The following is a 56,988-nucleotide window of genomic DNA, read 5'->3' on the forward strand; positions in this document are numbered from 1 at the left end:
TATCATAAAGATACTACTAGTTACCAAACAGTTGATTAGTTTGATTAGTTTAACACATCTGGATAACTAAACGATTTCTAAATTGAATAATTGTTTTTCAGACATATATGATATGTAAATGATGAAGAAAAAAAAGAATGATTCCGATAATAGTTCATTAATCATGAGTGATAGAACAAGTAAATTCCCGTGGAGAGACATAAGTATTATTGTTAAGAAAATATGAAAGATAAAGCTAATTATCTTTATAAAAGTTGATAATTAAATACTAGATTGAGTACTCAAAGAAAAACTTTCACTTTTATGTATTAATATTTTTTTCTACAAGTTATATCTGGAGATAAACATTTGAATTCGGGACACCACTCATAACGCGTAACAATCATTAGATTATACTATTCATTATCTTTTGATTTAATAACAACATTGTTTGGACAATACACTGTTCCTTATCAGACTTTTCTAACAAGGCTGGATGAGATCGATCGCGATATGCAATGACGAACCCTAGAAGAAGAAATGAAGAGAAAAAGAATCTTTGTAGTAGCTAGAAGGCAGCCAATGAGGGCAAACAGGTGTCGTGCTTATCCGAACTTTCCCCTTCTATCTCATGACTCATCGCTCGTGCATCCAGCCAGTGCATACACGTGTACGTACAACATCGTTTCATCGTCCCCTGCTACCCTCACGTCCTCTTTCAGCATGGGGCTCGCCCCTTGTCCTCTTCCCCCAGTTATCCTATAAAACCTCGGGGGTAGTTTCGTCTTTCCGATGGAGAGCGGATGAGGTTACGGAGGGAGAGGGACACGTGAGCAGGCAGGTGCCAGTGGTCCTTTTGTGCATTTTGGCGCCATTGGGTCGTCATGCTCATGGGGGCATGCATGGCCATCACGTGCTTTGACGTGGGGTCTGTCGTCTCTATTATCCTCGGGTTTTGAAGCTTTTAAAATGAATAATTTTTTGCTTTTGTTTTTAGTATTCTGATCTTTGAGCTTTTTGGACGGGTGAGATTTCATGCAGCGCGAACGAACGGTGTCTGATATCAGTCGGTTGATCATCCGACGGTCACTTCTTTTTCCCTTTTCTGTTGAAACTCGACCGACGACATTAAACTTTCATTTTTGTAACAGAACTTTGTTTTTTCTTCAAATTTTCATTTCATATGTGTCGAGAAAATTTTGTCTGGACCTCGTGTGAGTTGTATTGTATCATGCCGATATATTTACGGATACAAATTTTGGGAAAATTTGGTTACGGTTGTACGGTATCATCAATCATGTTTATGCAAAGAAAACTTGCTTGAAAGGATTGTATATTCATATTTGTACTGTTTAGGAGGATATTTTAGTTTTAAAAGTTAATGTCACATTTTGAATTTACGAATACGTAATACTTCGTGAACATGAACCTTCTTGCTAAAGAAAAATAATTTCTAACTTCTGAAGCATGTTTACATGGACATGAAACTTTTATATATCCATATTGCATCCTCAAGAATATCTCCTTCCCCTTCTAACTTCTCAAAATGTTTCTACGTCAATAGTATTTTTTTCAATCACACATCTATTAAAAAATAACCTCTTTGGAGTTGGAAAATTTGTGTTGGTCACAACTTTATGACAATATAGAGGTTTTACCGTATAACTAATTAGGTATTGGCTAGTTGTAATCTCTATTACAATTGAAAACTATCTTCAAGTTTGAATTCTCACCTCTGTTGAGAGGTGATCAAAAGAGATATTTTTCTGATCGGGTTAAGTTTAAGTAGTTGACATGGTATAGTATGAATCTATATGAAATAATTGTAGATACATTGTTAGAGAGATTGGGATTGTGTACTTAAATATAGAATGGTTGGCAATAACCCTATATATGTATGTGGTGATAATGAAGATATAGAGATACTAACTGACTGAAATTGCCAAGTTAATAGAGAAATGACCTTTTTGAATGTGGAGAGGAAGAGGAAAGGTGGCTTACGATTGTAGGCATTTCCTAGCCCACACATTAGGATAAATCGTGAAATACAAATGGATTGTAGTTCGAGTTGTAAACATTACAACAGTTTTATATTCGATTCTGTCTTCGAATATCACTTATTTTCGGTTGTTAGATATTCTTAGACCATCTCTAACCCTTGGCCTAAAATTTAAAATTTTTAGCCCAGAAAATTTAGGTTTTAACTCAGAAACAACTTTTCTGGCCTAAAATTTTAGCCCCAAATTATTAAAGAATGAATTTTGGCTAAATTTTTTTTCTTAAAGTGACTTTTTTTTAAAAGAAAAAAAAAATCTGTAGACTATCCTAATTTAATTTTATGAACATTTTAACCTAAAAATATTTAGATTCTAAAAAATACTGAAAAATCATTAACCGACATCATGAAACTCGTTAAACACTATGAAAAAAATATGAAACACATAAGAGTTATTTTTTTTTAATTACTTTACCCATTAGATTTAAATTTGGACCGTTAAATTTTTGTTTTTACCGTTGAATTTTATCAAATTAAATCTTAACCGTTGGATTTAATGAATTTATAAATATCGAACTAAATAAAATATACATATAAGGTGGGTCAACCCCACTAATCCTCGACTAAATTTGGCTTTATTTTAGGTTATAGGTTTTAGGTCGAATTTTAAACTTGTGTTGGGTTGGATTTGGGGGAAGGGGAGGAATAAAAGGGGGAAAATAGGTTATAGATCAGGTTGGAGATGACCTTAGGATTGAGTTTAGGATGAGAAGATTCATCATGGCTGTCACATACAATGGATGGGGATCAAATTACAACTTGCTTCCCACCATTTACATTCTGTTCATTTTTATCATTACTGCAGATGGGTCACATTATATAGAGTGGGACTTCCATTTCACTAAGGAGGTCCACCACCCATCAGGCATCAGTTTTGAGAATAATAATTGTGTTTACTATATGCTCTCGTCATTATCAGAGTGGGGAAGCTGGTGGAAATTGAACAACATGAACTGGTCCCCATTGTAGAGATATCTGTTATATCTACAGTTCCAAAAGTGCTTTTACAATATTCGCTTTTGGACTTTGTCAACAAAGAGAACATGAAAAGAAACCCAACTGTGCTGCTGCTGGTATTGGAAACCAAATGTTTTAGATGTATCCATTCCTTTTTTTGATAGATTTTGCACTACTGGATATTATTGTTCTTAGTATAATCCACTAATGAAGATGGTTAATTGATTTTTGATTCTTTGTGGGTTTCATTTGCTGTCACTTAAGCTTTATCAATATTATACTAGTATATGCTCACACACAAAATGTGCATAAAATGTTTTTTTTTTTTTAATTTTTAAAATTCAAGGAGAGAGAAAGAGACTAAGAGATGTGAAAGCAAGGAAAGAGCGAGAGAGGTTGGTTTTTTTTTTTTTTTTTTTTTTTTTTAAATTAGAAACGTTAAAATCATTTGTAGGTGATGCTAAAATAAATAATAATAAAATTTTGTTTTATGAAATTACGTTACTGCCCTTACCTTTTTTGTTGTGATTAAAAATTAAATAATCTTTTCACCCTTCTTTAATTGACAAAAAAAGTTCTATTAATATGTAGTTCGGATAATAAATTTGAGATTGAACATACATAAGATCTTCCAAAAAGGGATTGAGGAGTTTGGAACTTTGGATAATGATAACTTTTTAATTATTTGTAATTACAGACAGGTATTCCATTGTTAAAGAACATTGTGATACCGATAATATATACTTAGTTGGGGATTAATTTATACTAATTAGAGGCAGTTACCTATCATTGTCATTGGCTTACATTCCAATTCATTGTTAAGATTAGTTTAAAAGATAAGATCTCCTCTTATTCTCTACATCATATATATAATCTTTTATATTAGAGGATAACTTTGCCATCTGTCCAGCTCAAGTTACTGCACACCTCTTCTTCCGATAAACACTTTGATATGACTTTTTACAAATCTTCAATTAAACTTGGAACTTTTTATGCTAAAGGGGACCACACATGCAACATGGAACACCAAACGATTTAAGAATTTTTTGGATGTGTTTTAATAAAATGTTTTTGAAATCAGGTAAATTTTGAAAAAACACTTGAAGTGTTATGTGAAAGAAACACGTAACTAGTATTTTTTTTAGGAAGCACTTCAAGTGTTTTTGAAATTCAAAAATATTTTCTCTCAAAACGATTTCAGTCATTTTAGAAGTACTTCCAAATGTGTCGTTAGTGTCTCTTATTAATGAAAAAAGTTCAAAAGTTATTTGTAAAAAGTTCTATCTATTTGTATTGTATTTAGTGTCTCTTTAGTGGAAAAGTTCAATTTCCTACTGAAAATTTGCAAAAAGCAAGTTTTATCTATTTGTATTTCTTTATTCTTTAAGCCTGAGTTTTTTATTCTCTCTGTGTGGGACTAAAAAATTGTAAACTAGAATCTCAAAGATCATGAGCAAGATACACCATGAAAATAAAAGGGATACCAAGAAATGGTCTTTGATGGATAAGTTTGGTATTAATATGTTTGTTTTATGGTTAGTGGACCAAAAAATAAGAATTAAACTCAGATCTCAATCCACTTCCCACTAATTCCATATAATTAGGAAATGGAGAGCAGCCTCAGTATTGCTCTCTTTCAAGCTGTCAACTCTGAAGTCTGAACAATAGCAAAAGTATAGTTGTACGTGTTTAGAACCACAACTTTCATAAAGTCATGAGTAATCTGAATCAAGATCATTTCAGATCAATACATACACGTATATCATGATCCTTAAAGTGTATGTCAACATGGAACAAATAATTGCACATAGTTTTTGCAAATTCAGCAAGGAAACCGTAAATTCGCCGTATCAAGAGGTGTTCATGCTGCACGTCTCAAGACAAAAAATGAGGCAAAACAACCAGCCAGAACAGAGATTATATTTCTGTCAAATTTAAAACATTCATTTATACTATCTACAGGTTATAAGGTAGAGATGGGGACCCGAACGAAACAGTACTTTATTATAATTTTTCTCTTGAAACATGCTTCCAATTAGAAAGAAATGCCCTAAACAAACACAACTCTACACTGAATCAGCCCCTTCAACCTGCTGCTGCGCTAGGTATCTTTCCCTGCGCTCTTTCTACAAACGAAACCACACATACCGTAAGTAAGAATGTGCACAAGAAGAATGGTCTAAACAAACACAACACCGTCACTCTACCAAAAGAAACAAAAACAAGTTGAGTGCCTCACCCATTCATCTATGACAAGTCCTTCCCCTACAATCCGGGGGCCTGCTTCTTCTGGAGGTTTCTTTCGTGTTTCAAGGGCAGCTTCAGCTTCGGCCAATTGCCGCTTAAGTTTTTCCATTGCCTTAAAAAACAAATTTGAAAGTGAAGGGGCTTGTTACTGAGGCTAAAGCTAAGACAACCAAAAAAGTATGTATTGTGCAAGAAATGGCAAATTGGTCCATCTACTTACAGGGGTAGGGCGCTCAGGGTCAAGGAAAACAACACGCAAAACCTGCTCAACCACGACTTCGTCCCTCTGCTCATCAAACTGCATAAAAAAATATTACAGTTGATGTTTAATATCTTTGAATTATGATGCACACTGGTTTCTATCTTGTCATAAAGTAAAAAATATACAGCAGATTTCAGGTCATAAATCGGATATATAGCAAGATCAACCTGTTGCAGAAGCAAGATATATGGTCTGAACAAATTATAAGGAAGCCTTAATTAGAAATTATGCCAAATGTTTGCCAATGTAGTATGTGACATCTGAATTTTCACTTATTAACATATGGCGCAGAAGGTTATAGACAGCATGTGCTTTCACAATTGCAAGAATATTCCCAATTTTCACACACCGGAGAAAACAAACCTCAAATTTGATATCTCAAAGTCTACTAACAATATTTACTGATATTATCTTGAGGGAAAGTAAAAATGTTACTGTGGAAAAACAACGTAAATGAATATGGTAAAAGTTATATACGAAATGCCTGCAACTATACCAGTTCTGGTACATAGTCCATATCTCCCTTCACTTTTAAGCTCATGATCTTGAACTTCACCCGGCTCTTCTGGTCTACAGCTGGTTTCTCATCGTTCTCCGGAGGTTCCACAAACTTGAAAACTGTCAAGATTTAATATTACAATTTTCAACAATGAACGTGCTAAAATATGACTAGCTAGTATGTTATTCATTGCAAATATATGGATGTGAAATATAACCCGAAATAATGAAAGATCATGAAAAATGAATTACCAGTTGCAATAAGACTTTCACCAGGAGCAAGTATTCCCCCAGGAGGACGCATGTAACAACTCTTTGGTGCAGTTGTTTGGAACTAAAGCAACCAACACGTAAGCAGTTAGATAGCCGTATCAGGAAAACTCCTGATACTGTCATCCAATGCTATACAATTTTCAAAAACTATGCTAACCAAATTTGGTCGTAAATCTAGTCGAACAGTCAGTTTGTCCAATTAGCTATGACTAGTTTCGATAATGTTAGAGGTAAAATACATAACAGGGGAACTTAGAGGATCAATCCATACCTTGAAAGCTACAAGAGACTTGCTAGTGTTTTTTATCCCAATTGCACTCCTGACCTGTTTACCGGGTTCATCTTCAGACGAAACAATCACAATGTGAGGCCAAATATATCTACCTTGAATCATCTACCAGCGAAGGAACTCAGCCAACATTACACTTCTATAATGATTAGCAAATATTTCTGAGTGAAAAGCTTATAAGAAATCCCAAGTGGAACAAAACTACACAAGTGGATACTTAAAAACAAACTATCAAAGAACAGAGCATATCAGATGTACAGACACCACTTAGAACCGTCCAGATCAGCAAAAAGAAACAACACTAGGAACTACTATAAGGGCTTGTTTGGGGTCTGCTTGTAGAATGGTTAAAACCGCTTTCTAACAACCAAAAACAGCTTATGGCTACGTTTGGCAGAAAAAATTAAAGTGCTTTGACGGGTTTCATAGAAAAACAATTCTAGCAAAAGTGCTTATAAGCATAAATGCTTCTCATCGAAGCATCACCAAACGGTCCCCAAGACTTTCACAGTTTAACTCATGAAACTAACAAATCATGCAACTTAAGCAAATCAAAGAACAAAAAATGTGGCATTATGTTTTATGTACTAAATGTTGAAGACCCAGTTAAACATTTGTCATTGAAAAACAGAGTCTAAGCTTAAAAGCACGACATTTCACGCAACCAATTAGACAACCCAAAAGAAACAAAGGTCAACTTTTTCCATTGAAATTCTTAGAAACCAGAAAAACCCAGATCACAATTATTACATAACAACAAAGATAACTAGAAAGATGCAAGTAAAGGGGCTTACATGGAAAAAAGAGCTTATTCGGAGGATCAAGATGCAGCCTTCTCCTAGCCGGAAGCAAAGACTTGGTCACGTACGACACCGTACTGGCGGAATGAAGAGCCATCCGCTCCGCCGCAGACTCGTGAATCTGACCCAGCTGGTGGTGAACATTGTGATGCATTGAAGACAAGGTCGAGGACGACGACGAAGAAGCGTTCCCAGACTGCCAAAACGGCATTTTGAATAGACTCCAAAGCTTCCCGTCAGGCCCAGATTTCTCAGCCTCCACAGCCATTCTCGACCAACTCGCCGGAAATCACTTCTCGTCGCTAGCAAGTGGGTTTCGCCAGAGATGGTGGGGAAAACAGTGAAAAGAGAGATTTTGTTTTTACGCGGATTGAAGGAGAAAGCTGAAAGATTGAGACTTTGGTGGCAAGTAGTGTTTGTGGGAGGCCTTTATGGGGTGCGAATGCCAAATGTGGATGAATGCGACCTTTCGTTCTGGACTTTTTGAATTGTCGGAACTGGCGGTGGTTACTTTTGCTCACTCCACTCTGTTCTCTTCTGTCGTTGTTGGCTGTCAGTTGGCAGATGTGGATCAAAGTTTAAACACTTATTGTGGGCAACATATGGACTATATATTTCGATTTCATTCAAATTATTGGACTATATATATTTTTTAAGTAATATCCTAATCTAATATCTTTTTTTGTCTAACTAACGTCGTAATCTAATTCAAACAATGGGAGGGAATTCAAATTTGGATTGAAAGAGGGATACATTACCCTAATTAAAGTGGTTACGCTAAAATAAAATTATTGAATTATAAGAGCATAGTTGTATGTTTTTTCCTTTGTCGAATCTTACGCTAATTTGATTTTTGGGTGCCAACATACATATATATATATATATATATATATATATAGAAATATTCCATGACACTATATCTCCTCCCTCCTTCTCCACCGTCATTAATTATTTTTCCTTTCCTTCTCCTGAATATCTCCTCCCTCCTTACCCTCTCCCCTTTCCTTCTCCACCTTTTGGATCTTTCTTCATCCTCCCATGGTTGCCTCATAGAAAATTTACTCGCATATTCAAACTTCAAACCACATAAACAAATCCTGCATCTGTCCTCCATTGCTCCACCTTTTGAATCTCCATTGCTCCACCATTTCAATCTCTAGTTTTTTCATAAGTTTTTCTTAATCTAAAATATTAGCCGTTTAATTGTTACATATTTTTAGGTCTGTTATATTACTATGAAAGGAAAAAACAAATTCTTATGTTTTTATTTTCTTATTTTTTTATTTTTTTACAAACGATATTATTTACACTAAAGGAAGGGGATGATCTTGTAATAATGTGGTTCAAACTCGTCTTAGGCAAGAATCGAACCTAAGACTCATTTACAAGTGAAGATGAATACCCCTAGTCCGTAGTACTAAGTGGCAAAAAAAAAAAATTCATATGTTATATACATAAGTTATCACATTCTCGCTATCGAAATAATTCTTATTGATCGATTCCTTTAGTAGATAACATTTTCTCTTCAATCCATTGTACTTCACACGTTCAACCTCTCCCCTTAATATAATTTGAAGCAATAATATCGGTTGGAAAAGAAAAATTGATAGCTTGGTCCAAAGATAAAATTGACAACTAGGAAGAATATAACCAAACCGTTGGTGGAAGAACTATAGCTTTGGATACGACATGGACATGCACCAAATCCGCACTTTCTTTCAAATCTTCGCATGATTCTTTTTTCCTTTCATCTCTCTTTTTATTCTTTTGTTCTTAAAAGAATGGATCAATCGCATGAGGCCATAATTAAAATAGGCTAATCATGTTTAGAGCATTAGAACATGTTCTCCTGGTGGTGCCATTAAAGATAACGACGCAGCAATCAGCAACTCCACTGATATTCCCATGCGGCCCCCTCGCCAGTGGGTCTTTCAAAGGCATCTCATCTTTTTCCCATATTTCATGCACCATAATTTTGACCTGCCATTTTGCACTTGGGAAAATCACAAAGTTCAAACAGCTTTTGTGTAAAGTTACTTCCGTTCCCTTTATTTTTCTCACTGTGTTTATATAATAAGTTGATCGAGCCAAGGGCTAATTGCTTGGACCAACATAATTGACTAGTGAAATTTAAGATTTAAGGGTTTCTCTCTCTTAATTATGTTAAACACATAATTTAGTCCTCCAACTTCCAAATCGCTCGATGCGCGTTTATACTTCGATATATATAATTAATTTTAAAGGGCACGTAACTAATGTCATGTCAAATAATAGGATGACGACATTGAGTGACTTTGGAGTTTAAGTTGGAAGACCAAACTGATGAGTTTCCCGTAATTTGGAAGTATTTTCAATCAGAATCCAATTTTTATTGTTTTATTTTTGTTAAAGATGAAATTCAATTCATTATTTGCTCTTGTATGTGTCATACTCTAAAAGAGGAGGACCAGAAATATGTGATTTCCTTCTTTCTGAACAAATTAAAAGGATATGATACTAAAAGACACACAGCATACGTAACGCTTGGTAATGATTTCATAAACATGGGAGTGGGCAGGAATAGGATCTTTCCAGCTCAGTTGGGCCTCAACAACTCAAGTACATTATTAGTCTAAGTGGTCCTTCTAATTGCTTCAAAGTCCCCTTATTCTTTGACACCATTCTTTTTTCGAAGAAGAAGATTCTCCCACTTTGTGTAGAAAGTGGCTTCGATCATGTTGCTAATTAGGGGTCTTCATTTGGCACGTGGGCCATGGCCCTGCCCGGCCCATCGGAAAAAGCCCAACCTGATTCATTATGGGATTCAGGCCGGGCCGTCTCGTTATATAGAGAGCTAGGCTTGGGCTTCGGTGTTTGAGCCCAGGCTCGGCTCATAGGCACATCTCATTTAAAGCCTAGGATGCCCGGCCCGTAGGCCCATTTCATTTCACACACGCATGATACACTTATACTGGTTGTTCCCATTTCAACCCAAACCCAACTCACTTTCTCTAGTCACTACTCGATCTTAAACTCAAACACATCATTTCTCTCATCTCCAACTACAGAATCGAATCGATCTAACGGTAATTAACATAATGGTGAACAAAAATGTATCCTCCAAAATTTATTGACGAGTGTCCTTATGTGATTGGTATAGTTAAGTCTCATGTATAAATAGTGAATCATTGTCACTATTTCCTAAATTCCGATTCCTCTGTTATCAAAGAGTCTCATGCAGACTTTCCTTTCCTTGCTTTCATCTTCTTTTCTCATCTAATTTCTGTCATCAATTCTATATTTCTTCACTTAATAAAATGCAGTTAATGAAAATAACAATTTATGGATGAATCTCCAAACTTTGTAGGGAATAAATATTTACGTGCCAGAAGAAAATGTTTCCAAAGTACGTACAGATTACAGTGACCTCAAGCTGAGTTTAATTTGGCCTCAGTTGGGAACCCAAGAATTTAGATACATAACTTTCCTCATAGACTCCTCTGCCGGCTTTGCTTTCTCTTCTCGCATGATTGTGTTTGAAACCCTAGCAGCAGAGGAAGGAGAAGAATACAGCTCCTTGGCCTGAGAAAACGACTTGGTGAGATGGTTCTTGGCATGCTGGTGCATCAGTCTTATGGGGTCGTTCCACCTGCACACCCCTTGGTCTTTCAGTACTTCCACAACTCCAACCGTTGCCCCCACGATCCAAGCGCTACTTGCTGCACTCATCATCTAAATTTTCTTTTTTTCCTTGGGACTCTCTTTTGATTTGTATTGAACAAAGTATGGGAATTGAGAAAGGTTGAGTTGAAATATTTGGCAAGGAGGATGTATTATGTAGATGGGATATTAAGGTTGAGTGGTTTGATTTGGATACACGAATGGATGGAAGCAAAGCCAAAAATATTGGGGAAAAAACAGAGGTTGCAGAAGTTGCTGCTTGTTTTCCAAGGAAATCCACTGGTTTTTGGTTAATTTTTTAGTACTTTTCTGCTGGTTTTCACACGCGCACTTTGTTTCGTCAATAAAATAGTGCTTTTAAGCAGCAGACTAATATGGAATGGAACTTTACACCGTGCACAACATTAAGAAAATTGCATGTGCATCATCACTTTCTCTAAATTTTTATTTTTATTTTTATCAAAGGTAAATGTTATTACCAAGGAAAGATATGTATATAGATGGAGGCCCGATTACACAGAGATATAGACCTCCACAACAACACAAAAAAGAGTCCAACCCAAGCTTTTGAGCCCTGAATTTCTCTTTAATACTCTTGCAAAGGATGTAAACATTTCTATTAGACTTCAATAAATTCTACTCTTTGACAAACAAAAAAATCTTTAGAGCCCAAAACAGAAAAGCACAATACTAAAAAACCCGAGCAGCCAATTCCCTCTGCTGCCGCCGGAGCACCAACCATCCACCAAGAACCAGCTTCCCTTGTAGATGCCGAAGATCCAACAAGGCAACAACCTGAAAACGAAAAGAAGAAGGCTCCATCTACCTGCAACAAGAACCATAAATATCCAAATCGCAACCACAAAGGAAAGGAAGCCAGTGGAAAATTCCACAAGCAACAGTGTCGAGAATGGTAGACAACTGGATAGTGGTGGTGTAAACACCTGAGCCAGAGCTCTATGCACCATCCGATAAACCCACAAACGCGGAGAAGGGAAGCAATTACAAATATGGAATTTTTTGGGAGTGAAGGCAGACTGAACCAATTGGGATTAGGTAGAAGATGAATTGATTAGAACTATGGAGGTGAAAAAACAGTAGGGAGAAGATGAAGGGGAACGTCGGAATTTTGACTAAGTTATTTACTAATTTATTACTTGACAATACTTGATTTCTTCCTGTAAACAACGCTTTATCATAATAACAGAAAATAATTATATTTATGAGACTTAATGCAGGTTCGATTCCCACTCATAATATGCCTTCCCCCTCTCTAAGAACTAATTAAGATTGGATTGTATTGCCACATGTACTAGTATACATACACTATTGTATTGCCACATGTACTAGTATACATACACTATTGTATTGCCTTCGGTTCATTAATTGGAATTTAGTGATTCCTCTCTCTCTCTCTCTTACTTTCTTCTTTTGCGATTCATCTTTTTCTACAGAATTACAGATTTATAACTCTGATTCAGTACTGTTAGGATCAGGAGTGCTAATTCATTTGACTAAAATACATGTTGGTTATTTCTAACTCCTAGTAATCATTATTTTAGTGAAATTAATGAGGTAGCACTAGGAACATCAAATTCCAACACTTGTCCCTTGTTATATGTCCATTTTGCCAGAACAACTCTGTATGTAAATGAATATTATTTTTAGAACCTCAGTAGTACGAGTTAATTTTATTAATAATATAAAGATAAAGTGTCGATAACATATCAATAACAATAACACTTATTAATACCAACATATTGATACACACTAGTTTTGTTTTAATTAGCAAAGTCTAGCTATTTGAAGTTGAATATCAGAGTGCGCGATAACCAAGACTGCAAAATAATAAGAATATTATTAACAAACAAGAATGCTAAAACAGCTACAAAATCTCAAAGGGCTACATCGTGACTAACTTGTTATTCATGCTAAACTATAAACTATATTTATAGAGAGCAAAACCTAGAAACCCTAATTCGGATATACTAACTAACAAGCAAACTCAAATAATTATAAAATACTAATATTTTCTAACATACGACATGGGTTTGCAAACAAGTAGATGCGGATTGGCTCCGTTAGGCGGATTGGCAGGTATGCAAACTTGACTTGACTTGACTTGACTTGACTGGCGAACTTGCGAACTTTTGAATTGATTTTGACTTGCTAGTGTTGAGAGTATGGAAAGAACCCGTCACTATACGGACGAGATTTCCATATCTCAATTGTACCCACAAACGAACAATGCCAAAAAATTCTAGTAACTATCACTCGAGTGGTCAGCACTCCAAACACTCGAGAATTCATTGCGAACGGCAACGGCAGATACCCAAACTTCAAAACAAAGCCAACAACTTGTGAGGGCCTTCAAACAAAAAGCCAACGTTTTTTTCTTTTTTATTTTCTACTTTTTTCTCTCTCTTATTCTTTTGGAATTGGATCCTCTCTTGAGCAGGAAATCTGAATCCTCCTGACTTATTAACATGGACTATTGGATTTTGATCCAACGACTACAAATAGGGAATTCCTCTGAAAGTTATAATAATTGTAGTGGTTGGATCAAAATTTAATGGTTGTGTTAGTGGGCCAGGAGGATCATGGTCTTAGGAGACGATCCAATTCCTTATTCTTTTTTTCTTCATAGCACGTCTTCTTTCTTTTCTTTCTTCCTGTATCCTTCTTCCATTCTCTTCTGTGCAACTGCAAACTAGTACAGCAATCATCAAACTGCATTGAAACTCCATTGCAATCGTCGGACCAACAAAAAACAGCAAGAATAAGGTTTTCAAACTAGCAGCGGCAGGGTTGCAGTGGTTCGACAGATCCGACTCATGGGAGTCGATTGAGGGTACAAGACTAGTCGATGCGGGTACGAGACTACGGCAAAGTGCTTGGATAGCGACGGAATCGATTCAAGTAGTGGAGTCGTGATTGCGGGGCGGCGAGGTGGTGCGAGGGTGTAGGTCAGAGCTGGGTCGATCTGGTAGTGGACATGCTGGTGCGGGTTGAGCAGCACCGATGGTACTAGCAGGCTGGGGCAAACAGACGCAAACCTTTTTCTAAAACAATACCTTATCAAAACTAATACCGAGCAAACTAAAAAATACAAACTAGCTACCAAGAACAGATTCAATCCCGAAGAATCAAACCTGCTTTATACTAAATTGAATATCAATGTGCGTGATAACCAAGATTACAAAATAATAGGAATATTATTAAATAAACAAGAATTCCGAAACGGTTACAAAATTCCAAGAGGTTACATCGTGACTAACTTATTATTCATACTAAACTATAAGATATCTTTAACCTAGAAACCCTAATTCGGATGGCCTAGACCCATAAACTAACTAACAAGCAACTCAAATAATCATAAAATACTAATATTTTCCAACACTTCTTCAAGTGCATGCACAAGAGAAAAAATGGATAACTTCCATATTTGACAAGATGAGTAATTTAGATGGTAATAAATCAACACAGAAATTATATCCTCGTTGATCATGAGAAGAAACTAGTTGAATCTAAGGAATTTGGTAGAGGGGGACTTGTTTGACTGCAAAGTCGATTAAAATTCTTTTGTTCACCCATGAAATTGGAAGGGAAAGGCATACAAATAATCCAAAGCAAAGAGAGAGAAAAAAAAGGGCTAATGTTAATGTTGATCACATGATAAATTATTCATCATATTAATTTTAGATACATTACAGAAAATTCAGAGATCTAAAATTAACAATCAATTTATTGCGAAAAATTACAAATTCCCTTCAGGCTACAGTCTACAAGTTGTTCAACCATGGCCAGCGATTTCTTGCTTATCAAAATTGAAAGAGTGGCTGAATGAATGATCAATTGGGACCCCAGCAGCTGAGGTACATGACTTTCCTGAGAGACTCCTCAGACTGCTTTATCTTCTCATCTTGTCTAACTTGAATTGAGATCAAAGCAGAAGATGAGGAAGAGAACTTGTTGGCCTGAGAAAACGACCCAAGTTGGTTCTTGGCATGCTGCTGCAGTAATCTCATAGTATAATTCCACCTGCAGATCCCCTGGTCTTTCAAGGCCTCCACAACTCCAACACTTGCTGCCACTACCCAACCTCTCCTTGCTGCTGCTGATGAAATAGTCATATTTTCTATCTGTATATATTTTTAACAAAGAACTCTTGATGGAAAGTTGCAAGTGAAGAAAACTGATAATTGTTTGGTGTGTTTGAATTTTGATTTGATGAAGAAAATGGTGAGTGGGTGTTGCTTTTATATGGAGCGACACTTCAACTAAGTTCATGAATGTAGGAGGAAAGTGGCAGCCCATATAATGTGGGAAAAACCATGGGAATAAAGCCAGTGGTATACTTAGCTGGTCACACTCACTCATTGACAGAGGCGACAAACTTGTTGGGTAGGACCAAGCAAAAGCACACGGTTTTCCTTTGAAAAAATCCATTTAAGCCTCAAGTATGGGAGGAGATACCACTTGTTTTAATTTATGGAGATAAAACAGGGACTCATTTATTTTTTATTATTTTATTTTTAATAAGAATTAGAGATGTCATTTTTAAAAGAAGTTAGGATTTTTATCATAAAACTAATTGGTAATATGGGAGCTAGCTCAATTTTTCATAGGCACATGGTCTATTCTTTTTCGATGTGAGATTCTTCCTTCCAACAATTTTCCTAAATTAGAAGAATGGTTATTAGAAAATATTTAGGTTTGAGTCTCATACTAAATGCCATAAAGGGAAAAAACCATGAAACAGACTAAATTGGATTGGACTGGATTCTCACTAGTGAAGTCATCCAATCTGATTCAATCGTGTTGGTTTGAAATTTAGGGATCCAAAACCATTTAAAATCGGATCGAACCAGATTGGATCAGTCAGTTTGGGCGGTTTGAAAGGGATCTTGAACCCCTACAATCGTGGCTAATCTTCTGTCCTAGTTCAGACTATGTTTCTAATTCTGTTCTTTTTATCTAATTGAAAGTTTTTGCTCCCTTTTCTTTTGGTATGGTTGGAGGTTGCTAATTCTTTGAATCAGTTAATCACTCTTCTGGTATGGTTGAACGTCTTGCCAGCGACCACGGAGGCAGCCACACCGGAGAAAACGAGATGCATACAATTTTGTCTCAAATTTGAAAATCACCTAACTACGTTCAGCGACATTTCGAGGAAAGTGAGAGTATAACAGGCGCTTTTGTCAATCCATCATAGCACCATTTTTTGTGGGGGCAGTATTTAAACTTCAAATTCCATAAGAGCCCTTCTTCAAATGTACCGTTGTGAAAATAAAAAAATTCAACTCAATAGTGATCAGCAATTCTCAGATTTATATGTTTAATTTACATGGCAATTGTCATAACATAACAAAATTTACATCAATTTGCCAGGACCTAGCAGACATCAATTGCCTGCCACTTACGATCCCAAACGATAGCCTCTGCTAATAACTCAAGGACCCCTTCATGGGGTGTTCCATCAGCAAGCGCTTATACAAAAACATGCAATCTTAATTTGCTCTTGTTTCTGTGAATGAATAATTGGGTTAGTTGTTGGGACCCCAGCAGCTGAGGTACATGACTGTCCTCAAAGACTCCTCTGATTTCTTCATCTTCTCATTTCTCACTTTACTCAGAACTGAAGCAGAAGGAGAAGAGAGCTTGCTGTTGGCCTGAGAAAAGGACCTCACTTGGCTCTTGGCTTGTTGGCCTGCATATCTCAAAGCAGAGTTCCATCTGCAAATCCCTTGGTCCTTGAGTGCCTCCACAACTCCAACACTTGCTGCCACTATAGCCCTGCTTGCACTTGATGAACTCATGATTTCTTTTCGCTCCTTTGGGTATTCTGAATTCTTTTGGTAGTGATCGTGAATGTTTAAGTGTTTGATGAAGGAGATGAGCATGAAGTGCTTTTTATATAGGTATTAGAAAGGGTGGGCCTTTCCACCAATAACTGGAGGCGGTTTAGAGAGCGTAAAGCCAAAGGTATATATTTCTTTTCTTGTCTTTCTGTCACACTCATTGCCACTAACTATACAAATGAGCACACGGTTTTCCTTATAAAATCCACCTTACCCTCAGGTATGGGAGGAAACACCACTTGCTTTTGTTTGTTACAGTGAAAATGTGAATGCATATCTATACTATTATTAAAAGAACCCTCATTGTCAAATTTTTACCCTTTTTTCCTATTTTGTCCTCACTTTTGATATGCAATACATACATAATGAGGGCAAAATAGTAATTTTATATCTTTTGAGAAAATGACAATCATATCCCTATTTTTCCTATTTTACCCTCACTTTTGATACACAACATTTACATAAGGAGGACAAAACAGTAATTATGTAATATTAAGATAAAATATGCACTTATTAAGAGAAATTGTTCCACCATAATTTTTTTCACTCTTTTTAAAATTTTAAAAACTAATTACACTCCTTAATAAAAAAAAAACAAAAAACAAAATGAAATTGTTCACACACAAAGTGTGCGCTCATCGGCTAGTATAGATAAAGTGTCAATAACATGTCAATAAAAGTAACACATTAATACTAACATATCGATACACACTAGGTTTTTTTTTTTTTTAATATACAAATTCTAGCTACTTGAATCTTTAAGTGCATGAACCACAGAAAAAATAGATAACTTCTATATTTGGCAAATGAGTAATTTTGATGGTAATAAATCAACACAGTAATTATATCCTCATTCATAAGAAGAAACTAGTTGAATGTAAGGAATTTGGTAGAGGGGGACTTGTTGACTGCAAAGTCGATTAAATTTTTTTTGTTCACCAGTGAAATTGGAAGGGAAGGGCATACAAATAGTCCATGGACCAAAGCAAAGAGAGAAAAAAAGGCTAATGCTAATGTTGATCACATGATGAATTAGTTCTCATACATTAATTGTATATACATACAGAAAATTCAGAGATCTAAAATTAACAATCAATTTGTTGTGAAAAATTACAAATTCCATTCAGGCTACAGTCTACAAGTTGTTCAACCATGGCCAACGATTTCTTGCGTATCAAAATTGAGAGAGTGGCTGGATGAATGATCAATTGGGACCCCAGCAGCTGAGGTACATGACTTTCCTGAGAGACTCCTCAGACTGCTTTATCTTCTCATCTTGTCTAACTTTAGTTGAGACCAAAGCATAAGATGAGGAAGAGAACTTGTTGGCCTGAGAAAACGACCCAAGTCGGTTCTTGGCATGGTGCTGCAGTAATCTCATAGTATAATTCCACCTGCAGATCCCCTGGTCTTTCAAGGCCTCCACAACTCCAACACTTGCTGCCACTACCCAACCTCTCCTTGCTGCTGCTGATGAAATAGTCATATTTTCTTCTGTATATATTTTTAACACAAAACTCTTGATGGAAAATTGCCAGTAATGAAAACTGATGTTTGTTTGATGTGTTTGAATTTTGATTTGATGAAGAAAATGGTGAGTGGGTGTTGCTTTTATATGAAGGGAGTGACAGTTCAACTAAGTTCATGAATGTAGGAGGAAAGTGGAAGCCCATAAAATGTGGGAAAAACCATGGGAATTAAGCCAACGGTTTACTTAGAGCAATTCCACTATGGGCTATTGCTTGGTGGACTGACGTTGGAATAGGGCCAGATAGCTCGAGCAACTTGGTCCAGTGTGTGCTGGCAATGGAGCCCGAGCGGGCCCGAGGGAGAGGCTTGGCACGAGTTGCCAGACCAAGAGCCCAAAGGCAACGTGACGCAACTTTTTTTTATATTTTTTCTGTCAGGCGAGTGGGCTTCAAGCACGGGTTGGCGCGCGTCGTCCGACAGGATTTCAGAAGCTAGGGCCCGCGACGCACTCTGAAAATGTTACTGTTGGGAGGCCAAGTGGCTTCCTCTCGTCTATTAGATTTCAACAGCAACAATTTGTGGACCATTGGATTTGAAATCAACGGTCCACGTTATTTGCCTTTATAAATTAAAAAAAAAACAGTTTATAATTTTGAAATATTACCGTTGTGCCACGTGACACAATCTGGAGTGTTGGAATTCAAAATTTTTTTAATCCAACGACAGAGATTAATTAGGTGAATAAAAATTTAAAAAAAATGTAAAAAATTAATAAAAATCCAAAAAAAAAAAATGAAAATTAAAAAAAAAAGGTTTTATTTTTTTATAAATACCTTCTCATTATCTTCTACTTTACACCATAATTTCATATTTTTTCAACTACTTTCAACCACATTCCTATCTTTCTCTTAAAGTTTCAATCCAATTTTTTTTCCAACAAAATGACTACTGATGCAGGTACGAATTGGACGTTTTTTGAAGATGTTGCGTTGTGTACTAGCTGGGTTGAAGTTACTCATGATCCAATTAGGGGTAATGAGATGCAGTTGCGAGAAATATGGAGTCTTATTCATACCAATTTTCTTGAGAAAATTGGTGGGAAAAGAACCAAAGAATTGATGTCCAGTCGTTGGAAATTACTTAGCCAATTGTTTAGTACGTGGAGAGACGCTTTGGCACAAGCTAGTAGTAATCTTCGAAGTGGGAAAAATTTAGCGGATCAGGTAACAATATATTATTTATTTGTTTGTACTATACCCAAATTTACATTATAATTATTTGTTTGTATTATTTATTTGTTAGCTACTTTGATTATAATTATTTGTTTGTATTATTTATTTGTTAGCTGCTTTGATTATAATTATTTGTTTGTATTATTTATTTGTTACCTACTTTCATTATAATGATTTCTTCTCCCGCATTGTGTAGGAACTTCAAGCACAAGCTTGGTATAATGCCAACACCAAAAGCTAAAACAAATCATTCAACTAGTGGGAATGTTGGAATATTGTCAAAGATTGTACTAAATTCAGAGTTGTGCCGGTTGATCTAGAAGTTTTCATGAACAGTTCCCCTCTACACTCTACATCTGATCATGCCTTGCATATTCATGAAGATGATGCAGAAGAAGTGCCCGAAACGCCCCCCCTGAACAAGCGTCGGGGTTGACCTGTTATCCAATTAGGCCTCAAGGTAAGAAGACTTCAAAGAGAAAAAAGAGTGCTTCCAAGAATGATTATGCAAAGTATATGCAAGAACTTGCTCGCCAAGGTGAATTGACTTTGGCGCGAGCAATGATGAAATTTGAGGCTGATAAGGCTAGAAAGGAGGCAAAAACTATAGCTGTTGAGAGAGCATTTCAAGCTAATGAGAGAGAAAGAGAGCTACTTAGGCAAGAAAGGGAACATGTTAGAGATGAAAGAACAGCTCAACGAGATCGTGACATTATGAACATGCCTTTAGAAGGGAAATCTCCAAATTCTAAATATTTTTGGAAGTCGGAGAAAGCGGACATGGCACGAAGGAGGCTTGCAAGAGAAGCGAGAGCAATAGGAGATTGTCCTAGCACGACAAGAGAAGATCATCCTAGCACCACAAATTGGTTAAGTGATGATGAATAGAGTACTTTTAGTAATCGGAGCCCATAATTTTCCAATCACTTTGGGTTGTAATTTATTATTTATTGAATAAAGTACTTTATGTTGTTTCCAATTTATTGAATTTAGCACTTTATTTAAAGTGAGAGTAAATTTATTTAATTTGGTAATTTATTTATACTAAGAGAATCTTTATTCAAATGACATAAACACACCAAATAAATTACATAAACATACCAAATAATAAAAAACTCACTAAATGAACTAAAAAAAACACACCAAATAAAACTAAATAAACACACTAAATGAACATAAGTATCTTGAGCATGTTTCAATTCCCACTAGCGCTCTATCAAGTCAATTTGTCGGGCATTGTGCATATATGGCATTTGAAGTGCAGTATATTGTTGAATGAGCCTTTCATTGTAACGTCCATCCATTTCTAATGGCTCATGTTGCACGGGTTTTTCAGTGGCGTCATGAGCACAATATATTTGTATTTTGGAATTGTTCATCGTGTCTGGCTCATATTCATCAACGACATCATAATCGTACTCATCTTCCACAATCATGTTGTGCATAATGATGCACGTCATCATGATGGATTGGAGCGACTCTAAATTAAACATTATGGCAGCACCCCTAACAATCGCCCAGCGAGCTTGGAGGATACCAAAATAACGCTCCACATGCTTTTTGCACCCCTCTTGATAACTTGCAAAGTGTTTTTCCTTTGCACTTCACGAACGTGGCACTATTTTGACAAACGATGACCACCTTGGGTAAATGTCGTCTGCTAAGTAGTATGGCCCGTCGTACTTATGTTTGTTGACCCAATACTTAACTTTTGGTGCATTTTCTTGCAGGACATCATTGAATACTAGGGATTGGGAAAGGACATTGAGGTCATTTTGAGCTCCCGAAAAAGGCATGCCAAATCCATATATCAAAAGATGCCATTGCCTCCAAAATGATACTTTTTGCTCATTTTATGTCCCCATAAGTGCCTTTCCATGCACTTGGACAATTTTTCCAGGTCCAGTGCATACAGTCGATACTTCCAATCATCCTAGGAAAACCTTGCATATCGTCCTTCTTCAGAAGCCTTTGCAAGTCCATCTCAGAAGGTCTCCAGAGGTACTTTGCGATGTAGATAGATTCGATTGCTCTGCAAAACCTCATCAGGGACTCAAGAATAGTTGATTTACCCATCATCGCTATCTCATCCACTTGGTCTGCAGATGCTCCATATGCAAGCATCTGCAAGGCAACAATAATTTTTTGCTTAGGAAGGAGACCTATAACACCAAAAGCATAATTCTTTTGCACAAAGTAAGAATCATGGTTGCAAACAGAAATCATGATTTTGTTGAACAAATGTCGTTCCATTCTATAACGACGTCTAAAGTACGTATTAGGGAATACACTGTTACGGACAAAATAATCGTCCAAGAGTTCCGTACCTCGTCGTTGCCTACTTTTATCAAGGTTTGCGAAATGGCTGGGCCTGCAGATTTGAGCCATAGCTTGGATGACTCGACGAGAATGTGAGGTTCTGGCCATTCTTGCTTCACCATCTCTCCTTCTACGCTCCTCATCATCTTTCATCTCATTTTGGGCCACCTGGAGATTGAACATTCATTCTGATTGGTTAAACAATTCTTCCTCTTGCTGATCGATTTCCCACATCATCCTTGAAGAAGAAAACATTGTAAGAAGGAAGCATAAACTATGAATAATAATACTGTCACGCTCTGATCCTGACATACGTCCAGACTCGATATGTGACGTCACCCAAATACTCGTATAACTCACATACCCCATCTCAGGAATATGGCAATCACAATTCAAGAATCAAATTGCAAAGAAATCTTTCGTTTACCTTATGGCTGCATCTAACCTCCTCGTTAGACTGCCTACGTACCCTCATATAGGGATCAAGCCATTCGTAGTTCATTTGCACAAAACCAGACGTTTATTCTACTAAGTTCAACCAGAGAAGCATAACATTCCTCAATCATTTATTATAACCTGACAACATGTAATTCCTGGACTCAAGCTACATAACCAACCCCCATGAAAACATGATTTCTCTCACATCCAACATATAAATCATTATGTCTCATCATGATATCACAATTCACAACATAGATCATATTTAAGAACCGACGAAACACAAAACAATTCTCTAGCCACATTAATTAATTAATTGATCAAAGTAATAACAATCATTCCCATATCTTCTAAATTCATACCTTATGAAATCATAATCGAATCATGAAAAATCCCGAAGAAGTCACTTAGACATCCAACATCTTTTCTAACTCAATTCACAATACTCTCGAAACCATTGACACAAATATATATATATATATATATATATATATATATAACTAAGGCTAGAGTTACATAGTTAGGCCAAGCCTACTTCTCCAAACAATGTGATTTTAGGCCACTCCACGAAATTCAACAACCTCGGGTTCCGGACCACTCAACGGAACCAAACCAAATATGATCGCCTAAAAATGTACCATGTACAACCAATCATCATCACCTTTAGAATGCGTATGGTCCCCCATCGCGGATATACCAAGCAAGACCATAGGCATAAACTCGTCGTGCAAGCAGTGATCACCTATAGCAGATATACCAAGCATGATCACCCCTGAATACATATGGTCCCCATCACGGATATACCAAGCAAGACCATCCATGTACCACAACTACGTGGTGCAATCTCATCATCACACATTAAACATAATTATACGTATACCTACTATTGATTCCACATATCAACCAACATCCAACTATATGAAGCACAACACAAGGAATTCCCTTAATTACTAATTCTACTAAAAATCTAATAGAGTACCCAACTCATCTCCTGACTTCCATCTTCATCTCATGCTAGGTAGTAATGCCAAGTTCACATAGGTATTCAGTTGGCAAGCATATCCAAATGATTATCAAACAATATTTAGATCCCATAATTGTCATAACATTCATCATAATTATCATTCACATTATTAAAAATTTAATTAAACACACACACACACACACACACACACACACACACACACACACACACATATATATATATATATCACAGCATCAATACACAAGCCAAATCATAGTTAATTAGCATAGGTCTATGACTAAATATATAAAATTCACATTTCAATAGAAATCATAATTATAATACCAATTCATATTCGCAAATGATACTAATATAAGAAATTAAGATAATAACCATATCACATATGTTAAAGTTTGGTGACGTTCCAACGTTCGGATCGTCGATTCACACTTTTACCAATTAACGTATCGTAGATAATTTAGGTTCCAACCATCAACTTATGTCATACAATTACCAAAATTGAGGTCAAGGCATCTAATTTAGCCTAAGAATGACATTGACGGCCCCCGGGCCACGCGCCGCCATGGGTGGTGGTCGGCCGCTCTGACTCGTCGGAAAAATCTAATTATTTTCAAAAATTACCAAAATTTATAGGAATGAAGATCTCAATGAGTAGAGTAAACTTTATACCTGCGGCCAAGGCCAATTTGGCCGAAAAACACCCCAAACTGGCCACGAACCGCCGGAACCCTAAGGTGGGTGTGCTTCGAATTCGGCTTCCAATCGACTCCAACGCCTCCAAAACTGCTTGGCCTTTGTTCCTGGGGTTGAGAGGAGTCTTTTGGTGGTGGTCATGGATGGTGAAACTTGCCGGAGCCACCAGGAAAAGGGATAAAGCCGCCGGAACACCCGTGGGTTTGTGGTTTCGAACTGGAAAAATGAGAAAGAAATTGGGAAATATAACACTACAAAGATGTAAGGCTTATCAAGGGCCTTCCATAGACACCAAGATCACCCAAAACGGAGTTCGGATGAAGGAGATATGTCCGGGTCAAAATTGGAGTTTCGCAGGTAAAAAATGACCCAACTCGGGTCTCACTCCCTTCCCTCTCCTTGCCCTCCTATGATTGGGCTGTTTCCCCTTTCTTAAAAATCTGATTGGTTCCCTTTTTATTAAACTAACTTAACCTTTAACCCACACGCGGAAATTAAATAATTCCTACAATCTATAGTTCACAATTTCAAACGTCCGTAACTATACCGTTATAATTCAGACTTGCAAACGGCTTTCGCCTATGCGTTCGTGGGTTCGAGATCTATTCAAAAACGTTACTTGTTACTTCAAAAGGTCCACGAGTAAATAATAATTTTCCAAACTTCACTCTTCGTAACTAGTTTAATTGAAATCTAGTTTCAAATAAATTAGTATACTTTCTCGAAAAATAATATAAAATCTCAATAATACAAATACGTAGATTATAACAGTGTAATTCAGGAATGGGATTTCACAAATACAGATTTTGATTTTGGTGAAGAATGAAGCAAAGACTATGAATAATGATAAAGATCTTGAGAAAATTGGTATGAGATTTCTGAGGATGAATGGTGGATTATATGGAGGATTCATAAAGGATTATGTTGTAGATAATGCCACGTGGCATGCCGTCATTCATTAAAAATCTGACTGAAATCTATCCTCAAAGATTGTAAACAAATTGTGACACATTGCGTGACGTGATTGGTTAAAAATCTTATCAGAAATCTATCTTCAACGATTCTGAAAAGATAACGACACGTGGCACGATGACATTGGATAAAAATCTTATCGAAATCCATCACCAATAATTGTCTTTTCGGATAATGACACGTGGCGTAATGAAAACGATTAAAAATCTTATCCGAAATTACAAATTAAATTATTTTGTATTATTTTATAAATAAAAAAATATTATTATTTTATTGCCTATTGCCAGGGCTGTTCAAGTGTAGGGGTGGAGATGCGAAAGACAATTACTATTCATTAAGAGCAATTACTGTTCACTAGATGGATTAAATAGTGAATAGCCCTGGGGGCCCTTCCCACGGTGGAACTGCTCTTAGCTGGTCACACTCACACTCATAGACAGAGAAGACAAAGTTAGGTTGGGTAGGACCAAGCAAAAACACACGGTTTTCCTTTAAAAAAAATCCATTTAAGTCCCAAGTATGGGAGGAGATACGACTTGTTTTAGAGAGAGGATCCTTGCCGAATTCTCTTTGTGATGATTCCGGGGATCTTCCAATCACATTCATTCATCATATATCGTGCGGTTAGTTTTTGTAAGGTACTATTTATATTCAATTTTGAATAAAAATTTTACAATGATTTCTGACCGCACAATGTACGATAAACAGATTTGATTTAAGGATCCCTGGGATCCTCACAAAGAGGATCCAACAAGGATCCTCACTCCTTGTTTTAATTTATGGAGCTAAAACAGTGACTCGGTTTTTTGTTTTAAGAATTAGAGATGTCATTTTTAAAAGAAGCTAGGATTTTTATCATAAAATTAATTACTAATTTGGGAGTTAGCTCAATTTTTCATAAGCACATACAAGGTCTATTATTTTTCGATGTGAGATTCTTCCTCCCAACAATTTTCGTAAATTTAGAAGAATGATTCATAGAAAATATTTAGGTTTGAGAGTCATACTAAATGCCTACAAGGGATAAAACCATTAAACAAATAAGAGTAATGTGAGGGAGACCAAATTTCTAAACCAAAATCGGACTGAATCAGATTCGTTCAGTCGGTTTGGGCGGTTTGAAAGGGATCGTGAACAACCCTATAATCGCGGCTAATCTTCTGTCCTATTTCAGAATGTTTCTATTTCTGTTCTTTTGGTCTAATGGAATGTTTTTGCTCCTTTTTATTTTGGTATGGTTGGATTTGCTAAGTCTTTGAATCAATTAATCACTCTTTTGGAATGGTTGAACGTCTTGCAAGCGACCACGGAGGCAGCCACATTGGAGAAAACGAGATACAAACAATTTTGTCTCAAATTTGAAAATTTCAGCAACATGTCAATCCATCATAGCACCATTTTTTGTGGGGGCAATATTTAAACTTCAAATTCCATAAGAGCCCTTCTTCAAATGTACCGTTGTGAAAATAAAAAAATTCAACTCAATAGTGAATTAGTGATCAGCAATTCTCAGATTTATATGTTTAATTTACATGGCAATTGTCATAACATAACAAAATTTACATCAATTTGCCAGGACCTAGCAGACATCAATTGCCTGCCACTTACGATCCCAAACGATAGCCTTTGCTAATAACTCAAGGACCCCTTCATGGGGTGTTCCATCAGCAAGCGCTTACACAAAAACATGCAATCTTAATTTGCTCTTGTTTCTGTGAATGAATAATTGGGTTAGTTGTTGGGACCCCAGCAGCTGAGGTACATGACCGTCCTCAAAGACTCCTCTGATTTCTTCATCTTCTCATCTCTCACTTTACTCAGAACTGAAGCAGAACGAGAAGAGAGCTTGCTGTTGGCCTGAGAAAAGGACCTCAGTTGGCTCTTGGCTTGTTGGCCTGCATATCTCAAAGCAGAGTTCCATCTGCAAATCCCTTGGTCCTTGAGTGCCTCCACAACTCCAACACTTGCTGCCACTATAGCCCTGCTTGCACTTGATGAACTCATGATTTCTTTTCGCTCCTTTGGGTATTCTGAATTCTTTTGGTAGTGATTGTGAATGTTTAAGTGTTTGATGAAGGAGATGAGCATGAAGTGCTTTTTATATAGGTATTAGAAAGGGTGGGCCTTTCCACCAATAACTAGAGGCGGTTTAGAGAGCGTAAAGCCAAAGGTATATATTTCTTTTCTTCTCTTTCTCTCACAGTCATGGCCACTAACTATACAAATGAGCACACGGTTTTCCTTATAAAATCCACCTTAGCCTCAGGTATGGGAGGAAACACCACTTGCTTTTGTTTGTTTTAGTGGGAAATTGTCAAACTGTTTCCAAGACAAGATAATATATTCAGCTAAACAACTAAATCCCTTTTTTTTTTGGGATAAAGATTAATTGACGCAGATTTCAAAGATTTTAGATTTCATTTTTCTAAATAGTGCTATCTATACATTCATTTTTACCTCCTACCCATTCTTATTTGTTTTTGTTCATTGATCTTCTTCATTCATTCAATCCAACGGTCAGAAATTAAGAGGGTGAATGAGAGATAAAATTTGGTGTATGGATAGCATCACCCTTCCTATAAATAAATATCTAAGAAAATTGCTACTAAAAAATTACTACGAAAACAAACTTATTGAGAGTATAAATCTTACATCAAGTAAAATAAGTCTTATCTGATAGTTTAAATGGTTTTGGAATCTCTCACTCATTGTGAGTTGTGTTCGGATGGATAGTCACATTCTAATATGAAATCAAAGCAGGCTATCCACTTGTTGAGCCAAGGGTCTACGTGCCCACACGTTAGCTAATTAATGTGGCCCACGTGTTAGATTTAAAATGACCTCACACTTCTTTGTCAATGATTGCGAGATCATCAAAGAGTGGTGTAGTCTTTTCCTCGTGATGCCTTTATAGTATTTCTCCGGCTGGATTTGGACTCTCCGGGTGGTAGTCTTTTTTATGAGTTTGCAATTGCAGTATTTCTTATAGCATGAGTGGCCTCTCATTCCTGATCGAGAAAATTCTCATGTGGTTTTTCTTACGCAAGGCTTCTTGTTGAGGAATAAATGTTATTATTCACTTTCTGATGATACCTGCTTTCACTTCTTGATTTTCAAGTGATTCACCTTTTGATTTTCAAGTGATTTTACCCTGAAATAATTCTAGCCTTTCTTAAATTACTCTCAAGCATGTCCAGTCAGTCCAGTCACTTAGCTACAAGCTTCATACTTTAATACTCTTGACTGCTCAATTAGTCTTAAACAATTTTAACTTTCTGAGTAGGCTTAAATATTCTTAACTACCTAAACAGGCTCCAAATTACGTGTCCAAAAAGAAATTACCTAACTATGTTCATAAATTTCAATGGAAAAGAGAGTATACTGTATGCATTTCTGTCGCTCCATGTCGATGGTACCAACTTTGGTGGGAAATTTTACACAATGTCAATGATTTCCAGAGTTCTTGCATTCTCTCCTCATCGCCCGTATATAGCGTATATGCTTGCACAGGCCTATAAATTTTAATAATTTTTTTTAATTACTGGCAAATTTTATCCAGGGTGAGTCTACAATTCACCCTATGCGCGATTGTGCCTTTGCTAAGTGTGTCTGGCTTGCTACTCCGATTGGTGTCCCTCCTTCTCCGCCTTATGTCCTCTCGATGTTGGATTGGATTCAGAGTTGGACTTCTCACCTTAATCCATCGAACTTTGCTCTTGGTTTAATGGTGCTTTGGGCGATCTGGGGTGCACGAAATAACCGTCTCTGGAATGACTGTACGGACTCTCCTTACATAATCGCTGCTCAGGGTCTCTCTTGGTGGCAGGAGTTCCAGAGAGTTGCTCCTGCCCATTTCTGGGGGGTTTCAAAACATTTTTCTCGAGAGTGATTCACCCCAGATTGTGACGCTTCTACATAATTCTTCCAATTATTTGTCCGACATTGGACTCTTAATTGAAGACTCGCGTGTGATCCTGTCTTCAACCACTGGAGCTTATGCTACCATGGTATTGCTCATCACTTTGTATGGTTTGCCTTTACTTCAAGTTCGTCATGTAACTGGTTTCAAAAACCTCCGGACCTCATCTCAAATTTACTGTTTGACGAAGCTGTTTTGTAATTGATGTAAAAAAAAAAAAAAAAAAAAATACTGGCTAAAGATGAAAAAAGAAAAGAGATCAAGGGCGAAATTCTCAGCAACAATTTCTGTTCTATATGGTAATTGTTACAACGAAACAAAACTTACATCAATTAGCCCCAAGCAATCATCATAATTAGCCGTAATTTACAACCCTAATCTTTGCTCTTGTTTTTGTGAATGAATCATTCAATTAGTTGTTGGGACCCCAGCAGCTCAAAAACATGACTGTCCTCAAAGACTCCTCTGATTTCTTGAGCTTCTCATCTCTCACTTTTCTCAGAGCTGAAGAAGAAGGAGAAGAGAGCTTGCTGTTGGCCTGAGAAAAGGACCTCACTTGGCTCTTGGCTTGTTGGCCTGCATATCTCAAAGCAGAGTTCCATCTGCAAATCCCTTGGTCCTTGAGTGCCTCCACAACTCCAACACTTGCTGCCACTATAGCCTTGCTTGCACTTGAACTCATGATTTCTTCTCTTTCCTTTGGATATTCTCAATTCTTTTGGCAGTGATTGTGAATGTTTTAGTGTTTGATGAAGGATATGAGCGTGAAGTGCTCTTTATATAGGAATTAGAAAGGGTGGGCCCTTCCACCAATAACTAGAGGCGGTTTAGAGAGTGTAAAGCCAATGGTATATATTTCTTTTCTTCTCTTTCTGTCACACTCATTGGCCATTGCCACTAACTATACAAATGAGCACACGGTTTTCCTTATAAAACCCACCTTAGCCTCAGGTATGGGAGGAAACACCACTTGCTTTTGTTTGTTCTAGTGGGAAATTGTCAAATTGTTTCCAAGACAATATAATCTATTCAGCTAAACAACTTTATCCAATATTTTTTTGGGATAAAAATTAATTAACTCAGATTTCAAAGATTTTAGATTTTATTTTTCTGAATAGTGTTATACATACATCCATTTTTAACTTCTACCCACTCTTATTAGTTTTTGTTCATTGATTTTTTTTATTCATTCGATCCAACGGCCGAAAATTAAAAGAATATATAAGAGATAAAATTTGATGTATGAATAGCATCACCCTTCCTATAAATAAATATCTAAGAAAATTGCTACTAAAAAATTATTACGAAAACAAACTTATTCCAAATAACAACACCTAATTTCAAATTTAAAGAACTTGACCTATATAAAGGCCTTTGACAAATTGTTGTTCCCGATGTGGGACAATAGGAGCTCAAAACTCCATCACTAAGTGTGTCCTCTGCGGAATCCTGGGTGAGTCTACAATTCAGCTTATCCGCGATTGTGCCCTTGCTAAGTGTGTCTGGCTTGCTACTCCGATTGGTATCCCTCCTTCTCCGCCTTATGTCCTCTGGATGTTGGATTGGATTCTGAATTGGACTTCTTACCTTAATCCATCGAACTTTGCTCTTGGTTTAATGGTGCTTTGGGCAATCTGGGGTGCACGAAATAACCGTCTCTGGAATGACTGTATGGACTCTCCTGACATCATCGCTGCTCGGGGTCTCTCTTGGTGGCAAGAGTTCCAGAGAGTTGCTTTCCCCGCTTCCCCCTGAGAATCGCTACTCGTCCCCAAGTCCCTCATAGGTGGTCCCGCCCTCCTGCCCATTTCCTTAAAGCTAGGGGGTTTTCAAAACAATATCCTCGAGAGTGATTCATTCCAGATTGTGACGCTTCCACATAATTCTTCCAATTATTTGTCCGACATTGGACTCTTAATTGAAGACTCGCGTGTGATCCTGTCTTCAACCACTAGAGCTTATGCTACCATGTTCGTCGCCAAGCCAATGGTATTGCTCATCGCCTTTCACAGTTTGCCTTTACATCAAGTTCGTCATGTAACGGGTTTGAGAAACCTCCGGACCTCATCTCAATTTTACTGTTTGACGAAGCTGTTTTGTAATTGATGTAGGGGCTTGTAACTCTGTTTTTGAAATGAAATGAATCTATCGAGAACTTCTTCAAAAAAAAAAAAAAACTACTGGCTAAGGATGAAAAAAATAAAAGAGATCAAGGTAGAAATTCTCAGCAACAATTTCTGTTCTATATGGTAATTGTTACAACGAAACAAAATTTACATCAATTAGCCCCAAGCAAACATCATTAGTTGCCGTAATTTACAACCCTAATCTTTGCTCTTGTTTTTGTGAATGAATCATTCAATTAGTTGTTGGGACCCCAGCAGCTCAAAAACATGACCGTCCTCAAAGACTCCTCTGATTTCTTGAGCTTCTCATCTCTCACTTTACTCAGAGCTGAAGCAGAAGGAGAAGAGAGTTTGTTGTTGGCCTGAGAAAATGATCTCACTTGGCTCTTGGCTTGCTGGCCTGCGTATCTCAAAGCAGAGTTCCATCTGCAAATCCCTTGGTCCTTGAGTGCCTCTACAACTCCAACACTTGCTGCCACTATAGCCTTGCTCGCACTTGATGAACTCATGATTTCTTTTCTCTTTGATCTTCTGAACTCCTGTAGTAGTGATTGTGAATGTTTTAAGCGTTTGATGAAGAAGATAAGCACCAAGTGCTCTTTATATAGGGGGATTACAAACGGTGGGCCTTGTCACCAAAACTAGGGGCGTTTAGAGAGTGTAGAGCCGATGGTATTTGTTTTCCTTTGTCACAATCATTGATGGAGACAAAATTCGGCTGGGTGGAAGAAATGACACACACTGCCCACTGGATTACAAATGAGCATACGGTTTGCTTATAAAAACCATTTAAGCCTCAAGTATGGGAGGGATTGTATGAGTGGAAATTGTCCAATTGTTTGACACGCTAATCTTCTTTTTTTAAAGATGATACAAATCTTAAAGAAATCCTCCACCGATTATTAAATCATACGTGTCTAACTTATCCTATGTATGATTTTTGGGGGAAAAATTACATACGTATGTCGTAGATCAAGACAAGCTATTCTACTGATTACCACGTAACTCAAATTTTTGTTTTTTATTACTGAGAAAAAATAAAATTACAAAACAAACTCATACAGAATAAAATATAGAGAAGCTAGGGAGAGAAAATAGACCAGATAAATATATGATATGAGTAATGCTGTATATTAATATTCTAATACGAACCATGTGATGTGTTAACAATATAAAACATGCACGTTAATCAACATTTAAGTAATAATTCGATCATAGATAACCACGTCATAAATAATTTATAAAACTTGATTAAAATAATTGATCTCTGTAATATTACTCGATATGATATACGATATATATATATATATATATATATATATATATATTATACACACGCACATATGATTAAAATAATTGGTCTATGTAGTATTACTAGATATGATATATATATATATATATATATATATATATATATTATGGATTTTGAGATGCCTTATATATATTCTATTATTTTCAGATCATTACTTCCAAATTTCTTTTGAAAAAAACTTGCAAGCATATGGCGCCTTAATTTTATTTTATTTTTTTATTTTTTGATTTTTATTTTTTTTGCTACCTGAATTTTTTTCACTTTTGTGCCTCTACCACTAGATTACGTTTGACGATCTAGGCTAAAATAACTTTTGACAATGTTGTTACCTGAATCCAATTTTCACTCAAAATTCCATTTAGGTTAACAAACGTGACTTGCACAAGACAACATTTTAAGGACAATTTCTTCAAGTCAAGCTTCAAAGAATAGCAGACGCATTTCTTACACACACAAAAAAACCAAAATTTTCACTCATGTAATGCCAATTGTAGATGTTTTGAGGTCATTTCCTCCAAAACAATTTGGATATCTTTTAATTTCTCGTATCCGTTTACGTAACCGTAATGAAAATAGGAGGAATTGGAATGAGGAGGAGTCAGAATCGTATTCCTGTTGAAGTTGTTTACTTAAATGTTCTAGAATCGGAATAGAAATGACACTAATTCCATAAAACTGTTTACTAATTCAGTAGAATCGGAATATAAACCAGTATGATTACTAAAATACGCTTATCCCGAATCAAATATTTTATATACTTTTTCTAATAAAATTTGATATAATATATAATAGTAAGAAAAAAATTTAAATTGCTTTTTTATTTCATAAACACATTAAAATGTTTTTGTTTATTTTTTTAATAAATTTAAGTGTGTACTTTATGTCACATCCCGCCCCGGGGCGGATCATTTCCCGGGCCCGCTCCACCACCGTAGCACGATATTGTCCGCTTTGAGCTTACCATTCCCTCACGGTTTTGTTTTTTGAGAACTCACGAGCAACTTCCCAGTGGGTCACCCATCCTGGGAGTGCTCTAGCCCCCTTCTCGCTTAACTTCGGAGTTCCTACGGAACCCGAAGCCAGTGAGCTCCCAAAAGGCCTCGTGCTAAGTAGGGATGGGAATATACATATAAGTCCCCTAGGCGATGTGGGATGTCACACTTTAATATTTAAATTTTCTCGCTCAAAATTGTAGTTTCTTTTCTTCGGCATATGCATGGAGTTGTGCATAATGTGAATGAGGGCATAATAGGAAGAAAAAAATGCATTCCTGATTCCTTCACCATCTAGAAATCCAAATACCTCACCCATGGAGGGAGTCCAATACCTCCAATTTCAGGAATTGAATTCCATTTTTCATGTGGGTCCCATACGCTATTGATTCCTCCAAATCGTAGTGAACACAAGAATTATCTGTAATCGGAATCGGATTCCGTATTTTCATTCCGATTACGTGTGCATAAACACGACCTTAATCTAACCATAACCTAACTCGTATTTTGTAACTCTGCTCAAGATTGATGATGAACTAACCGCATTTTATCTTCTTGATGATGAACTAACCGCATTTTATCTTCTTCTCATTATCAAACTCCAATTAATTTTTAATTATGTAATTATTAGTTAAAAAACTTCTTTAGTATCACAAAATAAGTTGCATTTTTATCTATTTTTTAAAGTGGAAATTACGTGGAGGGTCCTTACAAGAGCTTGCAAGTAAATTGGCCAACTCTCTATGTTACTAATTAAATTTATGATGGAAACTCAATTTTGGGCGAAGTCCACCGGTCACACGCGCTCCACGTCATCATAATTGTTTTGTCCATATGTTTTTTTTAATGATATACCTAAACCACACAATGAGCTAGCCTAATTTAGTATTAATGTCGTAATTCACAAGCGTCAAACTTAAGACCTCTTGCTTACAAGTGAAGAGAAATATCACTACACTGTTATAGTAAGTGAATTATTGTTCATGTGACAATTCACCAATATTAAAAATAAGAGTAATGCTAGGGAGACTAAATGTATAGATTAAATTTTATAAACTAAATGATATGGAAGTTGATAATTGGAAAATTACTTAAGTGTTGATTAACGTGCTGATTTCTTATTGTTGACACATCATTTAGTTTATAAATTTGGTTTACCTAGCATTACTTAAGTGTTGATTAACATGCTTATTTCTTATTGGTGACACATCATTTAGTCCATCATCTCTGAGACTTTGTCATTCATATTTTTACACATACCTTGTATGTGTTGAATTTTTAGATTAAATATACAAACAATACTAATTCAGTGACATGGATATGTGGCAATTTTCAATGTGATTGTCACATGTACCAACTTCAATTCTATTTCTAATGAATCTAAGTGGGTACATCCTCAAATTTAAGACTTGATGAATTCACCATGAGCTCCAATTTATGTCAACCAGCCTTCATGCACGTGCGTCATGGCATGCTACGCGCGACTTACACGTTTTAAATGAATTTATATGCATTAATTGACAAAAGAAAGTCAAATATTGGAAGCAACCCCTTAAGTGTAGATAATATCGTTTGTTCAAAAAAAAAAAAAAACAATAATTTGACAACTAATTTAATCACATTATTATACGTGTGCGAAAGACCTTTTTTATAACCGACATTACACGTCTATCAAGATATTTTGAACGTATTTAAAAATAGAGAAAATAATATTTAATGAACAACTGATAGAATCACATTATTACTAGCCTACAGTGAGGTACTAATAAAAAAAATAAAAATAAAAACTATACAAAAAATATTGTCAAAATAACGAAAATACCCTTACCACAATTCGTTATTTTTTATGAAGCTATTGACACCAAAAAATACTATTCATTGGGCTTGTTGGCTTTATAAAAGAAGATAATTAAGGTCCCCAGCAGCTCAGGTACATGACTTTTCTTAGAGAATCCTCAGCTGCTTGGTTCTTCTTTTCGGATTTCAGTTTGTTCAAAACCATAGCAGAAGACGAAGGCGATAGTTCCTTTGCTTGCAAGAAAGATCTCACATTGCTCTTGGCATGCTGGTGAATAGATCTCATGGTGTAACTCCATCTGCCGAAACCTTGATCTTTCAAAGCCTCAACAGCTCCAACGCTAGCCGCTACTATCCACGCTCCTCTTGTTCCACACATCTTGAAATATAATCAACAGAACAAACAGCTTAGTTCTAGTTTAGTTTCTTCGGTGTGAATATATATAGGAGAAAGATGAGGCTAAAACCAGATGGATTCAGAAAGGTAAAAATACAAAGTTGCAGTGGATTTGTATATTTCAGGAAGCTGGCTTTGTCCTTTTGAGTTTTTTACATATGAAGTGACAAATTATGCAGTGGTTTTCAGTGAAGAATCCAGGGGTCTTGCACCTTGTTTTTGCAAAATTTGATCAAAATAGTAACCGAAGGAGGACCCCAATATTGTGATCTCAGCTTATTTGTCTCAGTTGCGTGCTATCATGCCATCAAGCACCCATTCATCCCTGCTGTATATTCTAGTGGTTATGGTCTTATCTCCATCGTTCAGTATGGCGTGCCTGATGAGTACGAATACAATCCATTTCGTGCTACTGTACGTTGTGTACCGGATCCGTTTTCATCTTATCGAAAAGAAGGAAACAAAATAATCTTATCGTTATGCTTCGTACCAACTTGATCCGTTTTGCCCTTTTCAAATTACGGTTTCAATAATCCTATACTTGCCTCTGCTCGATCAAGTTGCGGCCATAACTTCACTTATTTGTTGTTAGAATCAATCAACATCATCCCCACATAATTTAAGATGAAAATGAAATGTCACTTGGTGATCACATTATTTACAAATTTAAACTCATCTATATATCATCAGTACTTTTTGAACTCTAAAAGCTAGTAGCCATTACTTCAATCAAGAAACCCAAAATTTAACCAAAACCCGTTTAACATGATCCGAAAAGCCACATGCTTGGAATAAATTAACAAATTTTGTAAAAATTAGAAGAAGCTAGGCAACATCAATCATGCCTAATCATCATCACAAGTCTTCTGAAATAAGGTTTCCTACCATCTATGATGCCGTGACGAAGAAGATTGAAGTAGAAGAGAGACTGATCGCGTTACAGTACTAAAATAACTATATGTATACTGTGCATGTAATGTACTATCTCCTTATTATGCTACAACTATGCAGTTGAGCTTTCTTCCTTGGAAAGAGAGAGTTTTGGATTCAAGCCCTCGTATGGGATGTAATTTTTGTTAAGGCAAAATAACTAATTATATAAACACTTGCCTTGTCATACTCTGCAATTTTGTTCTTGACAAATACAAACTTGTGCATGGGAGGGTAATGAAATAAAGGAAATAAATTAAAAACCGTCATTTGTTTCATCCTATTTCATCATCTTTCAAAATTTTCACTCTTTCTTCATGATATAAAAGAAATGTTTTGAGACGCCAAAGAGGTCATTCTGTACTTCACTTTTATAAAAGTACAAAGGAAAATTTATACGTAGAGATGCAGGATGACATTTTTAGAGTACCAATAGCAACTCGTATAAAAAACACATAATATTTAACATTGCACGGGGAAAGAGGGAAGATCAAGATCTTGATGCATACAATTAATCCAACAAAATTAGCTATACATATTATTAACACTAGAAAACAAAAGGACTAGTAATACAGATCGATGACCATATCACCGCATCTGCATGGACCGTCTAATTAAACGCTAATTAACAAAGGATAATTGGGAGTTGAATTTCCAGATATATATTAGTAGGTAATTAGGAATAGTAATTAAGACTCATGGTCTCTCATGTATTAGGACCCCAACAACTCAAGTACATAACAGTCCGAAGAGATTCCTCAGCCTTCTGTTTAAGCCTGCACCGATGATCACAGCTGCTGGTACTATTCTGGTTTACAGCACCAGAAAAATCTGTGGCCAATTCCTTGCGACATGCCTTGCCTTTAGATGCTTGATCAGTGCTTCCTCTTCCTTGCATTGCTTCTGATATTTGAATCATTTCAAATGAAAGTAGTGTTGGGTGTGGCTTAGAACTTGAGAAACCAAGTTTCATATATAGGCAGAGAAAAGGTCATTAGCATATAATAGCTGCAAAATTTTACTGGAGTAATTTAGTTTAACTGTAATTCTAATTAATAATTAGATATGACTCTGTAAGTTTTTCCAACTCTCAGAAATGTGGATTGCAGTAGCAAAAGCACCAGCTGGAGAAATTTTTCATTACTAGAACATGGGTAGTACACCACGTGATTTTATATAAGTGGTTGGAAATTTTATTTTTTAAGTTATTAACTTTTTAGAATACATATCTCATAATTTATACAGTAACACGTGATGTACCATCTCATGTTCCGATCAGTCATATTGGAAAATCTCCCCACCAGCTGGCCCTTCTTTTAAAAAGTAAAAAAAAGATATGATTTGCTATCTGTAGCAAGCCGAGTGGAAAGTAATCCACATGACATTGAGAGTGATTCAAATATTTAATTACATTGAGGATCAAGGAGCAACACTGTGGTGTTCCACTTGGCATTATGTTTCCGCACTCGCTTCAAATTTATAGCAATCAACAGATAAAACCATTTTTTTTTTCCTCTCACTTTGCTTGTTTATTTTGATGGATTCCCAAGCTATGCTCCTCTTCTCGTATACAATATATGATCCTATGGTGTTTAATTAAGGAAATGGTTGTGGACTGAAACTAAAAAACAATAGGGTGCACGTTCCCTCCATCGACATTGGAGCAAAGAAAGGCATATTATCACATGGGTGGAAGATTAGCATATACACGTTTAGCTCTGCAACGGGATAAGATTGACACCTAACACACTTTCTTTAATTTCCTTTTGAAGTATTGGATTTTGCTCACTACTTTAGAAGCTAATCACTAGATTCACTACCACTCCTGTCATGTCCCGATCCCTACATACGTCCATGATCGACACATGACGTCACCATGTATCTGTATATTCAACAGACCCCGCCTCCGAGATATGTACAAAGCATAATTCAAGATTCGAATTGCGTAATAATTTGTGTATACTTTATGGCTATATATAACCTTAGCATTAGACTGCCTACGTACCCTATAAAGGGATCAAGCCATTCGTAGTTCACCATTCACTAAACTCAGACATTTATCCTAGTGCGTTCTAATAGGGAGCATAACATTCCTCAATCAATTATTGGGACTTGACAAGCATGAATTACTAGATTCAAGGCTACAAAACAAACCCACATGACAATCAAGATTTCCATTTCATCCATCTTATAAATCACTATGTTTCAACATAATACTGCAATTTATAGCATGCAACATCTCAAAGAAACCAACAAAGCACAATATTATTCTCTATCCACATTGGTCAACGAACCTAATCATAGTAATAACAATCATATCCAACATCATTCCACAATCACTCCAATTAATCAATCCTCCAAAGAATCAAAGATGCACGATATTAACATTTAACTACGTTAATCACTCAATAAGATCACATATCAATTCACAAAATTTAATAAAGGAATCCTACATAAATCCTTACCTGGATTCCAAGTAATAATTGATAAATCTAATCTATAAACACAACGTCTACTGTGAGAAATTCCTATTCACTGGAATCTAGGGTCGGATTAGCCTTATGGAAATGAGCAAGAGTAAGGGTTCTGGACCACTCAACGAAATCCAACAACATAGGGTTCCAGACCACTTAACGAAACCAAAAATATTAAGCGACTACTTGTAATTTACTTAGACCTTTCATTTGTACAATCAGTGCCTACACCACAAAAATGGTGCACCGGGCAACAAGAACTTGGAAAAGCTGCGAAACTCGTGTGAGTGACAATAATACAACTTATGTGAATCAATAAAAATAGACCATCGATCACGATTTATAAACTTCAAATATAAAATCATATTTTAGGAAATCATAGTCAAGTCACTGAAAACTCCGAAGGAGTCACCCAAACATCCAACAACTTTTCTAATTCCAACCACAAAGATTCTCAAAAACTATCGTTCATAAATACACTAAAAACTAGGCTAGAGGGACACAATTCGACCGAAGCCTACATAAGTAACCAAACAGGAAGTGGCCCCCCATAGCGAATTAACCAAGCAAGGCTACCCCGGAGAAAGTAACCAAGTAGGCAGTGACCCCCCATCGCGGAATAACCAAGCACGATCCATAAATAGTATGGTCCCTTATCACGGATTAACTAAGCAGAACCACCCCTGAGAAGGTAACTAAGTAGGTAGTGACCCCCCCCCCCCCCATCATGGATTAACCAAGCAGGACCACCCCTGAGAAGGTAACCAAGTAGGTAGTGACCCTCTATTGCGGATTAACCAAGCACAGTCACACCTACAAACTGTGAGGCAGTGATCACCCATCGCGGATTAACCAAACATGATCACTCCTAAGTATGTATAGCCATAAGGATCACCCATCGCGGATTATCCAAGCATGATCCATAAATAGTACGGACCCCCATCGCGGATTAACCAAGCAGAACCATCCATGTACTATTGCTACATTGTGCAGACTCGGTGTCACCTAACCTCGTGACACTAGGGTATCGATCCCCTACTAACCCTCACGTTTCTCAAACATTTCAAACCTATATTTTAAAACACAATTCATAAACAATTCAATTAGGCAAGTCACGTAACATTTCATAAAGTAGATCGATGGCAAACTTTATAAAAACAATTATTTAACATAAAACATAATTTAGAAATCCATGCTATATCCACAAAGTATACTAGCACGGGAGGTTTTCAGGGTAATAACTATATCACATGTATTAAAGTCACTTGCCGAGATAAGTCCGCAAAACCTCACCGAGTCCTTAGCAATACTAATTTTAGTACTTCAAGCAGTTCTAGACATGCTAACCAAAAGTCAACTTTCAGTCAACAGTGGGGTCCATAACTCTACGTAACTCAATCCGGAATATCCGTTCACTAATTTCGGATCTATAATTTCCCAAGAGTCTCATTTATCTTCTAGAACAATATCCTAAAATTTCATAATGATCCAACAGTAGGATCTTCGTCAATCACAATTCAAGTAGCGGTCAATGTTTGGTTTTACAAACTTAGAAATTCAATTCGGGAAGATCCGTACATCGGATTCCGACGTATAATAACATATTAAAGTTTGGTATCGATCTAACAGTCAGATTGTCGATGCATATAATGATCAAGTGGCGGCCTTTATCAAAACTATGTTCAAACGATGGTATTTTGTCAATCGGACATCATATATGGAATCGAGGCATCAAAACCTAGGAAGGTCAAGTAGGGTCTCGGGGCACTAGCTGTGGCCGCCCCGACTTGCCGAAAAATCAACTAATTCAAAAAATTACCAAAATTTACAGAATTGTAGATCTCAATGAGGGAAGAAATTTTCATACCTGGGCCAAAGTCCAATTATGCTGGGAAGTGGCCTGAAAACTTCTCGATCCGTGGCAAACCTTGGAAATAGATGTCCTCGATTCGACGCCAAAACGAACTCTAATGCTTCAACCAATGGATGGGCTTTGTTCTTGAGGTTAAGAGGAGTCTAATGGTGGTGGTGGTTGACAAAATTTGCTTCAGGAATGGCGGATCGCCGCCACGGGACCCTCAGCGCATCCGTCGCCGTTCTTCGCCAAATTGAGTGAAAACTCATCAAGTTTTGAGTGTAAAATCAAGAAGAAGGGTCGTGGAGTTGATTCTAAGAGGTGTCCCGGCGTAATTCATCGAAAATTGGCTAGAAAATCATCGGATTCCATGGTCTCCGGCCGGGTCGAGTCGAGTCGCAAGGAAGATGGGTTGGGGGTGATTCCATGCTTCTCTCCCCTCTCTCTCGTCCCCTCCTTTCCCCTTTTCTGATTGGGATGTTTCCCCCTTATTTCCCTCATTTCCCTCATTTCTCTCTTCCTTCTCCAATCACAACCACACACGTGGCACATATCAACTCTCCAACAAATATGGAGCCTTCCAAATTAATAATTAAATTACCATTTTACCCCTAACTTCATTCATTAATAACTCCTTCGTTATAACTCCAATTACAAACCGTTTGCTGCCACGCGTTCCTATTGACATGTACTATCCAAATATGTAAAGAAATTTGAAAAATTATGAAAGGATCAAATACGTCCTCGAAAATTCTGTTTTGTTCATTAAGGGCATTTTCATCATTTTACTTATCGAGAAATTTATACGCCGCAACTACAAACGCGTCAAAACTACGAATACGAAAATGACATACGAAATGCGTAATTTTAAATAGTGAAATTTGGGGACGGGATTTCACAACTCCACCCCATTGATCTTTTTTTTTTTTTTTTTAAATTTTACTATTAGGAAGAGGAGAGAAAGTTCGAAATTATTATAATAATTTAGAGGAGGAAGGAATTTTGAACTCTGGACATATGCGTAGAAACCCAACAGCCTATCTGCTACAATATTGGACCATTCATGATCATCATGTATCATTTGTTACACATGATGCATAGACTTAAATTTATGTCATGTACTCATGCATGCATTCTCATATATCTCATTCAAAAACAACCATGCCATTTGTACCATATTCTCTATCTATATTGATGACCAGTTGGCGAAAAAATGTGCCATATCTACGTCTGTGGGAGCAACATATATAGAAAAAATGTGCTCATTAATAAATAGAAAAACTAATAAAAATGGTTTGAAAATTTTGAGTTTTAACGATAAGAACAAAATAAAGGATAAAATGAATAGTACCAAGATTGATTTTTTAATGTAAAAATATGATTTTTCATTAAAGTAAACAGTACCGAAACATTTTCGTTAAAGCTCCCATAAATAAATATGATTCTAGTTCCTATAGTTTGAGCAAAATTTCACTTTCAGTTCTTGTAGTTTCAATTCTAGCGATTTCAACCTTTATAGTTTATTAATTGTTGTTTGAGGACAATACCTCAATTGTGTTTTGTTGGTCGCTACTACTTATATGACATATGTAAAGGTGGGCTGGTGTCTTTTTCTTTCTTTTCGCAATCTCTAATTTTGACTTTTCAATGTCGTAATATATATTACGCACACGCTTCTTAATTCACTAACTTCTTAAAAAAAAACTCTAAGAAAATGATTGTCCCTCAATGACACAATTATTAAACTACAAACCTAAATCGCAACATTTTTTTTTAACAAACAATACACCAAACGGACTAACAATAATATGATTTACATTCGTCATTAACGATAATTCAACCTAAAACATCTCATTTATAAGTGAAAGTTTCAACAATTAAAGATCAAAGTGAAACTTTACTTAAACTACAGTAATTAAATCATACTTATTGACCCATAAAGTGAAAAGAAAATCTCAGTCTGCCAAAAAATAAAGCGGGCCGGTCCAATCCAATAATTCAACCCATTACAATTCTCTCTTTTGTATAGGTGCACCACACGGCACTTCGCACAAAACTACTGGCTCACAAATCCTTTCAAACACTGGATAAGCCCGTCCTTTCGTGGACCTCTTTCTCTCCCACACTTCTCACCAACAATTAATATATAAATTAAAATTCTAAAACCCACGAAATCTTCTCTCCCTCTCCACCATGCTCAAAATTTTCCCGGAAAATTTTCAACGCTAAATTCTCTCTCTCCCCCTCCAATGGCGGCTGTTGCTGCTCTGTCTTTCTCGGCACTCAGTCAATGCTCTGATAGAAAATCGGTCGTCTCGTCCACTCGGAATTTGGCTTCCAACGCCGATGGGCTTCGATTCCGTACGAGCTTTTCCAGCCATAACGGTGGAATTCGAGCTTCGAGTTCGAGCTCTCGCATGGTGGTTCATTGCATGGCAGGGTCGTCAGGTGGGTTTTTCTTGGTTACTTGTTTGGTGCCATTTAATCGTTTAAATTTGCTACATTTTCTCAGGAACTTGACTGGAGCTTTATTTTATATGTTTGCTGCCAAAGCTTGATTTATTTTTAAAAATATTGTGCATTGAACAATGTTTAAAGTATAATTAAGTTCGATCTAATTATATTTAATGCACTTTCTTTCTTTCCAAGTTATAGTCGTTTTTGTTTTTTGACGAACAACAAGATAATTACACTAAATTCATTTAACTACGAGCCGGTATTTGAACATGGATGCAGAGGGTGGAGTATGGCTAAACCTTTGTCTGCAAATTATGGTCTTTTTTGTTAAAAGTAGGAATTTTGACTTACAGATATGGAAATGAAGGATTTTCACTAATCATTTTGTGTAATCATGTGAAATAAGACTAATGGGTCCTTAATGAAGCTAACTATATTGCTAAATGTTCATATTCTTCAGCTGCTCAGCACCGCTTTTCCGTTTTATTTTCTTTATGTTTGAGTTGAATCAGAGTTTTTATTAGTCAAAGTTTTGTGCTTAGCATTTTTGGTCATTATGTGGTATGATTACTTGATTTGCAGATATTCCGACTGTGGCGGATACAAAGTTGAATTTTTTGAAGGCGTATAAGCGACCAATCCCGAGCGTTTACAACAGTGTCCTGCAGGAGCTGATTGTGCAGCAACATTTGATGAAGTACAAGAGGACATACCGGTATGATCCTGTGTTCGCTCTTGGTTTTGTCACTGTATACGATCAGCTCATGGATGGATACCCCAGCGATGAGGATCGAGTGGCAATCTTCCAAGCATACATTAAAGCGTTAAATGAGGACCCAGAGCATTACAGGTTTGTCACTTGTGTTTTCTCTTCTTCAGGGATCTGTTTTCTCTGTCTAGTGCCTTGCGTAACTTTTTCAAGTGCAGCAATGTGGTATGTAAATTGAGACTCTGATATTGCAATGATGCAGTCCTTTCTGTGATAACTAAGGAAAATCCCATTAAGAAGATTTTTTTTTTTCCGGTCATCAGAATCATACAAACTTCATAGTTGTACATCAGAATTTCCTAGTTTATGGCAGAAGGTTGACTGATAAAATAATGTGCTTAAGATGCTTTAGAAAAAGAAAACGAATCCTAATTTACATATGATCAATCTCTTTCTAATATGTTTGAGAAAGTCTCTATCTTTACTAGATAAGTTTCCATGCTAAGCACTACAGAACTGATGCACAAAAGTTGGAAGAGTGGGCCCGGGTGCAAACTTCCAGTTCATTAGTGGAGTTTCTATCCAGAGAAGGAGAAGTTGAGGCAGCACTGAAGGACATTGCAGAGAGGGCAGCAGATAAAAAAAATTTTAGCTACAGTCGTTTCTTTGCTATTGGGCTTTTTCGTCTTCTTGAGGTGGCAAAAGCAACTGAACCAACAGTGTTAGAAAAGGTTAGACTTTCCAGTCCTATGAACATTACAACTCGATGGATATTCATCCAAGTGATTAGGTTACTGCTAGATTGTTTGAGTTAATGATTGTTTGGATTAAATTATTGAATGGTCCTGCATGATGGTCGCAATGTTTGAGCATTTACACTTTGGTTTCTGTTCAACAGTTATGTGCAGCCTTAAACATTGACAAAAGAAGTGTGGACCGGGACCTTGATGTGTACCGCAATCTGCTTTCCAAGCTGGTTCAGGCCAAAGAATTGCTAACGGAATATGTGGCCAGGTAACAAATCCCTCAGGATCACAGCAGTTAATGAATTCATAGCATTACATGTGATAGATAAGATAGACATGATAATAATCCTCAAATCGACTGATTTCGTAATCACAATTCAGACGACATCCACAAATTGACAAATTAACATCAAACCGGTTGATCCCCTATACCATCTAACATTAAAATTCATAGCTCCAGTTCGATTATCTATAGCTTAGTAGGAGTTTATGATTCAAGGACGGATGAGCTTTTGTGCTTACTTTCCATCATATTTGAATGCATTGAATTTGGCTTTCAGGGAGAAGAAGAAAAGAGAAGAACGGGTGGAAACACAGAAGGCCAGCGAAACAGTTGCGAAATGTCTGGGGGACTATAACCACGTTAGCCAGTAATCGAAGTGGTGGCTCCTTCAAAGCTGATCACTCTCCCCGAAGCTGAAGATCCCCAAATCTTTAAGGTTTTTTAGGTAGAGTTGGAGTTTTTACACTTGGGCAAGTACCGTTCATCAGCTTGTACGTTTGCAGTTTTAGTGTATTGCTTGCAGTGGTGATCCAGCAACAGCCTATGTACCGACATATCTTACATGCTTGTTTCTCATCAATTATCTTTAAGTTTTACGAAAAAGAAGTGTATTATAGCTTGTAACTACAATTCTCGATGTGCAAAATTTGGATCGAGTTCCCCATAGTAAAGCTAAATTTCTCATTGTCTCTGTCTTTCTCAAGACGACAACAAAAATGGCGTCAGCGCAGTCGCCAATTCTCGATTTAATTCAATGCTATTGGGTTTGAGAATAATTATTTGCATTCATTCACATAAATCAATCCTGTACGGCTAGATAACAGTGGGGTTGCTAAGTAAGAACCCTAGAAAGCAACCCGTCACAATACAATACTGAGAAAGATCTTCCATGGCTTCCTGCTAGAAATGTTACTAGGATGATTACGAAATTCCAAAAGAAATCTCACTTTCACAAGGGGATTTGGACGGGACTGAAACAAATTACTTAATAAGAAGTTAACTGAGGTGCGTAATATCAATCTCTTCCGGGAGCTTAAAGGTGTCTGCTGCACCAAACTTCTTATACTCTGCCGATTCACGAGTTTCTTCATCATCCCAATCCTCTTCCTCATTTCCCTCGCTGCTATGTGACTCAGGATTGTGAACGCTTTTAGACCTGCAGCCATGTCGAGCAAGAATGTTCACCTTGTGAAGGTGAGATATTTCAACCATGATAGTTTCATCATCGACTGGGAGGGGTTGCTTCCAGGGTTCCCCATCGATCCTCATGTACGTATGATCAATTACACCCTTGTGAAACTCAAAGCGAATACGGTGGGCCTATCATTGATAAAAAAATAATAGTGTGTAAATACCCACTGCTGGACAGTACAGTTGATTTATGAACATAAATCCAGCTTCTTGATCAAATACCTGGGCAAGACGAGTCCCATGTCCCTTCGGCGCAAGCAAAACAAGCCCATGCCATGCATCTCGAAATCCAACTACTTCAACAAGACCATCGTCTACATATGCTGGAGCAAAACCTCCCTGTAAAGTCATAATCCACCAAAATACGTTAGATTTGAGAAATACCAATATAAAGAGTATTTCAACTATTTATCTAAAACAAAAGGAGGAAAGGGGGAGTGTAGTGAACTAACATTATGCCTCCTAGCCGGGACTCCCCAAGGATTAAATCCACCAGAAAAGCTAGGCAAATTGAGGATCACAATTGACTTGATACTGGACATGGAAACAGAAAGTTTAATAAGACATAATTGCAAAGGGAAATCAAACGTAAATACATCAAGGTCCGGAGAGAAAACGGGGGGAAACAAGCAGTGCAAAGAAATTTGCATTGAGCAAGCAATGTACTTTGGAGGAATTTGGAGATCTTCCCATTGGCCATGGTTTTTTTTCATGATCTTCACCTTTGCGAACTCCGCTATCGCTATGTTCCTATTTCAAGAGAGATAATAAACTTCACATTCAGTAAAGAATGTTTTAGAAAGCAATTCCCTGCTGGACGGGCAACTCTCTAGATGCTCACCTTGAAGTAGATTGAGAAGGAGAAGAAAACCAGCCTTGTGAATGGGTAATCTTTGCATAAGTAGCCTGTATTTAGAATTAAAAAGACACAGGAGTAAGCATAGTTTACTGTATATGACACAGATAAAAATGAGCTAGAATACCCTGATCAACAAACAAGCAACCTTTTAGCTTATGTTATTTATATGAATTTGTTACAAGATTAAAATAGTTTTCATTCGTTCCATTAACACAATTGGGTTTTGCAGAAACTAAATACCTGATTGGTTAACTGATTTTTGAACTTTTCGGGATGCAGCTTTCGCTCGGTATGAAACGCATATGATACTTGAGCATCCATTCCTAAACACAACCACAAACATGTAGAGTTCATTTCAGAAAACACAGTTGAGTGAGAGAAGATATTGATAAACAATTAATCGGCTTATTTTGAATGTACAACGGTGGGACTTAAATGGACTGACAAAAGGAGAGATTTACTAGAATGATTAAGATAGCTTTGCAGATTTATGTTCAAAAATACTTGACAGGACTCCAAGGGAAGAACTCCTACCCATACTGAAGTAGTTCCAAAATCCCCCACGAAAGGTATGGCAGCCTTCCTGCAAAACACCGAAAGTTTGTGCCTATAAAATGTCCCCAAAAGTTTGTATCTAACAAGAAAGAGAAGAGCTTTGAGCTTAACAAAAGTAATGCAATCATTTAAAGTAACATTTTGACATGGAGCTTAGTTTTGCAAAGAAAAAATCAGCCACCAATAGCAAGCGGGCCCAGCTCCTGAAGCTTGACTTAGCAATAGCTGATTCTATCTGTCTGCTAATCCCTGAGACTGGTTCTTTTGGCTAATGAGCCAGATACGTCAGAACTCTACTATATTGAGAATAGGGATAATTACCACGTTCAGCTCATTTGAATCAGAGACACGGCCAAATGCATGCAAAGAATGTGGTAGGTCAAGAGGCGCAATGGGATCACACGGACCTTCTTTTGGTGTCCTCATCCTCATGAGAATGTGCCAGCTATATCAGAATAAAGAAGGAAAAATAAAACTAGAACTTTTATTTACGGGAAAAATGAGAGGCAACTGGTTAAAACTGTTAACTGAAGCAGCCAGCCATTGTAGACTTAAGCAGCCAGCCATTGTAGACTTATCCAGCCATTATTGACTAAAGAAGCAGCCATTGTTGGCTAAAGAATTAGGTGAAATCCATTGTAATTAATATAGTAGTTTCATAGCAGTTTTTTATGACTTCTTGTACTGGTTTCATACCTGATCATCATTGCTTGTATTCCTATATAAATCCTCCGATTGGGAGATGAATAGATCAAGAAAATTAACTCTATTTTGGCATGGTATCAGAGCCATTCTGATCCAAAAGGAGTTTCTATTCTGATTAACCTACTGGCACTACTGCCATCTACCCCATAAGACCTGCAGAATAGCAGGCCTTCTACTTTCATACGAATCCAATCTCTCTTTGGCCATATCTGCCAACATCACTACCCATATTGAGCTTGTTAACCATATATATTCCGCTGCATCTCTACCTAAATACTACCCCATACCCTATAAACCATACCCGTTGGAATCACCCAACAAACCCGTGCCATTGCCTCTTCCTCCTTGCATTTTGTTCCTGCATCCCTCTCAGTGAGACTCTATTGTTTCAATAAAGAGAATTTGTTGCAGTAGTAATGGGTGACTCCAAGACCACTGTTTCAGCCGCTGTTACACAAAATGATATGTCTCTGCATATCACCCCAGACAAGTTGGATGGGTCCAACTATTCCTCGTGGTCCCAAAGTGTCCGCATCTACATCACTGGCAGAGGCAAATGGTCTTATGTCAGTGGAAAAAAGAAGGCACCAGCAGAAGCCGATGCATCGTATGCTATATGGGAGGAAGAGAATGCCATGGTTCAATCTTGGCTTCTCAACTCCATGACTAGAGATTTGCGGGCCATTTTTCTCCGACTCTCTACTGCAAAAGATGTTTGGGATGCTGTTACCCAAACTTACTCAATTGAAAAAGATGCATCAAAATTATATGAACTTCGCCGTCAAGCACTGGCGACTCGCCAGAATGGTGAGCCTTTATCTGCATATTATGGTAAACTCCAGCAAACATGGCAAGAAATAGATTTCTTACGTCCTGGAAAATTGAAATGTGCTGATGATGTTGCTGCTCGAGAGACAGAAATTTCAGAAGAAAGATTGTATGATTTTCTGGCTGGCCTTGATCCTCATTTAGATCATGTTCGCAGTCAAGTTTTGACTCAAACACCTTTGCCATCTGTTCGTGCTGCTTATGCTCTTGTGAATGCTGAAGCAAGTAGGCAAACCATTATGTTGGTTGGCCCACAAGTGGAAGGATCAGCCATGGTAGCTGCTCCATCTCGATTTCCCCGTGGAGTCTCGAATTCTCGATCAGGTGGATCTAAAGTTACTGATACAAGGAAGTGTACTTATTGTGACAAGGATAAGCATACTAGAGACACTTGTTTTAAGTTGCATGGATATCCTGATTGGTGGGTTCAAAAGAAGGAAAATCAAAAGAAAAGCATTGTTGGATCACAAGCACACCTGTCTACACCAACGCCTTCCGTGCCTCGAGTAGATCAATCTGCTCACTCAGTTTCTCCTACTACTGCTTCCACTTCCTTAGTCGACGCAGGTAACTTTGGTTTTGCTTTGAACACCACATTTGGTGCTCCAAATAAACCTTGGATCATTGATTCGGGGGCTTCTGACCATATGACCAATAACTCTTCATGGTTTGCTTCTCACACTACTCCACCTTTAAATACCGTTAAAGTTGCTAATGGTATTTCCACTCCAGTGCTTGGAGCAGGCTCCATATCATTAACACCATGCCTATCTCTCTCATCTGTTTTACATGTTCCTAATCTTTCTCACAATTTGCTTTCTATTGGTAAACTCACAAATCAACTAAACTGTCTTGCCATCTTTTCTCCTACTCATTGTTGGTTTCAGGATATTCGAACGAAAGCGTTGATTGGTCATGGTAGAGAGAGGGGAGGTCTATACTACTTGGACTTACCACCAGATTGTGAGAAGACAAGTTACAGTTGTCAAGTGGAAGCTAAACAATTTGAAGCTTCTGAAAAAATTTGGTTATGGCACAAAAGATTGGGACATCCTTCCTTTCAGTACCTGCAACATCTATTCCCTTCCTTATTTTCTAAAGTCAAGGTTTCTAATTTCCATTGTGAAACTTGCATCTTTTCTAAAAATCATCGTGTCTCATTTCCTTTAAGCTCCAATAAAAGTGATGTTCCTTTCTCTCTTATTCATTCTGATGTTTGGGGACCATTTCATATTCCTACTCATACTGGTGCTAAATACTTTGTCTCTTTCATTGATGACTGCACTCGAGTTTCTTGGGTATACTTACTAAAAAATAAGAGTGAGGTTATGTCTGTTTTTCCAATATTTCATCAAATGATTCAAACCCAATTTAATGCTAAAATTCAAGTTGTTCGATCTGACAATGGGAAAGAGTATTTGAATTATGGACTTGGAACATTTTTTCAACAAGAAGGTATCATTCATCAAACATCTTGTCCACATACTCCTCAACAGAACGGTATAGCAGAACGTAAAAATCGTCACCTCTTGGATGTGGCTAGATCTTTATGTTTTGCTATGCATGTTCCTAAACGTTTTTGGGGTGATGCCATTCACACAGCTGTTTTTCTTATCAATCGCATGCCATCACGTGTTCTCCAATTTCAAACACCTATCCAAACCCTTTCCCAGTATCATTCTCTTCCTTCACTCCTTCATATTCCTCCAAAAGTGTTTGGTTGTGTCTGCTATGTTCATGTCCACATGCAAAATCGTGATAAGTTGGATCCTCGAGCCATCAAATGTATGTTTATTGGCTATTCTGCTACTCAGAAAGGGTATCGATGTTACTATCCTCCCAATGGGAAAATTTTTGTCTCTATGGATGTTACCTTTCAGGAACAAGAGGCTTATTTTTCAGAGGGAGATTCGGTCACTTCTCTTCAGGGGGAGATGGGGAGTAAGGAGGAAGAGCAGTGGCCACTTGACATTGGTGGTATGCATTTTTCGGATGAACACTTGTCTGATGCCGGTGATGGTCCAAATTTGCCTAATGATGAGGCAAAGAGTGGAAAAATATTGAAGGTATATGAGAGGACAAGAAAAAGGGGAGATAAAGGAAAAGAAAAAGAAAAAGTGGCTGATGAGATAGACCACCCACATATAGATCCCCTCATTGACCAACTCTCTGACCAATCAGCTGCTACTCATACGAATTATCCTGAGGTAACCACTCATTCTCCTTCTCTTCAGCCTACTATATTTGATGAGTCCAATCATGAGATTTCATTAAGTGCTGATCCAAATGAACCACATCATGAGTCTGGTTCTCGTTATCCTATTCGAGAAAATCGAGGGATACCCCCTGTTCGTTATGGTTATTCTTCTACAAAGGGTATTCAATATCCTATATCTAATTTTGTTTCATCTCATCGCTTGTCAGACTCTTATATAGCTTTTGCAAACCAATTGTCATCAGTCTCAATTCCTAATAAGTTACAGGATGCTCTTAAAAATCCAAAATGGAAAAAAGCTATGATTGAAGAGATGGAAGCTCTTCGAAAAAACTCCACTTGGGAACTGGTTAAACTTCCTGAAGGCAAGAAACCTGTTGGGTGTAGATGGGTGTTCACAGTAAAGCATAAAGCTGATGGTTCAGTGGAGAGATACAAGGCCAGATTGGTAGCCAAAGGTTATACTCAAACCTATGGCATTGATTATCAAGAGACATTTGCGCCGGTAGCAAAGATCAACACTATTAGGGTTCTTATGTCATTGGCAGCAAATCTGGGGTGGCCTCTACGACAGTTTGATGTGAAAAACGCATTTCTACATGGAGACTTGGATGAAGAGGTATACATGGATCTTCCTCCTGGATTCACTACCACTTGTGATATTGGCAAAGTATGCAGGTTGAGAAAGTCCTTGTATGGATTGAAGCAATCACCAAGGGCATGGTTTGGCAGGTTCGCTCAATCCATGAGAAGTTATGGGTTCATGCAAACTCAGGCTGACCATACCTTATTTCTTAAGCATGATAAAGGTAAACTTACAGCCTTAATTGTTTATGTGGATGATATGGTGGTTACAGGTAATGACGTCGAGGGAATTCAAAAACTTCAAATGTATCTAGCCAAGGAATTTGAAATGAAGGACTTGGGTACTTTGAAATATTTCTTGGGTATTGAAGTTGCAAGATCAAAGCATGGCATTTTTCTTTCTCAAAAGAAATATGTTATAGACTTATTAACTGAGACTGGGATGTTAGCTTGTAAACCTGCAGACACACCAATTGAGCAAAACCATAGATTAGGAGACTATCCTGATCAAGTTTCTGCTAACAAGGAAAGATACCAAAGATTAGTTGGGAGGTTGATTTATTTGTCTCATACACGACCTGACATAGCCTATGCTGTAAGTGTGGTGAGTCAATTTATGCATAGGCCAAGTGAAGCCCACATGGATGCTGTACAACGCATTCTCAGGTATTTGAAGTCTGCTCCTGGAAAAGGCTTGATGTTTTCCAATCATGGACATCAAGAAGTTGAAGGATACACTGATGCAGATTGGGCTGGGTCAGTAACTGATCGCAGATCGACTTCTGGATACTTTACATTTGTTGGAGGAAATCTAGTTACTTGGCGCAGTAAGAAGCAACATGTAGTGGCTAGATCCAGTGCTGAAGCTGAATTTAGAGGTATGGCACACGGCGTGCAAGAATTGTTATGGCTCAAGATTTTGTTGAGAGAATTGGGTTTCAATTCTACAAAGCCATCAAATCTTTATTGTGATAACAAAGCCGCCATCAGCATTGCTCATAATCCAGTTCAACATGATCGTACTAAACATGTTGAAGTGGATAGGCACTTTATTAAGGAAAGGTTGGTTGATGGTACCATTAACTTGCCTTATGTGAAGAGTGATGACCAGCTAGCAGATATTTTAACAAAGGCAGTGTCAAGTAGGATTTTCCATCTTTCACTCAGCAAGTTGGGCATTCGAGATATTTATGCACCAACTTGAGGGGGAGTGTTAACTGAAGCAGCCAGCCATTGTAGACTTAAGCAGCCAGCCATTGTAGACTTATCCAACCATTATTGACTAAAGAAGCAGCCATTGTTGGCTAAAGAATTAGGTGAAATCCATTGTAATTAATATAGTAGTTTCATAGCAGTTTTTTATGACTTCTTGTACTGGTTTCATACCTGATCATCATTGCTTGTATTCCTATATAAATCCTCCGATTGGGAGATGAATAGATCAAGAAAATTAACTCTATTTTGGCAAAAACTACAAATAAAATGCAATAATGACCTAACGAGAAAAAGGGTGAACAAATTAGTCATAATGATTCATCACTCCATCATATGGAAACAGGTAAATCTAAGATATACGAACAATAAAGAGTAGATTTAAAATTATGACATCTGATCATTTGATACATCTAGAAACAGGGCTGTGAATCTACAGAAGGTGAATTTACAAAGTTTAAGATGTGAAAGGAAACAATGATGACTGTCTAACCTGTCTATTTTCATTTCCTTGGCTCTCTTTACTTGGTCCAAAAAATGCTTCACAGATTGAGCATCTGTCCCAGGATTCTTCTTCCCCTGTATATTAGCAAACAGCATGTCATGCATGCACGATTCTGGCGATCAATTGCTGCATTTCTTACTACCATGACAATCACAAATTACATATAACATTTAAACTTCAATGAAAAAATGGAGAAGTTTTCTCCTCAATTTACTGATATACGCAAATACACACACACACACACACACATATATAATATCAATGAAAAAAGAACTACTGATATAAAAATATAACAAACATGTATATACACAGAAGTTACTTGACTCAGATTGTACATGATTTGCCTCACTTCACAGTTAAGAAAGACAAGGGAAAAAAGTACAAGTCTTAAAAAGAGATGAGTGCAATCAAAGTTGTAACTACCGTCTGCCTGCATAATGTCAAAGCATATTGTAATTTGCATGCAGTACAACTCAACCAGTCTTCCAAATATGAAATATCCATTTTAAGACCACGAAGCCATCGGGACAGGAAATTCCTTACCCATCCAAATGCAAAAGGAAGATTGTTTCCAGTTCCCAGAGGTACTGTTGCTATTGGCGGCGAATGAGATAATCTGAGATCAGAAACAACTCCAAGAAGCCAACCAGCAGTTCCATCACCACCTGCAACCTAGAGGGGCAATTCATGTCAGAAACATGAAAAGGTAACATCTCATGAAAAATAGAAAATTCACACCATTAATGTTGATTTAATTCAACTCACAATGATTCTCAATCTCTCCTGAATCTTTGTAGCGAATTCATCCCCATTGTGCTTGAGCGTTTCAAGATTCGCATAGATTCGGCTCAGCACCTTATCAGGAGCCTCTTGCCCCAAATCATAAACCTAAAAATTAGTTAGTTCATGGTCAGGTTCATAAAAACTTCGAACTAAAACCCAAACGTTATATTCAACCAAATATTCAAAACAAGAAATCTAACAACATTCAACCCTATAGAAAGTACCTGATTTTCGTTTAGAAGGGAACGGTATGTTACAAGAAGATTCCCACCAAGCTGGCCACCGCTTTTGGAGTTGATAAACACTAAAACCGGACACTGCGGTACATCAGCAACATTTTCACTATTTGATTCAGGCACTAGTACATACTTAGGAATTCTGAAATCCTTCAAGAAATCCTCCCCGAAGTGAGAATTTGCCAGTATGCCTCTTATCTGCATTACAAAAATTATAATCAGTAACCGCGAAAAGAGCAGTTTTCTACAACCAATTTGAATTCGTGTCCTTCCAAAATACAAAATTTCACAAAACTAATCCAATACCATGCAATTTCATTAGTGATTAATCCAAGGAAAAAAGGAACTTTTTTTCATTGGTAGTGATAAACAAGTTGAAAGATTCAGTCTTTGCAGGATAAACATATATCACATGGCACAAAAATTTACTCACAGAAAACCCATTTGGAAATACAATCAGAAAAGTGCTGGATATTCAATTTTGGCAAATGAAAAGTACAAAAAAAATGGAAAATTTATCTAGTGAGTTGAGTAGAGTGAGCCTCTAACCATGATCCAAATAAGCTAGAAGAAAAGGGTATCTAAACTACCCAGAAACTGGATCTGCGGGCGGTAAAGTCGATGAAATCTCGGATTTCCAGAAGGCTTTTCGGATCGAAAAGGATGAACCCAAAAGTGCAGAGGAAACGCGGAATAGTTGACTGGTTCGTGAGCTCAGAAGATTTTTATTTCGTCGTGGAAAACGCGAAGCGTGACCGCAGCCATTGAAACGTGTTCGAAATTATTGCGGGAGGAAGGGCAGGGAAAGTTTCTTGGATTGGAATTTACCGCTCGATCTTTTATTATCTACATGTCGATTTGAACGAGTGGGGGAAAAGTCCGATAGGGGAACCCTCTGTGCTTCTCCAATCGTTGTGAATGTGACATTGTGATTCATTTGTGGTCTGACGTGTCGGATTGGATTCCACTTGGAATTTTTGGTGGGGCCAATAACTTTGCTCATTTTTCCCACTAAGATTCCCACGCCAATACTTGACAAAGTAAGTGACCTTTTGGGTGAACACGTCTATAGAGTGTACTATTACCAACGGAATTGTCCACAATTGTATGTGAACGATTCGAATGTCCTAATTTTTAAGTCATATTTCAAATTTTATCATTTAAAAGATTAAATAAATGCGAACATATTTGTACATTCGTGAGTGTAATGTTACAAAAAAAAAAAAAACAAAAACAAAAACAAAAACAAAAAAAACAAAAGTGATAGCTTGCAATGTCGCATGTTTTGAAGTTTCATCAAGTTATGTTACTTCGTCACTACTCTTCTAAAAATTCTCCCATAGTGCGGTCTAGACGAAACCTAAGCGCTAGACGGTTGGTCACTGTCCCGATTAATGTCTAGACGTTTGAAAATTAAGAAAAAGCTCCTAAACCTATTGAGGCGCCCGCCCAGACCCACCTAAGTTACAACTCACCTAGAGAGAAAATATATAACTTTCATTTTACATTTTATTTTTTCAATAAATTGTAAATAAAATGTAAGAGACTTGTTGAATATTTAAATGAACACACATTATATGTTTGTTCTTCATGTTTTCATTATGTTATAATACTTCATAATATATATGTCATTTTATTTTGTAGTTTATGATAAAATTATATATATATATATATATATATTAGGTATAAACAGACACTATTTACACGAAATATAATATATTTACTTAAACCCGCCTAGTCCACCTAGGCGCCCGCCTAAGCCCCGCCTAACCTCCTAGACGCTAGACCCCAACCCGCCACCCGACTAACGCTTAACATTTTTTAGAACCTTGTTCGTCACTATCTCCATCTGCTCAAACCATCTAATTGACTTGTTACCAGTACGAGTGGCACATAGTGTTTGTTTAGAACCTCTTAACTAGATAAATGGAGGCAAACATGACGCGTCAACTAAAAAAACAAAGGAAAACTAATAAAAATAGCTTGAAAACTTTGAGTTTTAACGATAAGGATAAAATAAATGGTAAAGTTAATAGTACCGGGATTGACTTTTTAGTGTAAAAATAAGGTTTTTCGTTAAAATAAACAGTACCAGGAGTTTTCGTTAAAATTTTCAAAAAACAAAGATAAATGTACTCAAGCAGAAAATCAGTGCACGGCGAAGGCGAATGTCGATGAAGCTTGGTGCCAACCAACTTGGTGAAGCTGATGGAGTTGATCCCACTACGCTGGTGGTGTCAAATCAGACATGATGAGGAGGCAATTAACAATGCATTACCTTAACCACGTTTAATATCTGCAATCCAATCCCTCCATCCTTGACTAT

General features: G+C 37.0%; 11 protein-coding genes across 12 annotated transcripts; 1 reads left to right on the forward strand and 10 right to left on the reverse strand.

Annotated features, from left to right (window-relative positions):
• Positions 1–4,880: 4,880 nt before the first annotated feature.
• On the reverse strand, positions 4,881–7,769 carry LOC137708478 (vesicle-associated protein 4-1). Its single transcript, XM_068447562.2, has 7 exons — positions 7,356–7,769; positions 6,544–6,614; positions 6,252–6,333; positions 5,998–6,119; positions 5,460–5,537; positions 5,232–5,351; positions 4,881–5,118 (listed from the first exon to the last, which is right to left on the reverse strand). Exons 1-7 carry the CDS (start codon positions 7,627–7,629, stop codon positions 5,059–5,061), a joined length of 807 nt encoding a protein of 268 aa, XP_068303663.1. The 5' UTR covers positions 7,630–7,769; the 3' UTR covers positions 4,881–5,058.
• Positions 7,770–10,687: 2,918 nt separating this feature from the next.
• On the reverse strand, positions 10,688–11,275 carry LOC148689315 (uncharacterized). Its single transcript, XM_088689698.1, has one exon. The coding sequence runs from the start codon at positions 11,070–11,072 to the stop codon at positions 10,791–10,793; it is 282 nt and encodes a 93-aa protein (XP_088545824.1). The 5' UTR covers positions 11,073–11,275; the 3' UTR covers positions 10,688–10,790.
• Positions 11,276–14,674: 3,399 nt separating this feature from the next.
• Positions 14,675–15,280, reverse strand: LOC148689316 (uncharacterized). Its single transcript, XM_088688719.1, has one exon. It carries the CDS (start codon positions 15,152–15,154, stop codon positions 14,873–14,875), a length of 282 nt encoding a protein of 93 aa, XP_088544845.1. The 5' UTR covers positions 15,155–15,280; the 3' UTR covers positions 14,675–14,872.
• Positions 15,281–16,319: 1,039 nt separating this feature from the next.
• Positions 16,320–16,954, reverse strand: LOC148689317 (uncharacterized). The gene has a single exon (XM_088689953.1). The coding sequence runs from the start codon at positions 16,922–16,924 to the stop codon at positions 16,568–16,570; it is 357 nt and encodes a 118-aa protein (XP_088546079.1). The 5' UTR covers positions 16,925–16,954; the 3' UTR covers positions 16,320–16,567.
• Positions 16,955–17,874: 920 nt separating this feature from the next.
• LOC148689318 (uncharacterized) lies at positions 17,875–18,474 on the reverse strand. The gene has a single exon (XM_088689954.1). The coding sequence runs from the start codon at positions 18,366–18,368 to the stop codon at positions 18,087–18,089; it is 282 nt and encodes a 93-aa protein (XP_088546080.1). The 5' UTR covers positions 18,369–18,474; the 3' UTR covers positions 17,875–18,086.
• An 8,013-nt stretch (positions 18,475–26,487) lies between these two features.
• Positions 26,488–27,113, reverse strand: LOC137709379 (uncharacterized). Its single transcript, XM_068448473.2, has one exon. It carries the CDS (start codon positions 27,077–27,079, stop codon positions 26,723–26,725), a length of 357 nt encoding a protein of 118 aa, XP_068304574.2. The 5' UTR covers positions 27,080–27,113; the 3' UTR covers positions 26,488–26,722.
• Positions 27,114–29,181: 2,068 nt separating this feature from the next.
• On the reverse strand, positions 29,182–29,680 carry LOC137709465 (uncharacterized). Its single transcript, XM_068448553.2, has one exon. The coding sequence runs from the start codon at positions 29,590–29,592 to the stop codon at positions 29,323–29,325; it is 270 nt and encodes an 89-aa protein (XP_068304654.2). The 5' UTR covers positions 29,593–29,680; the 3' UTR covers positions 29,182–29,322.
• A 1,451-nt stretch (positions 29,681–31,131) lies between these two features.
• LOC137708845 (uncharacterized) lies at positions 31,132–31,625 on the reverse strand. Its single transcript, XM_068448001.2, has one exon. The coding sequence runs from the start codon at positions 31,543–31,545 to the stop codon at positions 31,273–31,275; it is 273 nt and encodes a 90-aa protein (XP_068304102.1). The 5' UTR covers positions 31,546–31,625; the 3' UTR covers positions 31,132–31,272.
• A 3,405-nt stretch (positions 31,626–35,030) lies between these two features.
• Positions 35,031–36,091, reverse strand: LOC137749375 (uncharacterized). Its single transcript, XM_068489470.2, has one exon. The coding sequence runs from the start codon at positions 35,514–35,516 to the stop codon at positions 35,250–35,252; it is 267 nt and encodes an 88-aa protein (XP_068345571.2). The 5' UTR covers positions 35,517–36,091; the 3' UTR covers positions 35,031–35,249.
• A 6,752-nt stretch (positions 36,092–42,843) lies between these two features.
• LOC137749489 (protein THYLAKOID FORMATION1, chloroplastic) lies at positions 42,844–45,673 on the forward strand. Of its 2 annotated transcripts, none has more exons than XM_068489588.2 (5): positions 42,844–43,241; positions 43,833–44,100; positions 44,474–44,690; positions 44,858–44,973; positions 45,266–45,673. In XM_068489588.2, exons 1-5 carry the CDS (start codon positions 43,043–43,045, stop codon positions 45,357–45,359), a joined length of 894 nt encoding a protein of 297 aa, XP_068345689.2. In that variant the 5' UTR covers positions 42,844–43,042; the 3' UTR covers positions 45,360–45,673. The 2 variants fall into 2 exon arrangements, with proteins under 2 accessions (XP_068345689.2, XP_088544904.1); XM_088688778.1 differs by having other exon boundaries at positions 42,942–43,241; positions 44,453–44,690.
• An 80-nt stretch (positions 45,674–45,753) lies between these two features.
• On the reverse strand, positions 45,754–55,597 carry LOC137749488 (diacylglycerol kinase 5). The gene is made up of 13 exons (XM_068489586.2): positions 55,212–55,597; positions 54,651–54,860; positions 54,409–54,531; positions 54,187–54,315; positions 53,632–53,717; positions 47,915–48,038; positions 47,573–47,621; positions 47,279–47,361; positions 47,021–47,085; positions 46,846–46,929; positions 46,632–46,713; positions 46,402–46,518; positions 45,754–46,308 (listed from the first exon to the last, which is right to left on the reverse strand). Exons 1-13 carry the CDS (start codon positions 55,212–55,214, stop codon positions 45,985–45,987), a joined length of 1,479 nt encoding a protein of 492 aa, XP_068345687.2. The 5' UTR covers positions 55,215–55,597; the 3' UTR covers positions 45,754–45,984.
• Between the last annotated feature and the right edge of the window lie 1,391 nt (positions 55,598–56,988).

The sequence above is a fragment of the Pyrus communis genome, chromosome 17, assembly GCF_041283825.1.
Source record: "Pyrus communis isolate YQ-2024b chromosome 17, ASM4128382v1, whole genome shotgun sequence".
Classification (NCBI taxonomy): Eukaryota; Viridiplantae; Streptophyta; class Magnoliopsida; order Rosales; family Rosaceae; genus Pyrus; species Pyrus communis.

Excerpts from the sequence above, each read along its gene's own strand:
- LOC148689316 (XM_088688719.1), bottom strand. The coding sequence starts at position 15,154 with ATGACTATTTCATCAGCAGCAGCAAGGAGAGGTTGGGTAGTGGCAGCA.
- LOC137709465 (XM_068448553.2), bottom strand. The coding sequence starts at position 29,592 with ATGAGTTCAAGTGCAAGCAAGGCTATAGTGGCAGCAAGTGTTGGAGTT.
- LOC137709379 (XM_068448473.2), bottom strand. The coding sequence starts at position 27,079 with ATGCTCATCTCCTTCATCAAACACTTAAACATTCACAATCACTACCAA.
- LOC148689318 (XM_088689954.1), bottom strand. The coding sequence starts at position 18,368 with ATGACTATTTCATCAGCAGCAGCAAGGAGAGGTTGGGTAGTGGCAGCA.
- LOC148689315 (XM_088689698.1), bottom strand. The coding sequence starts at position 11,072 with ATGATGAGTGCAGCAAGTAGCGCTTGGATCGTGGGGGCAACGGTTGGA.
- LOC137749375 (XM_068489470.2), bottom strand. The coding sequence starts at position 35,516 with ATGTGTGGAACAAGAGGAGCGTGGATAGTAGCGGCTAGCGTTGGAGCT.
- LOC137749489 (XM_088688778.1), top strand. The coding sequence starts at position 43,043 with ATGGCGGCTGTTGCTGCTCTGTCTTTCTCGGCACTCAGTCAATGCTCT. Across the intron at positions 43,242-43,832 it reads TTGCATGGCAGGGTCGTCAG|ATATTCCGACTGTGGCGGAT; the intron begins GTGGGTTTTTCT and ends CTTGATTTGCAG. Across the intron at positions 44,101-44,452 it reads GAGGACCCAGAGCATTACAG|TTTCCATGCTAAGCACTACA; the intron begins GTTTGTCACTTG and ends TTACTAGATAAG.
- LOC137749488 (XM_068489586.2), bottom strand. Across the intron at positions 53,718-54,186 it reads TTCCTTTTGCATTTGGATGG|GGGAAGAAGAATCCTGGGAC; the intron begins GTAAGGAATTTC and ends GCTAATATACAG. Across the intron at positions 46,309-46,401 it reads ATGGGACTCGTCTTGCCCAG|GCCCACCGTATTCGCTTTGA; the intron begins GTATTTGATCAA and ends TATCAATGATAG.
- LOC137708478 (XM_068447562.2), bottom strand. The coding sequence starts at position 7,629 with ATGGCTGTGGAGGCTGAGAAATCTGGGCCTGACGGGAAGCTTTGGAGT. Across the intron at positions 6,120-6,251 it reads TGAAAGTCTTATTGCAACTG|TTTTCAAGTTTGTGGAACCT; the intron begins GTAATTCATTTT and ends AAATCTTGACAG. Across the intron at positions 5,352-5,459 it reads ACCCTGAGCGCCCTACCCCT|GCAATGGAAAAACTTAAGCG; the intron begins GTAAGTAGATGG and ends TTGTTTTTTAAG.
- LOC148689317 (XM_088689953.1), bottom strand. The coding sequence starts at position 16,924 with ATGCTCATCTCCTTCATCAAACACTTAAACATTCACGATCACTACCAA.
- LOC137708845 (XM_068448001.2), bottom strand. The coding sequence starts at position 31,545 with ATGAGTTCATCAAGTGCGAGCAAGGCTATAGTGGCAGCAAGTGTTGGA.